Genomic DNA, 72,089 nt, shown 5'->3' on the forward strand with positions numbered 1-72,089 from the left:
TATAATCATATATACTTTACTAATTATAATGTCCAGGAATTAGATAACAAAAAGTTATTTGTTAAAACTTTAATAAATTTCCACAGTTTAGAGAGCAAACCTGCTTAACTTAATCATCAGAATACTCAAATTTAGCCCCAGTTTTTAAAATCACCAGCTAATGGTATTTTAAAATAAATCATATAAGCGCTGTGAACCTCAGTTTCTAAATCTCTAAAAGGGGAATAAAAATACCTATTTCAGTTCAATTATATGCAAATGAGGGTGTACATGCAATCTAATGAAACATGTCAAGTTACTCAAGACTTCTGAAACATAGGTGTTGTCCCTCGGCAATAGAATCATTTTGATTCCTAATGCTGAGCATATTATCCCACCTATCTTATCTTTCATTTTATCCCATTTCTACTAATACCATTACAATGATTCTTTGTTCCATACTTTGCAATTACAAAATTTTTTCCCCTAGTATATTTCTACCCTGTCACTTGCCAACTCTTAATCTTTTGGTAGCTCTGTGCACAATATAGGTTGGCTTAAGCAACCTCCAATCTCATCTGCTTCCCATGAAATGTCTTAACCATCTTTAAACACAACAGAACTCTACCAGGTTCGACACTTCTACTTTCTGATTTGTTTTGACTTTATGGTCATATCTATTGTATTTGTCTTCAAATAACAAATTAGAGCACAATGAAATAAAGAACATTTATTTGTATTCATTAAGAAGTCATGTGGAAGGCACAAAGATGGAAAAAGAGATAAAAGGGTGCTAATACATTTGTTTTTCCATTTATCAAGCAGCCACGTCTTTCCCACATCTCCCTAGCACACTTCAACCATAACTGCTCCAAGATTTCTGTTACCTCTCACTGGTTGGCCCTAGATGCAATGGATACTGACAGAGAAGTAACATTTTTCTCTTAGCTTCTATCTCTGCATTTCTATTGTTTATCCCTCTGCTTTACATTTAAGAAACACTTAATAAATGCTTGATGAGTTAATCATCACTAATGTAATCCTTTTAAATATTGATTATAGATGTTACCAGCACATGTGTTACTGATAACTTTTATATATGAGAGCCTAGATGCAAATATAAAATATTTCAACTACACAATTATTGCATTACAATTTAATGCTCCCAAGAGAAAGCTATGCAGCACATATTTTAAAAAGTTGATATTTAGAATGTGAATTTTAAAAAAAGAAATGAAGTAAATGTTGGAGAATAGTAATCTGCTTTATGAATGTCATAGTATTTGTTAAAATTCCACATAAGTATTTCAGTAGTAGAATGACAGTTCACCAAATGAATTAGAGCACCCTATAATTATCCTTAAGTAATGCAAACTAAGAACCCATATGACTAGTGATAGTGGCATATAATCATAGTGTCATCTCTCCATTTAGGGTACAGCATGCCATCAGAGGAGATGAGATGAATCCTAAATGGGAAGGCAATGCTGGATATTACAAACTTAACAGATTATGACATCAGGCTGATACCCAATCCATCTGTTAGCCATGCAGGACAGAGGACATATTGTTACGGTGATTAGGCCAGGTGGTACCTCATTTGATATCACAGCTGTGCTAAACTTCCACTCAGAAACCTAAAACCATGTGAAACATTCCTTGTTTGGGGTCACACTGAAAAGAAAGAGCAACAGCTGGGATATAATCTTAACAAGTTCCATACAGAGATACTTTAGTTGAAATTAAAAATAAAACCCTGTTGCAATATGTCGTGAGGAATGAAAATTTAAAGACTAGGTTCTGCTGTTTTTTTCCCACATTATTATATGGTATAATTTTTGGATTCCTCATCAATAGATTCAGTCATGCAAAGCAAAAGGCAGTTATGGCATATGTGAAGTCTATTATTCAACAAAATATTGAGATGATTCATATAAAAACATAATTTAGTTCCTGGGACATGGTATGCTCTTAATAAACATTAATGATTAATTTCATTATGCTTCAATGTTGTGAATTTTAAATTTGAGTTCCCCACTTCTCCCTTGTCTCATCATATTTACTTAATTTAGCTTTTCTACTTTTAGCTGTGTGCCACACAGCTATGTATGGATATAAATGCACATACAAAATCATGAAACTTCCAGTCAGATTTTTGCATTCTGGTTGAGAGGTAGAATGAGGCTGTCTTTGCTTTAGTAAGGTGGATCACAGATTAAAAACAGCTATAGCTCACTCAAAAGTTGCTTTTTTGGTAAAATTTTAATAGAGTTTCTCCTGCATGGGCATAAAGAAGTCCAGGTGGGTCTTGTGCATAAAGAAGAGAGTTTGGACAGGATTTTAGCATTCCCTCTTACCCTGGAAGAGAGCCTTTTGGAAGTCCCCTCCTATATTTCTTACTTGATGCTACTCATTATTGAAATAAATTGCCTTCCTGAAGAAAAAACAATTGTGGAAAACTAAAGCCAGTGGTAAATTTGTCACAAATGTATTCATTCACAGTGGAGGTCATGGGCATTAAAAGCAAACAGTTTGACTGATTTATTTATATGAATATACTAACTATGAAGGCATGCAATCAACTCTTCAACTTTAGGGCCATATCCTAGAAGGAACCTTGTCTGCAATTTCTACCATAACATCTTTATAAAACATTTTTATTAAAACACTAAATTATTTTAAAGATTAGAGAGAAAAGAACCAGATTCCTCACAAAACAATATGGCTAACCCTCTAGTTTATAAGAAGCCAATAGTTTCTTTGTCAATTTACAAGTAATCCTGACTATGCAAAGCATGTGATAAATTGAAATTCTGCTAAGACATTTTATAACTAGTGATAGAAACCAACAACATCAAACATCCTCATGTCCACTTGAGTTTTTTTTTTTTTTTTTGTATATAACTCTTTCATCTGTGGAACAGTTCTTATAAGATGATGAAACCAAATGAACTAAAATTAAGAGCTTTCAGTGAGTGGTGTGTGTATGCATGTGTGTGTGTATGTGTGAAAGAGACAGAATCTGAGGTCATTCCAAATAAAACACAAATTGAAGATTCAAGTGATATAAGTATAGAAGAAGTGAAGAAGTAAAGAAATCTGTAAAAGTGATGTTTCTTGGTGTTAGAGAAGAGACTCAAATCTGGAAAGAAGACATAAGCATATCTTTCGAGGTTATACTGAAGCATTGTGTAACAGGCATTTCAAGGACTATTTATTCCTTAGGAGACTATATCCTGGCTTGATGTTCCATTGATTATGAGCCAAATTTTGTGAAATTTTATGCTAACTTATAAATTTTGTCCAATAAAAATGCAAGTCATTTTATCTTCTATAAAAAACAATACTAATTTTGACTACTGTATTATTCTGTAGGATATTAACCAATTTTGTCTCTAACTTAGCAAACAATTATTTCAGCATCTTTTTTTTTTTTTTTTTTTTGGTACCAGTAATTGATCCAAGGGCACTTAAATACTGAGCCATACCCCCAAGCCCTTCTTCTTCATTTTTTTTTTAATTTTTTATTTTGAGAAGAAACCTTGCTAATTTGCTTATGGCCTGGCTAAGGTGCTGAGGATGGCTCTGAACTTGCGATCTTCCTTCATCAGCCTCCCAAACCACTGTGATTACAGGTGTGCACCAGGGTGTTTAGTACCTTTTTTTTTCTTTTTAAACAAATTACGTGTTTTAGTCAGCTTTTTCTTTACTATGACCAAAAGACCTGACAAGAACAATTTGAGGGAGAAAAGCTTATTTTGTCTCATGGTTTCAGAGGTCTCAGTCCATAGACAGCCAACTACATAGCTCTGGTGTGGAGGTCACACAGAACATCATAGCAGAGAGGTGTGGTGGAGAGAAGCAGCTCAGTAAATGATAGTCAAGAAGCAGAGAGAGGGAGTTCAACTCACCATTACAAAATATAAAACCTAAAGACCCACCCCCAGTGAACTAATTCCTCCAGCCATACCCTACCTGCCTATAGTTATTGCCCTGTTAATCCATATAATAGATTAATCCACTTAATAGTTTTCTCTTCTCATAATCAAATGATTTCAACTTTGATAATTCATGTATTATTTTATACATATACTTTTGGGAGATACCTTCTATCTAAATCATAACATTGTGCCTCGGCATCCCAAAACTCATGTCAATCTCCTAATGCAAATAATTTTAGTCAATCTTTCAAAGTTCCCATAGTTTCAAAATTTATAGCATTGCCCCAAAGTCCAAATCCAAAGTGCCTTGACATTCAAGGCAAACTCAAGGCAAACTCTCAGCAAGAGTTCCTCTAAAGATCAAAATCAAATTACATATAGCCCATATATAAAGACACGGAGTAAAATTTCCATTCTACAAGAGAAAAAAATTAGGGCATGAGAATAAATGATGGGACCCAAACAAGACCAAAATCCAGTTGGGCAAATAAGTATGGTAGTTCCACGGCCCCCATCTGGGGCACATGACATTGAAATGTTCTCTGCAAAGGTGTTCAGGTAGTTCTGCTGCTATAGCCTTGCTTGTAGTAGCCCACATGGCTTCTCTGTTGGCTAGTTTCTGCTTGAGTCATGCAGCTTTCTTTATCAGATATTTGACATTACTGACATCTCTTAATCTTGGGGATCCCTGCTGCAGCTTCAGTTTTCTTCTCACACACTGTCATGGGATGCCTATAGTGATATTGACCCTGCTTCAGGTTGTCTGTCCTTCCAGGCCTTCCTTTAAAATACTGGTGGAAGTCTCCACAATCTCCTAACTTTAGCATCCTGCATTCCTGAAAACACAGCCCAAAGTTCTGCCATCATCTTGAGTAATATCCAAGTCTCCTGTGACTATGACTGCAGTAGCCTCTGAGTACCTGAGCAGCTGAGTATGAAGAAAAGACTTCCAAAGCCTCCAGGTGCAAGCAGTATGCACCCATGGTTTCTTAGGTGGGTGGGGTCTTGCTCATTTCTGAGATACCCTCAAGCCATCTTTCTTATTGTCTCTGTGTAAAGTTCTTAGCATCTTTAGTGGTAGGAATGCTTTTAACAATCACAATTTTCTTGTTTGAATTGCACTTTTCTTGCCTATCTTCAAATTTTTCAAATATTTCTACTCTTCTTTCTGCTCCTGATTGTGAGAGTAAAGTTGGCTAATACATGCCAGAAATATTCATGCCATACCCTAAATTCTTCCCTGACTTGAACTTTTACTCCATCAGATAAATTAATCCATCACTTTTAAATTCGGCCTCACACAAAGTCCTAGGACAGGGCAAAATGTAGACAACTTCTTTACTAAAATGTCACAAAATGGCCTCTAGTCCAATTTCCAACAGAGACCTCTTTCTTCTCTGAAACCTCATGAGCCAGACTTTATAGTCTACAGTCTTACCTGCATTCTGGACTTCTGAGCTCCCACTAGAATCACCCATGGTCAGATTTGGCACAGCAACGACTTCAATCCTGGTGTAAATTTCTGCTTAATCATTTTTTTTTTCATAGCTCTGTCAAAAAGACCTAATAAGAACAACTTAGAGAAATAACAGTTTAATTTAGCTCATGGTTTCAGAGATCTCAGTCTATAGGAGTCTAACTCCATTGCTGTCGTCCCAAGGTAAGACAGAGCACTGTGTAATCTCTTTTTTTCAAATACATATTGAAATGGATTTGCCATTTTATGTTCCTTCATCGATGAGTTGAATGTCTTTGGCATGTGTTCATTTCTAGTTTTATGACAGTCATGTTTTACACTTTGTGAAAATTGTGCTTCCACATTAACAATATTCTTTGTGGAAAAAAAACCCAAAACTAATAAAAGGACACCTCTTCTCTTTATAGTACATGATTCTCTTGTTTTTAAACCTAATAACACAAATTTTCATACACTACAATATCAATGCTTTATTTTAAAATAATAAATTACTAATATTTTATTAAATGACACTAAAATACATTAAGGAGATGTCAAAATACATGACCCAGGAACATGCTTAACATTTAGGTTCCCCCTTCCTCCAAAATTTTGACAGTCTTTTTTAAATAAAGTTTACTTTAGTTCTCTGTTGGACTAGATAATAAAATAGTGTCCCCACAATTTGCATAATATGAATTTTGTAGGGAGAACTGTTAAGAGTGAACAGATCTTCACTGGCTGAAGGGAGTTTTAACATTTGTTTCCCAGGCCAGGAGAATAAAGAAGGTGTTGCTCACTGGCAAGGAGCTGAAGTAATGTTCTTATGAAATTTATAAAGTAACATTTCATAATTTGATTTGAATGTTAAATCCCATTGGAATATAGCATGTATCTTACTTTTCTATAAGTGATATTTTTTTAAAGAGAAGTTCTGAAATGTCATCTGCACTTTATAATTCAGAGGAATAGTTTTTAAAATCCAATTCCTATGGATTCTTCCTATCACAAAAAATTAAAAATCACATATTCTTAGCTACAAAAGATAATCAGCTTCAGTAACATCTTTAACCTGACTATAAGAATAATTAAAACCCTCAAAAATTGTCTTGCCCTGTAGGATTTTAACCAAACATAAAAACTAGTAACTCTTCTCTTTCTTGTCATGGAGCAAATTTTAAGTGAGAGAGAATTCTCAAGTGTGTTAGTCAGTTTTTTTCCCCCCTCTCTGACCAAACAAGAACAACTTAGAAGAAAAGAATTTTAATTTGGTTCATGGTTTCAGGTATTCTGTTCATGGTTGGTCAACTCCACCTTCTGGACCCAAGATGAGGTAGCATCATGACAGAAGGGAATGTTGGAGAAAAGCTATTTAGCTCATGCTGGGTTAGGAAGTAAAGAAAGACAACGAGGAGCCAAGGGACGATATATAATCTCCAAGGGCATTCCACCAGTTATTCTCCCTCAGTCATGACCCACCTGCTTACAGTTACCATCCAATACAGCAATTTTTTCAAATCATTAATCCATCAAATGAATTAGGCTATTTATTAGGTTACAGCTCTAGTACTCATTTTACGTATTGCATTAACACAGGCACATTTGGGAGACACCTCATATCCAAACCAGAACATTTGCCCATGGCCCCCATAAAGCTCCTGTGCATCTCACAATGAAAAATGCATTAATCCATCTCCAATGGTCCCTGTAGTCTTAACAGTTTCAGACTTTCCCAGAAGACCAAGTCCAAAGTCTTCTCTCTGAATTTTTTTTTTAAGGAGAGAGAGAGAGAGAGAGAGAGAGAGAGAGAGAGAGAGAGAGAGAGAGAGAGAGAGAGAGAGAGAGAGAGAGAGAATTTTTTAATATTTATTTTTTAGTTCTCGGCGGACACAACATCTTTGTTTGTATGTGGTGCTGAGGATCGAACCCGGGCCGCACGCATGCCAGGCGAGCACGCTACCACTTGAGCCATATCCCCGGCCTTCTCTCTGAATTTATCCAAACTCTTAGCTGTCAACCCCTATAAACATCAAAAGCTGATTTTATATATCAAATATCCAGTGGGACAAAGTAAATATTCCCATTTCTTAAGGGAGAAATAGAGGTATAGAAAGAAGGGATGGGACCATAGAAAGACCAAAATTCAGCTAGGAAAACATTAGGCTTCACAGGACATGTATAAAATATAGACAAATTCTTTGCTGGGATGTAAGCATTAGGCTTGGGCAGTTCTACTGTTATGACCTTGCCAGTTGCAACACTCAACCTAAACACTTAGGCTGGCTCTTTCTGCAACCAAGAGTTTCCTTGGTAAACATTCCCTGTTATTGGTATCACTTAATCCAGGAATCTCCACTGCAGCTTTAGCTTCCTTCTCACTACTTCTTGCATCATCCTCTTAGGGGTTGTCTACAGGGATTCTGACATTGCTACACTTTTTCTGGCCTCCCAGCCCTTCTTTAGAAATCTCACTTGAAGTCTCCATGTTCCCCTAACCTCACCATCCTGCATTTCTGAAGAATTACCCCTATGTGGGCAATTCAAAGATCTGCTAGTAACTCCAATAGTAACTGTTTCCCCTCAGACTATGACTGTACTGATATCTGAGTGCTTGGGTGGCTGAGCATGGTGAAACCAATTCTGAGGAAACAAGTTCCTGCCCACCCCATGAAGCAGGGTGACTCCAAGTTCTTTCAAATGAGATTTTACTTTTGTACCCTGAGCCTGCAATGGCTTCAAGGCATCTTTCCTTTTATCTCTGCACAAAGTACTTAGCTTTTCTTTGGGGGTAATAATCTTTTCAAAACCATAACTTCCTTGGCCCCAGTTTTATATGTGCTTTTCTGGGCAAACTGCAAAAGTTTCAAATGTTTTCTTTCTGCTTTTTGCTCCTGATTTTCACAGCAGACCGAGCTAAAAGCTGCAGAGCCCATGCCACTATCTGAGTGCTTCGATACCTTTGAGTTTCTCTACCAGATAAGCTAGTCCATCACCTTTTAATTCAGTCTCGCAGTAAGTATCAGGATGTGGGTAAAATGTAAACAAGTTCTTTGCCAGCATAACATGAATGACCTCCAGCCCAATTTCTAATTGAATTCTAGTTCCCTTCTGAAAACTCTAAGCATGGTCTTTGCTGCCTACATTCCTACTGGCATTTGTCTATTGAGCTTCAACCAGAATCATCCATTATACTCTGCTTACAATATTTTAAGACTTCTCCAGCCTATGTCTCCACTCTTTTCCAAACTCTTCCTGCAAAACACTTCCAAAGACTTTTCAACCATGTAGTCAGACATATTACAATAAAAATGCCACCTCTCAGTTCCAGTCTCTCTGTTAATTTTTTGTTGCTGTGTTCAAAATACTTTACAAGAATAACTTAGAGAAGAAAACATTTATTTTGGCTCACCATCTCAGGGGTTCAAGGTCAATTGATTCCATTGCTCTGTACCTGTGAGGTAGGAATATTGTAGAGAAAGGTGTAGAAACAGAACTGTTCAATTCATGGCCTCCAGAAAAGCAGAGAGAGGGAGAGGGAAGAGCCAATGGGAATAAGAAGTAACCCTTAATGGAATGCCCCAAGTGACCCATCTCCTCTAGCCATACTTCACTTGACTACAGGTACCACCCCAGTGCAGTAGTCCTTTCAGATTATTAATCCATTAAATACATGAATCCACTGATTAGGTCAAAGCTCTCATAACTTGATCATTATACCTCCTGTTCATACAGGAGCCATGAGGGACATCCCATATTAAAATGTAATAAGAAGTTAAGGAAATTAACTAAAGTCTTGATGGTGTCAACTCCCCACTACATGTGAAAATTGCTAAAAGAGACCTTCAGCACAGACAGAGGTCACAGTGCTATTGTCTGAGAGGCTTGGTGCAATAGGAGAGAAAGGAATTTGACCTTGAAAGTTGGTCATAATTTGAATGGAGACATGATAAAATATATTAAAGGTAAAAATGGAGAGCAAGGACATATTAGCAGGATATGTACCATTTTGTTTAAGGAAAGGAAGCAGAAAAATAGTAAAAAATAAATGTTACATAAACATTTGATAGAAACGATAAATATATTTTATCATTATGTGTTACTTCAAATAGTCAGTGATAACTCCCTAAAACATGTAATAAGAATGTTTCTGAGATTCGATTCAGGCTCAGAAGGAAAGAAAATTATGATTTCCAAGAGATAGATACTTGCCAGGAGCTGGATTCCAGGCTGAGAGCAGTGGCTAACAGAAGGACCGTACAGCCCACTTACATGCTTTGTTTGGTTCTGTGTATGGCCAACTGTTGGGTTCCCTCTACAAAAAATTGGTAAACAGAGTGGCTCTGAGAAAACCTCAAACTGGATTTCTCAATTCTATTAGTTCTATATGGGATAGTAGAATTTTCGTAAAACTCTTGAGTCAAATTTCATTTAGTCTTCTAAACTTACTATAAATTTTATTATTGAAATATATAGCAATTTTAATATTATTTAAAAGATCTCCTTTTTCATATAGACTTTCCAGGTTCTAAGGAATTTATTTTGGTGGGGGGTACCAGGGATTGAACTTAGAGGTATTCAACTACTGAGCCACATCTCCAGCCCTATTTCGTATTTTATTTAGAAATAGGGCCTCACTGAGTTGCTTATCACCTCGCATTTGCTGAGCCTGGCTTTGAAATCACAATCCTCCTGCCTATGCCTTCTGAGCCACTGGGATTACAGGTGTGCACCACTGCACCTGGCCTCTAAGGAGGATCTTTGATGTTAGAGAGAACACTGAAGTTACACTGAAACATCCTATGGTCTTTTTATTTGTAGAGACAAACATCTATGTCGAGAAATAATATCTTAAGAAACCAAACAGAAAATCATATATAGAAAAGTAATTTTAAAAATTCAACAAATATATAATGATCTTTAATAGCTAAATTCTGAGGTTCTGACTTTGATATAGGAATATTATATTATAGGAAAAAAATCTCCCTAAAATAATTTCACATATTTTCCTATTAATTGAATGATCCGGTAAACACACTGCCATGACCATTTCTTAGGAGGACTCTAAATGAGCATATTTACTTAATTAGTGTCTGAGTTTCATTGGTTATTATTAGCTTTGCTAACTATGTTGATCAGAGATCAATAAAATGTTGTGTTTTATTATAATTAATTTGAAGTATTCTAAAGACATTGGAAAGAAACCTTAACTTCCTACTTTTCCCACAGTAAAAAGTATATCACAAAAGGGAATAAAATTTAACAATACCTAAAAAAATTGAAATTTAATTTAGAACTTTAGATCTAAGTTTATTTTTAATAAATTTTTAATAACTTTTATAAATGTGTACTATGTATGGAAAACTTTGAGCTTGTTCAAAAATAAGTCTCTCTTGGGCTGGGATTGTAGCTCAGTGGTAGAGCATTTGCCTTGCACATGTGAGGCACTGGGTTCAATCCTCAGCACCACATAAAAATAAATAAATAAATAAACATAAATAAATAAAATAAAGGTATCGTGTCCATCTACAATTAAAAAATATATTTTAGAAAATCTAAACTCTCCAATTTTTCTTATAAACTAGACCTGATATAGATTTAGGCTTTTTAATTAATCCCTTAATTTATAATTAAGAAATACTAAAAATAAAAATCGATTTTAATAAAGAATATGAAATAAGAAATTCCCCTCTGCTACTGTAATGTCACTGTGGTAAGGATATACATAGCCCAATGAACATACACATGTTATGTACACATACTTCTATGTATTTCATCTTTAAAAAATAGGTGATGGTGTGCATATTTATCTGCAACTTGGTTTTTACAGTTTATAGTATATCAGACATATTTCAAGGCTAGTATTTTATATGGTTCTCATTAATTTTAATGACCACATGCTATTAATTTATTGATGTACTTTTATTTATTTAACCAGTCCTGAATGATAGACACTTGCCTTGTTTTACATTTTTTTGTTAAGATAGTCAGTGTTACAATGAACATTTTTCTATTTCTTTGCATAAAATAAGATTTTTTTTTTTTTTGTTATAGAAACTTGAATAGGAATTTATGGATTTAGCCATTGTAACCACATGGTCCTTAGTTAAAAGGCCTTTTTAACCAAAACTCCATGACTCTTATTTTTCACATCTTTGCCGAATTGGATATTATCAAAATTTTATAAATTTGCATGTCTGAAAAAAAATGTTTGAATTTGTCTCCTTCTAAAAACATATCCCAAAAGGGAATAAAATCTAAGAATACCTAAAAAATAGAAATTTAATTTAGATATTAAACTTTAGGTATAACTTTATTTTTGTTAAATAAATTTAAATGTTTTGATTCATACATATTGAGAATATTTGCTTATGTTCTTCTCATACTTATTTTTTTAACTTTTAAAAACTATGTCTTGGTGAAACAGCAGTATTAAACATTCAATAGTTGAACCTATGAACATTTTCCTTTATATATTTCTATCTTTTCCTATTACACCCCTTTTAAGAACTTCAAAACTCAAAAATATGTATTTTATGTTAGAAGTTATGAGTTTAATTTTATATAATTAGCTCGAATACATCCAAGGAAATTTTTCTCTGTCATTTGTATGGATTTCACAAATGGATAGTCATTTTCTCAGAAACAGGTGATCCCAGAAAGAAATGATTTTTGAAATGCCAACTTTCTTATTTTATAAATTCAAATAGACTTTGTCCCTCTATTATGCTGCAGTCTATCTGAAAGTCTGAATCTGCATCTATTCTGTTCATCAAGATTGAGGTGATTTTATGCTGTTTTTTTTTAAATAGATCTAATGAGACATTCTTAATTATTCTTCTAAAATCATCTTCATTATTCTTTTTTTAAAATCTCTTAGTATTATCATTATTTTGTATCCCAGATAGTTTTATCATCAGCATGTCAAATGTAGATGGTATTTTTTTAGAGTTTTGTTTAAGATTGCATTGACTTAGTATATTATTTGGATAATCTGACTTTTCTAAAATTGTGTCTTTGCTTCCAAAAGTTTTTCTTTTTTTATACAAATTTCATAGATTTCTTTATTTAGTCTTGTACATTTTTACTAGGTTAAGTTCTACGTATTTTATATTTTTTAAAATGTCATGTTTTATGACTTTTTGTTTATTAGATGTAATAAGAAACATCTATCTTGTTCACTAGTTTGTGAGACTACTTTTAATGTTTATTCTTATTAATTGGTCTTCTGTAATATACTATAAATGATTTTAAAATATTTTTTCATTATAAGTCATATGTGAGTTTTGATTCATACTTTGTTGTGTTTGTGTTTAATAACTTTTAAATTCATTATTAATATTGGTTTCATACTATCTCTGAAGCATGAGTTGGAAATTTTTGCTTTTTTCTCCATGTCAGTAATAAGTGTTAAATGCACTTGAGAACATTTTAGTATTTTCTTATTACAGTTTCATTTAATTTGAATTTTTTCAAATTTATACGTATTAAGTAACATATAATATAGCTTTAAATTTTTAATCAATTCCACCTTTTTCCTGCTTTATTAAAATCTACCTTATGTCTTTATTAATTCCTTCTTTCTATTTTGGTTAGGATAATTTAGTTACTGTTATTATAGCTTCTTGAGTAAAAAGCTTATTTTGACTTTTTAGTTTTTTTTTTTTTTCCAAACAATGCTTTCATGATCACACAGTTGCCTCTGAGAAATGTTCTGGTTGCAGTGATGGGATTTGATATGTCTTCTCACTGTTGGTCATTTCTAAATACAGTATAATTTACATTTCCATTTTGCTTTGATCTAAGAGTTATTTAGGTCATTAATTTTTGGTTTCCAAATATATTCAATTGTCTATGTACTTGATTTCTCTTTTTGTCAACATCTATTATATTCATATTGCTCCAAGAATGTAGCCTTTATGATTTAAAGGTTTTAAAATTTACTGAGAATTTTTTTCTTCCTGCAGTATGGTTAAATTTAGTTTTATAATTTGTGTTTGGAAAAAAAATCTGCATACTCCCTTAACTATGTGACATAAGCCAAGTTCATTATATATTTTGAATTCTCAGTACTCTTCTAACTTTCAACATAATTTTTCATTCTGCCCAGATGTTTTTTAGTGTCTTCTACAGTGATTTGTCAGTTCTTTCTAAAATTTATATTTTTATTCTGATTTTGACTACCTGTTTGCAAAAGTTTTGTGTATTTACAGTATTCTCATAGGGCTTTGCACTTAGTCTAGTCAAATATGTGAAATATACAGCCCTGGTCATATATCTATGGCTTTTGCTAAGCACTTAAATTCAAGGATGGGCAAAAATAGAGGATGTAAAGTATGCATACGGTTTGGTTTGATATCTAGTTCACCTGCTCTACTTGGCAATCAAACCCATTATCAAGAAACACAAAAGATAATAATTGAAGCCCCTGGCATTTACGGGATTTGTTTCATTTTGAATCATTACAGCAGATATGCCTACATCAGAAACTAGTTGCAGAATTGGGTGCTTATATAGTGAGAACAAAAATCATATGGTATTAGCTTTGAGTAAGTGTGATAGCGGTGAGTCTGTTATGGAAGAATAGAGAAATGGTGAGCTTTGTTGTGAGATGATAAAAGATCTAGTAAATCTATTACCCCTGGAAAGTTGAAAGTCAGAAAATGAACCTTATGAATTTGTAGTCTTGAACAAAGAGGTTTCATGGCAGAATATTGATAGCGTGAGCTAGCTGTTAGGAGCTGTATTTGGAAAAGTGTCTCAAAAAGAACTGTGGATACGATTTTGACATATGAAGTTGATTGGAGTCAATTTTTTTTTCCAAAAACTAAAATAAAATTTTGACAGAACTCTATTACCATTCTGGATTTAAAAGAGACTGTGACTGGTGAAGACTGAAAAAGACAACTGGCCCCCAACTTTGGCCAGGCAGAAAGCAAACTAAAAAAAAAAAAAACTTCTGTTGCCAGCGAGAATATATTCTCCCTTGTCCCTTTCAAGCCAGCTTAGGAAGAGTAATGATAAAGGATGTTGCACAGAGAACCCAGACGGCAGAGTGAGCCTAGGCCATAGTGGGAGGCGCTGGCAACATTTCCCAGCAAGACATTGAAATTGTTAAGCAGCAACTACCTTTATGTATTTTTCATTTTTCCTTCTTTTTTAAGTTGTTTCTTTTTAAATTTGTTAACCTGTTCTTTTTACAACATTGCATGCTGAATAGAAAGAGAGAACAGGATTCTTGTCTATTATAGTTCATGGTACTCAGGATAAACAGAGACAAATTCAGACTTGACTTAGATAATGAAGTTGTGGATTTTAAGCCAGCTGTAATAATTGTACAGACTAACTGGGGTATCTCAGGGAGAAGAGGATGTAATTTGTGAGAAATTGAATAATTTTGACAAAGAAGGTAAACCATGGTAGGGTGGATTCTTATTCCCACTTTTGGACACCATCCTTAGTTTAGATATATGAATTCATACTCTTTGCTATTTACTTTCCTTTTTTTTTTTTCCCCATACTTGGGAGTGAACCCAGAGCCACAGTTTTGCACATGCTAGGCAAATGCTCTACCACTGAATTACACACCAGCCCTGTGTAATTGGGATATGCATAGATTTTTTTTTTAAACCCACTTCTTGATTCTCTGTCTTCTTAGAGAATTCTCTAGGAATTGAATGTATTCAACAGAACCTATGTTATGTTATTTAACTTTGTCTTTGTCTTATATATGGAATTTTATTTAATATTTTATAGAATGTTATCTTGCTGTAAGCAGAAGTTTTTGTTTGTTCTTTGCTGCTTGGTTTTTGTATGTTAGATTATAATCCTATATTATTATTCCTCTAGGTATGTGAAAAGTTGTCTTATTTTTTATAGCAAAATTAGTATAAATTAATATAAAAATTAGCATACATTAGTATAAACCAGAAATTATAACTTCTCCCTAAAATCTATGCCATTAAATTTAATTATGAAGCATTAGTTTATTTGACTTGTTTTGCCATATATATGTATGCATGCATTTGTGTATTAATGGAATCTAAATTTGTTTTTGCAGTAAGGCGTTTCTGTGTGTGCTTAACTTTCTGCAATTTAAAATTGGAGCATACCTTTATTTAGGCTAAACTATAATTGGCTCAATAGACATTTCTATGTTTAAAATTATTTTACCCCAAAACTTTGGATATGCAATTATTTTCTAAAATCTAATCTTGCCAGTTATATATGAGATAAGAACCAGATACGTATCATTCTAGGATTGTTTTCTTATATAAAGTTTGAAGATTTTTCTTGTACTCTTGGAGTACAGAAATTTTATCATAATGTATCTGATAATGTATATTTAAATATCTTCTGATTTTACCTAATATTACTTAACAATTTCATTCTTAAATTTTATACATTGTTTAATTTTAAAATATTTTACATATGAATTCAAGAATAATCATGTCCTTCAATTTTTATACTATATTTTTATTTTATTCTTTCTATAGTTCCTATTAAACAAATTCTGGAACTTTTAGAATGGGATCCATTGGTCTTAATTTTATCCCATAATTTCCAACATTTAAACATTTTTTAGGAGAGATTGGCTTTGTTTTATATTCTAGATTTTTTACTTAAGGCTCAGCCATGTCCATTCTGTTCCTTAACTTGATTCATATATAAATACATAACCAGTAATAGCAAAATCTTGAGCAGAAGAGGTACAATGTTTGTATCATTCCATGCAAATCAATTTTTTCTTATCATTTGGTAATTGAAGGGTGATATCGTCTCTTTTTATTTCCATTTCCATTTACAACAACTTGTCATATTGTATGTATACCACTGCATTTGATATTGTTACTCATTCTGCATATTTTTCTTTTTTGACTTTCAATCCCATGTACATTTTACTTTCATTTACTCTTCTCTTTTTAAGTGTGAAATGACTGAAAGCACAATTTTTGAAGCTAAATTTCCTGGTGCAAATCTATGTTGATTTAGTTTGTGATTGTAACTTTGAGGGATAGATCCTGAAGTCCACTTGCTCAGCTTGAATCCCTCCAGTTCTGAGGTGGAAAGATTACTTCATCTCTCTGCCACATTTTCATTCTTTAAAACAAAGATGATTACTGACTCTTTAGAGGGTTGCCTTGAGGATTAAATAAACACACACACACACACATACACAAACACACACAATTTCTTGACATAACTAGGTTACAATAAATACTATTTATTTATATTCTGTTTTTTAAATGTAGTGTTGAACATGAAAATATAAAAAGGAAATTATAATTTAATATTACAAATATGTAAGAAGAAATTTTCAAAATATTTGAATAGTTTTGTTAAATGTATACTCCATGGAATAGATCCATAGTTTCGTGCTATTTTTCTCTCTGTAGATGTAGGAAATTTGACAGTGAAATGTAGAAAAAGCAATTGAGCTCACATGGATAATGTATATTCATTTCTGCTTTAGACCTCATCTCTCTGCAATGATTTAATTTTCAGACATGTTAATTGAAGATGATTATTAAGTGATGAACAGTAATAAAGTAAAATAACAAAAGGGGATTAACCAGCATTGTTCCTAGAAGGGCAATAATCTGAAGAGAAAATATAAGTGGGAAAGTGTAGTTTTTTCTAATGGAAATTTTAAGAATATTGAATCCTCTCTCTGAAGATGATGATCCCAAGACAAACAACAAAGAAGGCCACTTTGTTAATTCATTGTGAAGACTGATGATCAAAAGAAAAACCGAAAAATATAAAGATTTTTTTTTAATTCTAAGAGATCTTAAAGATTGATAATAGTTATTGCATCACGAAAATCTACTTTCTTTAGGGCATGAGTCTTTTATTATATATAAATATAATATAAAAAGGGCAAAATCCACCTCTGTCACTTTCTTTGTTATAGTTTTCTTGCCATAGAAGTACTTACTTGTGTAGTGATATTTATTTAAAAGTGAATTCTCAAAGACTTTTAGAATAATCACAACGAGAAAAGTGCCGAATGATTTTATGAGGCAATAATCCAGTTCTCTTATTGCAAAACTCTAACCAGCCTTCAGCCTTATAGTTTATCCACCCGGGAACCAGATTATTGCCTCATAAAACAGCTCGGTGCTCCTATTATGGCTTAAATATAATTGTGTTTAAAGACCTTGTTGATTCCATTTAGCAAAATTAGTTTTTATCCTATTTCATCATAACAGTGGCTTCTAATAACCTTGATGATACTTTGAAGTGTGCCCAATTATATTTCTCAGAACAGAAAACAATAGTTTTTATTTTAAGGAAAATTTTCATTGGAAAAAAGTTTCTAGTATTTCTTAGTTTAATGCTATAATCCATCTTCTCTTTTTTTTTGACACAATTTGTTTAAACTTAGTAAAAAAGTTAATTATTTCTTTATATTGACTTGTACTGTGAAAATAAAAGTCAATTTTTCTCTCTTACACATTCATTAAACTTAAAGAAATTTCAGCAATGATAAGTTGGGTTTTGTTGATATGCATGTAATGTCATACATTCTAATGTTGTATAATTATTTTGGATCTGAATCCAAATTTATCATTTTTAAGATCTGTGAGTGTAGCCAAATTAATGTACTAAGCCTTATTTTCTTCATTTATTAAAATGGTAATATCATAACAAAATTGTGTTATAGGAAGTTTAGTGAGAATTAAGTGACCTTAATGTTCATCTAGTAATTTTTCTGTTCTCTCCTATTTTACATGCAAAAATGTACATAATGTAGACTTCCTAAAAGAAAAATCATTGATAAAAGAAATACAGAAGATATCTGATCAAAATATTTTTGTAACAATTAAGGATCATGGGCTACACAACATGTATATGATGATGATGATGATGATGATGATGATGGTGATGATGATAATAAATACATAGTAGGATAAGCTTCAACATTCTAACAAGGGATAATTTGAGACAGTTGAAAATCACAGCAGAGTATGGAGATGATTTGATGTTATCCAATATTTCCCAGTCAATTTTTTGAAAACCTAATAGGTGATACCCAGAAAATTCAGTTGTGTGTCATATTGTCATTAATTCCAGAGCATTATTTTATGTGTGATGATTACTTCACAATGTAACAAAAGACTTGGTTTTAGGAATGACCATTTATGTCAGCTTTCTCTCCTGTGAAGTATGAAATATTTCTGGGCACTAGTTCAATGATTGCCAATTCTCTTTTTCAGTTGACAATTACATCATACCTGTAACTCATGTGATTTCACGTTTCTTTTATTCTCAACAATGCATTTTCCTTAAGTCATATTTATGAAAGAGTAATCCTCTATATTCTGTCCTTTTCACAAGAGCCTATGTATCACTTAGGAACTCATCTTATTTCTTTTCAAGTGAACATTGTAAATTATGTTAACTTATATTCAAACACTCAGAATGAAGTAAAAATATAATTCTGTTAAGTACAAGAACTGTTAACTATTAAGTCAACTTAAATACTGAAGGTTTGTTGGAGAGTCCAGAGTTTTGTATGATCTACTGAATTTTGTATAATTCACAAATACTTTTTAATATTCCTAGTATGAAGTATGTGTTGAGAATATACAATGGCTGGTTATTCTTGTTATCTTCACTAATGTGGATTTTAAATCACAGTGATTCTTTTCACTAATTGTCTACTCAGTTTAATATTTCCTTCTAAACTATAAAAGGAAGAGAATACTTCTGGAGATACTTTAAAGGGGAGATATTATGATATTATATTACTCTATGGAAAGTTGGGAAAGGAGAAAGATTAGTGGTTGTTACTAACAACAATGAAGTAAAGAGAGAAAATAGATTGGCTTACTCCCATGTAAACACATGAAAACTTCTCTAATCAGCTTTTCATTCATTATTTTAAAAAATCATTTGGATTATAAGCAAAAAAGAACCAGTTAAATGTGCCTACTTCATTATATTACACATTCTCCTTATGACATAGCACTACTAAGACTTTGAACTTTTATGTGTTAATATTTTCCTGATCCCTTGAAAAATGACATCAGTGAAATTCACAGAACTGTTTGCCATCTACCTCATAGGGGTGCTGTGAAAATGTCCATTAACATTTATAGAGTGCTTTGAGTTCCTCAAAAGAAATACATTACCTAAGAACAAAATAAATACTTTAAAAGCAGCATTTGAATAATTTAAGTATAAATTAATCAAACACATGTGCATCCAATTTATGTAAATACAAGGAGGGAATTAAGCAATAAAGTTCTTGGCCAAACATGGCTTTAGGTTTTATGAATTGGAAATACTTTCAGCATGGTTTGATGTATTTCATAAACCTAATATAAATATGTTTGCCAATCCTTGATACCACAAATATATATTTCTTTATGAGTATTCAAAAGAACTATTCAAGAACTATTCATATTTCTAATAATGAGCCCACAAATTCTCAAGGTAACTCATAATGTTAAAGAGATATTTATTTCAAATCAAAGGAAATTATTGGTTTGTTTTCATTAAATACTGATTGCAAAGATAATCCTTATTTTCTATCCATTCAACTGATATTTGATTACAGATAATTTTAGACTTTATTACACCCATTAGACATGTAACAAATATTTATTTAAAATGTTTGGAGTATGAAACGCTGAAATAAAAAATTATAGCTTGGCTCAAGTATCAATGGAGTCAATAGCTAGTCTTGGAATATCAAACAACGTTGAATGAGCCTCAGAAAGCTCAGAATATAGATGAAAATGGTGATTACAAAGTCTTGGCAGAATCCATCATTAGTGAGCCTTATGTAGAGATCTCATTTGTGTTACCAGACCGTCAGAGCTTTTCTGTGGAAATTGTTTTTTCTTGCCAAAATTAACAAGAGTAAAACTCGACTGAAGATAAAAGATAAGTTGTGTTGTAGTCTTTATTTTTTTCTTTTAACACCACTCAAGATTATTTGATTATATTTGAGAAATTGAAGTCATGAAAATTAATTGCTGTTCTGAATTCACAAAGGCCCGTTTGATTCCAAATAGTGTATGTCATTTTGGCTATGGCAGTATTTCAGAGTGTTTTATTCCTAAGGGCATTAAATTGTCAAATCTGGTAACTTTTGTTTGAAAGCATTCACATAGATAGTCATAATTACTAATGATCATAGTTGAAGATGAAGGCAGAAAGTAAAGCACAAAACAAAATAAAGATAAAAAGAATAACATTGAGTATCACCCATGCCAACTGCATGGTGAAGGCATTACTACTATTCACAATAGGTGAAAACAGTGTCTTAGAGTCTGAGTAAATTGCCTGAGATTACACAGTAATGAGACAGAATTCAAACCCAGGTCTGTGTGGCTCCAAACCTAATGCTGTTTCCCTTATATTCTACTTCCTACCAGGATGATCCAGCTTGATGCCCTTTCACAGTAGTTCCCACAGATGCAGAGTCTCCTGGAAGTTATTACATTGATAGTAGCTGAAGAAATTGTGGAGGGGAGGTGTTCTGCATATTTTTTTTCAGCATACAGAACTTACTTCCATATGTTTGCTGATTAGCCTGTTGAAAACTGGGAGTGATTTAATTTCAGCTTCACAGGGATAGATAAGTTTGGCCCAAATTATATTTAGTTTTTCCAGATTTAAGTGGATGCTCAATCTTTGTGTTAGACCTGCTTGTTTCTTTGGAATATATTAGAAAAGGTAAAAGGAAATGAAAAAGGAAATAATAATAAACCCACAAAATATTTACATCAATGTCATGAACATAGAGAACAAATAAAAATGAACTAGTTCTTGAGATGTAAAAATAAAATAGCCAAATGCAGACCATATGTGTATGTTAATCCTACTCTACCTTTAAGATGGAATGAAAGGTGAAGTCTTCATTGATTCACCACCAGGCTAATCTTTAATTAGGTGGAGGTTTTCAGTACAGTAAAGAAACACACATAAAACTGGATTGGCTAAATCCACTTGGAAATCATGTTCACATAAATTTCAGGAGTCCTTCTTTTTCTATGGGTTTGCTTTCCAAGATTTCAGTTACATGCACCAATCAGCCCAAAAAAGATTATATGGAAAATTCCAGAAATAAACATATAAAATTTTTGTTGTCTAAACTAGTATGATGAAATGTGTGCACACCTAGGATGTGAATTTTCCCTTTGTTTAGTGTTTCCATGCTATATATGCTACCCACTCATTATTTACTTAATAGTCATCTCAGTTTTCAGATCTAGTGTCTCAGTATCAGAATGCTGTGTTCTGATACTTAAGCAGTAGGCTAACACTATGTCATAATGCTTACATCATTCACTTCACTTTGTCTTATCACACAGGCATAAAACCATTTCACACCTTCATAACAAGAAGAGCAAATATTGTACAATTAGATATTTTAAGAAATATTACATTCCCACAGCTTTTACCAAGTACATTGTTATAATTTTCTATTTTATTATTGTTATGGTTGTTAATCTCCTACTGTGCTGAATTTATATGTTAGACTTTACTATAGGTATGCCTGCATAGGGAAAAGACATAGTATTATACAGATTTGTTACCATCTATGGTTCCAGGCATCCGGTGGTAGTCTTGAGCTGTATCCCTCATGAATAAGAGGGAGCTACTATGTTCTTGTTTATTCACTTCACTGCATTTTCTCTTGTATTCTTTTTTTTTTTTAAAGAAAGAGTGAGAGAGAGTGAGAGATTGGGAGAGAGAGAGAGAATTTTAATATTTATTTTTTAGTATTTGGCGGACACAACATCTTTGTCTGTATGTGATGCTGAGGATCAAACCCGGGCCGCACACATGCCAGGCGAGCGCGCTACCGCTTGAGTCACATCCCCAGCCCCTTCTCTTGTATTCTTGTAGAAAAGATCTAAGAAGGCATTAATTGATTAATATAGTAGCTTTCCATATATTGCATTTTATTCCCACATAGTGCATTTTATTACTTATAATGATAAATGCTTTATAATGCTTATTGCATTTAATCTTTCAATAATCCAGTGAAATAAATCCTTATTTTATTAGAATATATTTTCTAGCCAATAGGCTCTTGAGTTAATGGGTCTGAGGATAATTAGCTGAAGAGCCCCAGATCCTGGATGTCAGTCCTTGAAACTTTAGTTCCCAAGTTGTACTCTTGGCATCTATACTAACCCTAATTTAAATAAAATTTCTAACATCTTATTTAATTTAATTGAAAAAGGTAGTCTTCTTACCAATCCAAATATGAATTAAAAATAAAGGCCAATAAAACTTCCAGCAAGTGTCTCTTAGGACTTACAAAATAATAAATAGAAGGATAAAATTCAAGGACTCATATATGATGATCTTCTGTGTTATGATTGTATGATGAAATTATTCCTAATTTACAGATGAGAAAACTGGGCTCAGAAAAGTTCACACCCATCAGTAATTTGGGGCTTCAACAACATTAATTGATTAATATAGTAACTTTAATTTTTATTTTTTTACTAACAATGCTGGATTTTTTTGTTATGCTACTTATTTTGACGGTAAGAAAGTGTTAGATGTCATCTACATCTTCCTTTTGTCTTTTTAAGAAAGCAGGAAATTAATTCTCAGCTGCTAATTTGAAGAGACACATAAGAAAGTTGAAAGTTTCTCTTGAAACTTAAAGTCTTTCATATTATAAAACTATAACAATATATGTTTCATGCATTCTCATTATTTTCAATTCACTCTCATTGCTCTGGTATTTTCATGTCAGTTTCTATCTATAAGCTTTCATTGACTAAATAGATGAACATGTAATTAAATATGTATGTTCAATTTAGAGTTTTTTTGTGTGCTAGAAAGTATAGATATAGAAAAGAAAACATTTAAAAATTATCCCCAGGTAGTCTTCAGGTAAGTATGGGGATTTGAGAAGTTATTATATGAAATGGTAATATCATTTTATATTCCATATAAAAGTGTAAGTCCAAGGATGATTTGAAGAGCAGTATATTAAACAGTTTTCTAGGCAAAAGTGAAGGTTAACAAGCAAAAAATATTGAGATAGAAAAATTAGGTGGTGGAAAGTTTATGATATAAGACTTTGAAATAGTAATTTATAACATAATGGACAAAACTTATTAGGAAAATTGCAGTTAAATGAATAGCCATCAAAGAAATAAAAAACAATGTGTATTGTTATTCATATGCAAGGTGTATGAGAAACTTTGTTTTGTTAAAGAGACATTTTACTACCTAAGAAATTGAAGAGCAGGAGGAATCACTCACTTATTCATTCACCTGACAGAAGTTTAGTGTGCCTTGCCAGGAAATGTGCTAGATGCTGAAGATACAACAGTGAACAAAACATCTGAAATTCTTGATTCTTTTGAAGGAAGAGCTATCCTAAAGCCTGAAGTACCTAAGAGACGGGGAAGTGCTATCAAAACATAGTGGTTGGATCCTTTCTTACTTCTTCCTGGGTCCCTAAGAATAAAATCAATCCTCAATTCTTAAATCTATTCTTCTAAATTCAATTCTTCTCCTCTTAATAGTGCTGCATCCTTAATACAGGAGTTTATATTGTCCTCCAGAAAAATACTAACAAAGAATCTAACCTAAAGTAAAATAAAAATTAGAAGACAACTTTCAAAATTAATTCAGCATGAAAATACAGTTCTCTTGTTTTTTTTCTATTTTAAAGCACTGGGACTTCGTGAAATGTGAGGATTTGTGAACTTGCTAGTTAGGTAACTGGCCAGGCACAGTGGCACATGTTCATAATCCCATTGACTTGGGAGGCTGAGGCAAAAGGACAATAAGGCAAGCAACTCAGTGAGACCCTGTCTCTAAATGAAATAAAAAATAGGGCTGGGGATGTGGCTCAGTGGTCAAGTGTCCCTTAGTTCAATCCCCGGTAGCAAAAAAAAAAAAAAAAAAAAAAAAAAAGAAAGAAAGAAAAAAAAATCCCCAAACTATGGCATATACCACATTTGGTGAAGTTACTTTCCTTTCCTTCTTTCCTGCCTTCCTTCTTTCCTCGTTCGCTCTCTCCCTCCCTCCCTCCTTCCTCTCTCTCTTTTTTAGATTTATAAACAACTGCAGGTTTATTAATACCACCTACTGTCATCAGACTACATCCATAATACCTGACCTGAACCCTGTAAATCAGAACAAATGGTCATTCTGGAAGGAAAATAAAACTACTGAATCGTTGTTTTAAAACTTGTAATTATTTATAAACCATAAATTCTTATAATTTTCTCATATTTGAAGATAATTTTTTAAAAAAAAAGTATAAGAGGTAATCTCTGCAGTTTTCTTGGTTTTTCTATTTTAAGGCACTGGGACTTTGTGAAATGTGAGGTATTGTGAACTTGCTTTGGATGTAGCTTTTTGAAAAGGCCAAGGAGAAATTCTAAACTCCTTTTTGTGATATATTCTTGTTCCCATCAGTGACCTCTTCATTGAGGAGAGAGGGAGGAAGGAAGAAAGAAAATGAGGTTTTCTCTGATGACAAGTCAATTTAAGAGAACTCTCTGATCAATGAGTGCGCTTGGCGAAGGCAAGAGGTTTCTGGTTTCTTTTAAGAGAAAAACATGCCAACACATCCTTGATGGCTTGTAGCCTTTGGAAATGGGGATACGTGTTCTCAATAAGACATGAGACAGTTAAGTTTGATTTTGCATAAGGACCTCATTTGCAGAGTATAAAAATACCCTTAGCTAAGTTAATCACCAGGAGAGAGGAAGTGAGACTCAAGTTGTATTTGAAAAATTTCATTAGAAAAAGACATTCTAGTGAACACTGTCTTACTAGACAATGTTGACTTCAGTTAAAGGCTAAGCATTTTAAAAAATATGAGTGACATTGTTGATTTATTTACTGGATTTATGGGGCAACTAATGTTGGAACTATACTAAAACTGTGGCCTCTCCTGAGTTTGGAAACCACAACATAAATGATATTTGAGTACTGATTGCTTATAAGATACAAAACATTAAGAAAAAGAAATATAGCCAGGTGTAGTGGCACAAGCCTATAATAATGGCTTGGGAGCTAAGGCAGAAGGATGGTAAGTTTAAAGACAGCCTCAGCAACTTAGCTAGGCTTTAAGCATCTTAGCAAGACTCTGTCTCAAAATAATAAATAAATAAATAAATAAATAAATAGGGCTGGGGATGTGGCTAAGTGGTTAAGTACTTCTGAGATCTATCAATAATACCAAAAAAAGAGAAATATATTTTTAAAAATTTTATTTCACCTAGGAAGCCAATTTTCCTATTAGATTCACTATAGTGATGTTTGTGCAAACACATCAACTAATGTTATGCCTCTATCAGGACAACTACTTATGAAGCTGAAATTATTTACTCTGAGAAATCTGACTACATTAATGATTTCCAACATCCCTTATCTAGCATGAAATGAGCTCATAGTTTCCTTTGTTCACAGTGTTTTACAAGCAGCTAAATGAATAACAGTAAAAATTTGCTTTAATATAGTACTTCTCATCAAAGTATTTTAAAGTGCTTTTGCAAAGAATTAAACTGTACAGGGTTCAGTAATGCATATGCTGTGTTGTTATTCACATTGTAGAGTGAAGATATAAAAGCTTAAGTGGCTCTTCCCAGATCTATGGAAAAATCAGTCAAAGATTCATGAATTAATTGTAGGAATCCTGGCTCCTAGTTCATTGATCCAAAGCTGGTCCTCATATTTATTAGATAGACATATTTGTCTTTAAGGGCTAACCAGAGGCATGCATTTCTTACAGCTCTATCTCATCTTCATAATGAATAATAAAAAAGAATTGCCATGGTGGGGCAAGGTTGAACTGACTGATTTGTAATCAGTTTGACTATGTTTTCAACTCTATTATAGTTGAAAAATAAGAACTTTTGTGTTCCTGTCACCTTTTATAAGTTTTTTTTTTTAAATAATCTGCTTTCTTTAGAAAAGAATTGGCCTGTCAGTGAATGAAGGGGCAGCCATTTCTTTTCATTTAAAAGCTTAAAATTAGATTTAAAAATATTTTTAAAAATACATAAACAAACAATAAATTTATCTGCTGCTGCTGAAAGTGTGTGTGTGGGACAACTATAATTTCTTTTTTGTTTGCTTGTTTGTTGTTGTTGTTGTTGTTGTTTTTTTGCTCCTATTTCATTTATCAGTAGAATTAAGGGCTCAACAGTGAAAACTTCCCTTAAAAGGAAATAATGACAAAAGGGATTCCCCAGTAGGATATTAGACAGACAGACAGACAGACAGACAGACACACACACACACACACACACACACACCAACCATATATAAATAGAAAATGTTTCTCATAGGCTTCCTTACATGGAAACAGCTTTTTGGATCATTGTCATGAACTCATATGTTTTAACTGTTTTATTATGTTTATGAGATTAATACATTGTTTTATATAATATATTTGATTAAATATAGAAAATTTACTTTTAAAAATGCAAGACAAAGTTCTGGGAGCAACTGGATATAAAATCTAAATAGTGTCTTATGGTGTGTTAAACGTGTGTTTAGCATGTAGCTTGTTGGTGTCAATGTTGAATGCTCAACTGGCCAGGTGGCTTTTTAAAATTTTTGACATCTTTTTGGAGACATCTAAAATGAATGTCCCATAGTGCCTGAGGGGAGTGTGAAGTGTATGTCATTAGGAATATTTTTTCCTCCTATTTCTTTGCAGAATACTCATATGCCTAGAATGAACCAGGGTCTCATAAGCAGGCTGTCCTAAACAGCAGGTCAACTTTTTGGTGAGCCACTTACACTTCCTAAACAATGGAACATTTGGTATAAATATCTGGATTCCATAAAACTTTTCCAAAGTCATTAATTTAGAATATGTTATACTTTCCTATCACAGCATTCTGTAATTTAATCTGTGATTTCTATTTGCCTGTTATATGAGCTATGGCAGGAGAATATAAAAATAAATAGCACATAGTCCCTGCCTCCAGAGAACATAAAGCTTGGGCATGTAGGATACCAGGTGGAAAGTTACTGCTGAACAAGTTGGAACTTCAGTCACATCCAGTAGAGAGAGTCCAGGAAAACATACTAAAGAAGATATCATGAGGCAAATACGTAATGTTGTACAATGCAGACTGAAATAATACAAACAAAGGCATAAATAAGACATTTAAATGAGCAAAGATATGTAACTAAAATTTACTAAGACCTGTTTAAAATTGTCTCATTCATCCCAAAATATTTCAGTGCCTATCGCATGTCAGATTCTATTCTAGGATATTAGAGAAAAATGGCAGGCATGTCACCATCCTTAGAGAGTTTGTGGTTTTCAGGATCTTGGGAGGTGGATATTATAAAAGTTCATCTGTAATTCTAATGGTGATGTAGAGAGTGTTGTGAGTGTATATGACAATAACATTTAAACTAGTGTGGAGAATTACAGAAGGCTTCATTAGAAATTGCCACTTTTAGACTGAGACAAAAAAGATAAAAATCAGGTTGAAGGTATGAAGATTAGAAGGAGCACTATAGTTTGTAGGAATAGAAAGAAGACCAAAGGGACAAGGATGCCATTAACCTGGAGGAGAAGAGAAGGTAAAGAGGCTGGTGAAGTAGATAAGGAGCCAGAGCACATGATGACGTGATGTGCTCTTTAGTCTACACAAAGGACAGTGGGGAGCAAGTGAAAGGTTTTTAGAGGAGATTTATCAGATTCCATTTTTTGAGAAGACTGATCTAGCTGCTATTTGAGAATGAACTAGAGGTGACCAAGAATGTATGTTGGAGGACACGTAAGAGACTATTTCAGAAGTAAAGAAAGACAGTGCTCACTTGGATTAGAATCCTTGCAATATGGTCTCTGGAATAGTATCTTTCCCTCATATTTTCAGTATAAGTTTTTAAAATAAAGTAAAACATACCTGCTTAGTACTAATTGCAGTGTTCTAAAGATATCTAGACAGTAAGTACAGATACTTGCCAAATGCATAGCCAGGTGTATCAACAGTAGAGTGGTTCGCAGTGTTCTGTGTTTTTATAATGGTCCAGGTGGTGCCTAATGATCTCATGGATTGACTCCCAAGGAGAAGATAATGATCTCGTGCCCTAAGGAAGGAATTACTCTTAACACATCCCCATGACCTATAAACTTTTCAGTAAGAATAATCCTTCAGTGTGTTCCAAATTGAATGCTGAATTCCTTTTATATTTCTACTTTTAGGAGTAAGCATTGACTTTAAACCTAGAATGTGTAAGTGTTGATATAATTTTTAAAAGTTCACATCTTTTATCTCACGTCAGAAGGCATATGTAATAAATAGATAACATGCTTTCACTTTAATTTTAATTATCAAATATCACAAAATAGTTTCTTCTAGAGGATTATTTAACAATGCAATAGAACATCTTTCAAATGAAATTTACTGTATTTTTTGTGAAAAATTCTTGCATTTAAAACAAGTTTGGATTGTTATAAATATCTCACTTTTAGTTTACCAAACAATATTACAATTGATTAGAGAATAGTTTAACTATGGCAACAATATGAATCAGCTTAACATTTCTCCTCCCCTTCATTCATCTTGGAATGAGATAATGAGGCAAGACTACTCTAGTAGAGATATCATTTTTAGCTGAATAATTCATCTGTGAATAGCCCCAGATTGCAAAAATTACAGCATCATTTTACTATTATTTATGGTTAGTATGAGGTTAAAACTTTTGGCAATATTTCATAGTGCATGGAGAAAACTATTCATGGCAGCATATTTACACTTTTTATTGAATGGTTCAAGATGATTCATCTTTTAAAGGAGGTAACTGAACTTGTTGAAATATTATTAATGTAGGTCAATTAATCTTATTTTTAAACATAGGTGAACATTATTACATCAAATAGTTTCTAGAGCTATCCATTCTATCTCATATTTGCTGATTGGTATACCTATATAGTCCTGGTACCTACAGTTTTAAAATATAAATTTCAGAAATTATTAAACAGAATAAATAATAAATCTTATTTGTAATTTCTTTTTCCAATTCCAAATATCACCCTATCTATTTTCACTTGAAATATCTGCTATTCTTGGTAGCAAATAATTACAATACAACATGGCAACAGCTAGCAGGGTTGAAAACTTAGTTTTTAGCTAAACATGAAAGATTCAGAATAGACAAATTAAATATGATTCATGGAGATTAAAAAACATATGAACAAATAATTGTAAAGTTTAATTAAATTGCTACACAGAAAAATTCCTAAAGTGTCTCCTTTTATTTATCCACCTCCCTGGGGTCCTATTCATCACCATGTGGTACCTACCCTTAGTCAGTCTCTCTTCTTCCACTAATTGAAACAAAACTAAAACAAACAAACAACAACAAAAAACCTTCATAAAACAACTATGATTATGAGCCAGCCATTGAGGAAATTAAACAGAAAACCCTAAACAAACAACAAATAAGTGATCTATTGTTGCCTAATATTGAAAATAATAAGATTATGGGGATCATTTGTTTACAAGAAAAGTAAGCTAATTGAATATCTAAAGAAGAAAAATATTTATTTTTACCTTATTGATAGCCTGAGCTTTCAATATTAATTTGGGGGGAGATTTTATTAATTTTTTTAAGGCTAAAATAGTCAACAGGTATAGGAGAATGATGGTACAAGATTTATATTTTAGTTACAAATGGTTGTATATTTGTTTGTAGTCCAGAAATAATACCTACTACTAATAATAAGAATCATATCTAATAATATCTAAAATGTGTAAATAAAATTTAGAAAAATCTAGAAAGACAAAAAGGAATGAAAATAAAGAAAAAAGTATAAAAATAAATAAGCAACCACAGGGTTAGTCACTTTCTACTTTACTTCCCTGAGACCTCTGGCAGGTTCCTTGAACAGTGGAAGGAATAGAAGAAAATGGAATCTGCATTGCCGAACAGTAGGACATTGCCTAGGGGTCTTTGGGGAAGCCTGAATTCTGACGTCACCTCTGCCCTTCACTCCCCCTTAGCTGCTCAGACCATCACTTAAGTGAAAGACCAAGGGAGGCACTGAGGGCCATGTTCACTCTCGTGGTCTTCAGGATGCTTTCTCTTCTAGTTTGTAAATAATGCAAAGTGAGATCAAATTGTGGAATCTGAGTCTTTATTCCTCCTGTTATGGATGATCAGTTGAACCCATGCACTCAAAATTCCACTCCTGGCTTGGGTAAAATGGAAGCACTGTATTCTGGATTTAGATTTTATTACTCAAGATTCCTTAGAGAAACAGAATCAATTAGATGTACATGTATACACATATATAAAGAGAAAGATATCTATATTACATATGTATATGTTTATATTTATAACAAGGAATTGCCTTACATGATTAGGAGGCAGATGAATCTCATGACCCTAAAATCTGATGGGTGATGGACAAACCATAGACCCAGAAGAGGTGATGGTATAGTTCAAGTCCAAGTGTGAAGGTTTGAGAACTACAAAAGGTGGCGCCTCTCGTCTGAAGGTTGGCAGGTTTGGAACTCAGAAATGAAGTGTTGATTTTCCAGTTAAAGTCTGAAGACAAGCAAAAACTGGCTTAAAGACCATCAGGTGGGAAGAATTCTCTTTACTCAGAGGAGGTTTGGCCTTTGTGTTGGGTGACTTCCTGTCACTTTAAGGAAGGCAATCTGCCTTACTCAGCCCAATGATTTAAGTGGAATAGCTCCCAAAAACATTGTCATGGGAACATTCAGAATCATGTTTGAACAAATATCTGGGCATCATCCTTGGTCCAAGGTGACATAAAATTAACCAACACATCGTTTTCTTGTAGGAATATAGAATTTACTCCTGATATTTTCCCTTATCTCTCCCATGGTCTATTATTTAGTCTCCTTTGACCTTTTCCATATGACAATTAAATATATTTTAATGTTTATTATCTCCCAAAAGCCCAAACTGACCTCATGTTTCCTTCATGCTGACAAACGATTCCTCTGCTTCTGTGAAACTTTAGAAAGAATTGTCCTTATAAACTTTTCTTACCACCTCACTTCCATTTTTTGTTGTTATAGCTGTCTAATCAGTTCTGACCCCTGGAATTACACTGTAATAACCACTACCAGCTTAAATTTTTTTAAAAAAAAATCTTTTTTCTACTATCAATTCTCAGAAGCATTTAACATAATTTACTTTGCTTGGTCTTCTTGGAATTGCTATCTTCTCTTGGCTTCCCTGCAAGCAAACCCCCTGGTTTTCTCCTTTCCACCACCCATCACTACCTCACAGTGATTTTGCTTCTTTTTTACTCTTCAGCCTCCTCAACTTTGGAGGTGAGTCATTTTACTATTCAGTCCATTTGCTTGTCAATACTCTTTCTTGAGGTTTTGGATGTTATTATTTAGATCATTAGTTTTAAATATCTTTTGAACACTGATTTTTAGCACCATTAGTATATAGTTTAGAGTCTTGGTAAGAGTTAAATAAGTCGATATGTGCAAATAGATGAAACTGTGTGTTGTATAAAGTAAACCCAGATTAACAATAAATGTTTTCTATGCATGCATATACATTTGTTTATGGTAACAAATCCAGTAAGTTAGTTTGGGATTTGTTTTTTAAGAGTGTTTCTTGCCATTCTGTCTCCAGCAACCTTCTCTGCTTTTCTTCTCAATACACATATCTGTACAATGACATTGATCCTGACAATTAGCGTACTAATCTGAGAAACAGTAAATCTACGCTCAATGTCATAAGATCCAAGTAAATATTCACAAGCAATAAGCTGTGTTAACTTGTATAAATTACTTAAGGTTTCTGACCTCACTTATTTTCTCTGTAATGACAGGAATGTCTATTTCATGGAGAGAGAAAGGTTGAATTGTTTGATATGTGTAAAGCAGGCAGAACAGTGTTCCCAGTGTAAGCACTATGTGTAAAATACTATTTTTATCATTATACAAGGTGAATTATATATACTTATATATTTCACTAATTGTAAACTTACTGAATACCAAGCCATATCAATTATTTTTATTGCTCAGAAACTCAACCATAGTTATATAAATAATCTTAGTAAGCCTTGCTAATGAATAATCTACAAGTAAGATCTTACATAAACATGTTTTCTTTTTGCATATAAATTCTATATGACCTCTTATATCAAAAATATTATCTCATAAGTAGAAAATTTACAATCAAAAGGCAACTAGTGCCTGAATCTGACTATAATGATTAAGCTCACGAATTGGGATACTGTTTTTATTTGTATTTGGAATATATTTATAGTTCAAAATAGAATTGTGTGAATATCTACATATCTAATTAGGACAAAAAATTGATGTGTGTTTGTCAGAAAGGGAAAAAAAAAACAAGGTTAGGAAATCTATGTGTACTAAATACTTTAAACTTCTTTTTCTATCTAATTTAATGAACATGAACCCTTAGTAGCAATTACAGTAGACATGAAAACCAGATTCTTTCTCGTGTCATTTCTAATTTTTCTTTGCTGCCATAGAGATTAATTCTAGCTCATTTTAAAGCTGTAGCCTGAGTTCAATGGTAATTAATGTCCAAAGAGATATTAGAAATTTTGAATTATAGTAGTGTTTCTTTTTCACTTCTCAAGTAAGGAAATATTTAGCTTTAACTAAAAAGACATTAACGCCTCTAAGTAAAAAAAATAAATTTTGTTTCAATCTACTCTCAGTTGATATTTATGTAAATAATAAAAGGGTTAGAATCTGTCAGAAACTTTTTAAATAAAAAGAAATCTGCTCTGGAGCATGAATAACCATGTGATACACACAGTATGTCCCAACTCAGAACATTTTTTGTCACTTTTTTTTTGTTAATAAAAGGAAATAGATATGTAAGATATATTCCCCTCTTTTCTCTCGAACAACTATATAGGAATATGCTTCTTTTTGGTACCAGGGATTGAACTCAAGGGCCCTTGAACACTGAGCCATATCCCCATCCCTGTTTTGTATTTTTTAAAATAATTTTTATTGTTTTAATTAGTTATACATGATAGTAGAATGCATTTATGCACTTTGATAGATCATAGATAGATGAGATATAAATTCTCATTTTTCTGAGTGTACATTTTGCAGAATCATATTGGTCATGCAGTCACATATATACATACAGTAATAATGTCTGTTTTATTTTACTATCTTTCCTATCCCCACACCCACTCCCCTCCCCTCCCATCACTTCCCTCTACCTAATATAATGTAATGCTATTCTTCCCTAGTGCCCCCCACCATATTGTGAATTAGCATCTGTATATTAGAGAAAACATTCTGCCTTTGGTTTTGTGGAATTAGCTTATTATTCTTAGCATGATATTCTCCAACTCCAACCATTTACTGCCAAATGCCATAATTTTACTCTTCTTTAAAACTGAGTATATATACCACATTTTCTTTATCCACCCATCTATTGAGGGATACCTAGGTTGGTTCCATAGTCTAACTACTGTGAATTGAGCTACTATAAATATTAATGTGGCAGAGTCACAATATATGCTGATTTTAAGTCCTTTGGGTATAAACCAAGGAGTGGGATAGCTGGGTCAAATGGTGGTTCCATTCCCAGTTTTCTGAAGAATCTCCATATTGCTTTCCATAGTGGTTACACCAATTTCTAGGCTTTTCAGCAATGTCTGAGTGTACATTTTTCACCACATCCTTGCCAACATTTATTGTTGCCTATATTCTTGATGATTGACATTCTGACAGGAGTGAGATGAAATCTTAGAGTAGTTTTGATTTGCATTTCTCTAATTGCTAGAGATGTTGAACACTTTTTTCATATATTTGTTGATAAATTGTATAAATTGTATTTCTTCTTCCGTGAAGTGTCTGTTCAGTTCCAGAGCGCATTTATTAATTGGGTTATTTGTTTTTTTGGTGTTACGTTTTTTTTTTTTTTTTTTGAGTTCTTTATATATCCTAGAGATTAATGCTTTATGGAGGTGGATATGGAAAAGATTTTCTCCCAATATATATGCTCTCTCCTCACTTTATTGTTTCCTTTCCTGAGAAAGATTTTTAATTTGAATCCATACCATTTATTAATTCTTGATTTTACTCCTTGCACTTTAGAAGTCTTATTAAGGAAGTCAGATCTTAGGCCAATGTGGTGAAGATTTGGGCCTATTTTTTCTTCTATTAGACAGAGGGTCTCTGTTCTAGTGCCTAAGTCTTTGATCCATTTTGAGTTGATTTTTTTTGAAGGGTGAGAGAGTTTTAACTTCATTTTGCTACATATAGATTTCCAGTTTTGCCAGCACCATTTTATTGAATTGGCTATCTTTTCTCCAGTGAATATTTTTGGTACCTTTGTCTAGTATGAGATAACCATATTTATGTGAGTTTGTCTCTGTGTCCTCTATTCTGTACCATTGGTCTACAAGTCTATTTTGGTGCCAATACCATGCCAATTTTATTACTATAGCTCTGTAGTATATTTTGATAGTGCACCATGATCAAGTGGAATTCATCCCAGGGATGCAGGGTTGGTTCAACATATGGAAATCAATAAAGGTGATATATCATATTAATAGACTTAAAAACAAGAATCATGCGATCACCTTAATAGATGCAGAAAAAACATTTGACAAAATACAGCACACCTTAATGTTCAAAATATTAGAAAAACTAGGGATAGTAGGAACATACCCCAACATTGTAAAAGCTATATATGCTAAACCCAAGTCCAGCATCATTCTAAGTGGAGAAAAATGAACGAATTCCCACTAAAAACTGAAACAAGACAAGGTTGTCCTCTTTCACCACTTCTATTCATCTTCTTGAAACTCTAGCCAGAAAAATTAAATAAAAGAAAGAAATTAAAGGAATACAAATAGGTAAATAAGAACTCAAACTATCACTATTTGCTGATGACATGATTTTATATCTAGAAGATCCAAAAAAATTCCACTAGAAAACTTTTAGAACTAATAAATGAATTCAACAAAGTAGCGGGATATAAAATCAACACCCATAAATCAAATGCATTCCTATATATCAGCGAAGAATTCACTGAAAGAGAAATTAGGAAAACTACTCCATTCACAATAGCCTCAAAAAAAAAAAAAACCCAAAAAACCTGGAAATCAAAAATTGGTGAAAGACCACTACAATAAAACCTACAGAACATTAAAGAAAGAAATTGAATAAAACCTCAGAAGATGAAAAGATCTCCCATGCTCCTGGATAGGCAGAATTAATATTGTCAAAATGGCCATACTACCAAAAGCCTTATACAGATTTGATGCAATTCCTATTAAAATACCAATGACATTCTTCATTGAATTAGAAAAGGCAATCATAAAATTTATTTGGAAAAATAAGAGACCCAGAATTAGCTAAAGCAATCCTTAGCAAGAAAAGTGAAGCAGGAGGCATCACAATACCTGTTTTGTATTTTTATTTAGAAACAGGGTCTCACTGAGTTGCTTCGCATATCAATTTTGCTGAGGCTGGTTTTGAACTCTCGATCCTCCTGCCTCAGCCTCCCGAGCTGCTGAGATTACAGGCTTGCGCCACTGCACCTGGCAAGAATATCATTTTTTTTAATGTTAAAAATATCATAGCTAGTATCCAAAGATGGGCTTGCAAAGAAAGAAACATAGATAAAATATCAAAAATAATCACTCATCAGATATTATGTTCAAGACATTGAATTTGTGTCCTGTTTGTTCCAACATTCCTTCTAAGATGGCCAACAGATATTTTCAGAATGCCAAAAGTATTTCAAGCACTATTCTAGGTTCTAGGGTTGTAAAAGGTAAAGTTGCTGCTCCCAGAGCACTAGTGTTCTCAGAGTAGACAGATAGACATTGAGAAATCCATACATTGAGAAATCTGAGTCAAATGAATGATGCTAGATACTAAAGAAGAATAGAAAGACAGTGGAATGGTTTCATATACCTGAGAGGTACTGTGTTTATGGAAGGATACTTTACAGTAGAAATCAGATGTTTCTTTGTTTGTGAAGCTTTTTGATGTTTTTTTTTTTGAAGGATATTCCATGAAAAAACATGGATGCAAATACTTTGATAGAGGTATGCACAGGTGTGGTCAAGAGATCAAATGGCAATATGATGTGGGCAATTAAGCAAGGAGAAAGTAGTGGAGATGACATTGTGTAGAGAGACCAGATTACCTGGGCTTTGGGACCTTGATAAGAAGTTGGATTGTGTTTTCACACAGTGGGAACCTATTGGCAGTAATTTGATTGTATTTAAAATCTAAGAAACAAAATCCACCAAATTCTGGTTTGGGGATGAGTGATAGGAGGGTAAGAATGAGAAGCAAAGGAATAAAAAGATTCTTGGAGGGTAATTAAATTGGAGCATATTTGTGGTGAATTTGACTAAGGTAGTGGTCATTAAGAGGTAGTTAGTCCAGCAACTCAGGAAGTAGAGGCAGGAGCATTCCAAGTTCAAAGTCAGCTATAGCATTGTAGCAAGTCCCTAAGCAACTTAGCAAGACCCTGTCTCAAAAAAAAAAAAAAAAAAAAAAAAAAAGACATTAAAAAAAAAGCTGGAGATGTGGCTCAGTTGTTAAGTGCCCCAGTTCAATCAATCCCCAGTAGCAAAAACTAAAAACAACAACAACAAAAAAGCAGTCAGATTTAGGATACATATTTTGAGAGACCTTCCTGACTATGAGACAGGGTGTGTTAAATAAATGAGTTAAGCATATATGTTAGATTTTGTTTGTTTGATTTTCACTGAGGAACACAGATGATTTGGCTGCTATTTGCTAAGATGTGGAAGATTTAGAAATAAGAAAAGCAGATATCTGGCCAAGATAAATGTGTGTGTTTGTGCCACATTCAACTTGAAATACCTGTAGATTCCACAGTACCTATATTAAGAAGGAAACTAAATCAATACATTGAGAGGTGAAGGAAGAGGAACACTGAGGAGTGGTCAGTACACGGAACATACATAAAGTCATGGTAAGACACACCATCACTTAAGGAGAAGGTGGACAGGAAAAGAAAGTTAAAAATGAAGCCCTCAGGCATCCAGACTTCAGTGATCTAGGAGAAAGAAGGAACTCTCAAAGAAATATTTGAAGAGGCTAGAGAAATAAGAGGTAACTAAGAGTGTGAAGACCTGAATTTAGAAAAGAAACTATTGAGAGAAGAAATGGATGATAAGTCATGTTAAGTGGTGGGAGAGTTCCACAGTCCTGCTGGGCAAATAACCAGGAGGTGACAAGCAACTTGAAGGTTGAAACAGGAACTGCTTTATTGAGCAGGAGCCGCTTTAATTCGGGGCAGCAGAGGTATATATACCCAACTGATTACACACAGCTTGACTCAATTAGCATCATCTAGATACAGCAATCAGCCAATAAGGAATCCCCACCATCTTAATGGCTCGCTGGCATTGCTTCACAAACCACTCCTCCTGGCAATCTGCCAGGCGCCATCTTGACTTGATTTGCATCCCCAACAGGAGAGGTCAAGGAAGATTGGCTGTGGTATGACACAGACCTGTGGTGACCTCAGTCAAAGCCTTGTGGAGTAGCTCAGTAGAAACAGTTAGGAGAATACTGAAAATTAAGATGGGGTGCTGTGACTCCCATAGCTGTCCTAATGTTTACCCTCAGGATTGGCTCAGGTAGCGTGTATGAGTAGGTAAACACCATTTTCTTCATGTATTAGTCCTTAGGCTTTTGACACTAAAAGCTTTGAGAAGGTCAGTAACCTTTCCAGATGAGTCTATCCTTTCTTAACTCTAAAGACATTTGAAAATCTCTGGTCAAGCAGAGTGCCTACTGCATACCAAGAACTCCACTATGATCCGAATACTACAAAATAAAAAGAAGTAGCCTGGTCATTAAGCTCACAGCTTAATTATTCCTCAGTAAATTTAAATTCATATTTTGGGTTGTAAAATTGAGTGCTTTACTAATTGTGTTACCTCTCTTAGGGAAAAATATCGTTGGTAGTAGAGAGATAAAAATGAATTCACTGTCACAGTTACTTTGGAATTAAAATTAAAAAGTCTATCAAAAATAACTTTCACATTCAACTTTTCTGGAGAAAAGTATAAAGAACAAAAGCATCTGCAATGTGTGTAAGTTGGCAAGAATCCTTGTCTGGCACTTTCCAAATTGTTTTAGCAACGTTTGGCAAGAATCTATCACAAATTATGGATGATTATAATTTTGCAGTATGTGAAAGCAGATGGAGAAGATGAATTGACAGAGAGAATGTTTCTTCCCAGGAAACTGATTGGTAATAATAATTATCTTTAAAGAAGGCAAAAAAAATCAAGAATTACCCAGTGATTTTTTTACATACATAAATTAAGACCTTATACTTATAGAGAAAACCGTTAATTTATACCAAATTGGAAAAAAAGATCTACCAAAAATTATTCCAGAAAGATGCACAGTGTACAAACTGGTTTATGTTCTGACTTCTGTAAAGCCATAATTGTTTCATGAAAAAGTCTATTTGCTAAGGAAAATAGTTAATTAAATTGGCAGTTAATTGAAGATAGAGTACATAATTGCTAGTAGCTTATATTTTTTAGAGGTAAAATTTCATAGCTCCTCACAAATGAGATCATTTTTAACCTTTTTTTAACTTATGAGTAATCATTTGGAAAATCATGGTAAGTTCATAAAATGGCCATATTTTAGAGGAAGTACATTGAAAAACAAGCTTTATTTGAAAATGATTTAAAAAGTACCTGGTGTTGTAAAACAATGCAGTTCTAAAGTGGACTGAGCTCCACATCAAAATATCTGAGTTCCAATCCTGGGGTCTTAATTTTTGAAAATGACTTAACCTCCTATTACTTTCCTCTCTATCTTCAGAGTACTACACCTGGGATCTAATCACTTCTTGCTGCTTCTATAACTCCAATCCTGGTCTATATTGACATCACCTCTTATCTACATCATTGAAATAACGTCCTTTCTCTTCCTAGAACCTCGCTTGTTTCAGTCAATTCCCCCAAAGCAGCAATCACAGAGATGTCATTAAGTCTGATTGTGACACTCTTCTGTTCAAACCCTCCAGGACTTCTGGTGTTTAGGGTTGCATATGTGTTCTGTTCCTCTGTCCCCATCCCCTCTACCTCAGACTCCTTCATCTGTACTCCCCCTGCCCTGCACCCACTCTTGTTCCTCCACAGAGCAGCTGCCTCTGTGCTGTCCTTGAATGTACGTGGTGCACCTCAGTCTCAAGTTCTTCCCACTTGCTGTACCCTCTGTCTGCAACACACATGGCTCAGATACAGTCATGACTTTCTCCTTCATTTCCTTCAGGTCTTCCCACGGGAGAGTTTCCCTAGACACCTGAAATCCTCATCCCCCACATCTCTAACACCCTTTTTACATCTATTATTTTTCCTCTATGGGAATAATTGTCATTTATGTATTTTAATTATTTATATTACTTATGGTTTGTCATGACTGTTAGAATCTAAGATTTATGACAGGAAGCTTTTTCATCTGTATTCTGACCCAAAATAAGAAAGAGAGATATTTTAAAGTGAATTAATAAATTAATAAATTGTAACTTTATTATGATTAGGAATTCAGGTTCTGATTGTTGCCTCAAAAATACCAAGGCAAGTCACTTAATGTCACTTTACAGAAAACATGAGACTAAAAACTCCAACTTCTCTAGGTTGTTATGGCAATTAAACACACACACAAAAAATATGTTGTTCTCTAGGTTGTTGTGACAATTAAATAAATCTATGGGCTGCTTTGGGGGTTAAACAAAACATTTACATGAAAGTACTTAGGACACTCCTTGAAAGATAAAAGAGATAAATTTTAATATAACTTACACCTGAATGAAGAGATAATGTGCAAATTGAGATGCCATTTATTTGGATCCTTTATTTTGTATTTAAGAAAAGGAAATTATATGGATTAATTTTCCCAGAAAGCTTTGTGAGGCATACATCCTTACCTAAGTATGCTTTTGTTCCTGAACTTATTCATACACATTTAAGTGGCTTCTATTTTTGACTCAGAGAGTATATACTTCAGAAAATGTAAGACTATTTTGTCAATGTTGTCTCCTACCTAAAGGTTACCAGGAACACACCTGAAGTCAGGATTGGATTTATTGTGTATGTAATGAGATAGAAAGACACTATACTCCATGTGGAACTATGGATGTCTCCGTAGGGAGTTTTAAAAGAGTTTTAATTGTGTTAAGTAATTTTAAGGGGCATTCAAAAAATTAGCACACCCTGCATAAGGGTACTGTCAGGGAGCAGAGACAATTCCATGACTATCTTTTTTTCTAGAGGGGGTGAGGAAAGAAGTGGGGCTCAATTGTAATTGGAAAAATAGCAGCAATCATTCATGTTGGTGGAGGATGGAGATATTTGGTAATTTCTGTATGCACAGGTTGCATAATGATTTTGTTGTTATTTTATGCTCAACTATAATTACTGAGTGACTTTGTTTCTATCTCACTTTATCATGGTCATAGAGTGACCTCTTCTGATATTGATCTTCTGTGAGATTCCTTATATTCAACAGGACACTATGACCATGCTTTGAGTACTAAGCCAACTCCTAGTAACAGTAAGGACTGACTTCTAGGGTGGGGCTGGCTCTCAAATATAATTGGCTGCTTTTTCCTTTCTCAGATTTTTTACACATGCACACATTTATTGGACTTGGTTTTGATGGCTTCAACACCATTTTTTAAAAATTAAATGGTAAGCCTCCCAAATTTAGATAAATTGTTCGTAAGATATATAACTCTTGGGAAAAAATGCCTGCATAATTTTATATCTAAAAGAATTCTTATTGATTCATAATGTTGCTTTGGTATATATTGATGCACGATGTTTTTGGTGAAAAGTTGTAAATATATTAAATAGAGCCCAAATAAATAATATTTTTGAACACACAAGGTTTGTCAAGCATATTTATAATGTGTGTATCATTTTAATAATGTATTATTGCAATTAAAATAGAATTAGAAATAAAAGTACACAAAAATATAAGTTGTAATGTGAAAGGGTTCTTATAATTTAATCATGAAGAAGCATCAATTACCTCTGGTGGACTTTCCATATTATTGTAGATTGTATAGATTCATACCATTCATTTTTTGTTCTCTGTTAGAAGTTTTGCATTTTAAAGTGTAATACTTACAAATATCCCAACTGTGAAAAAAAACTTCAGCTATTTCATTTAAATATTAGCATTGATGCCTATGTAGGTAGCTATTACCCTGAAGTAAAATATTTTTAAATCTATTGGACTATACTTACCTAGATAAGTGGTTCCTCATTATGAAGATATATATATATATATATATATATATATATATATATATATATATACACACACACACACATATCTGAAAATATTGTAAATACCCCTTATAGACTTTTAGCTCTGCATATTCATGCAGTTGAATCTCTTGTCTTATAAGGAAAATGTGACACAAAAAGACATTAGATTATACTCTAAGACATACAAAGCTGAAATGAGGAACAAGAGTTTTCTACTTCAGAATCAAGCCTTTTTCTCTATGACACTTGTCTTATCTTTTTGGGTTAAGTTCAAAAATCCCCTGTGGGTTTATCTTTCTTATATAGCAATTTATATAAATTCAACATTTATTATTTGGAAAACCTACGAAGAACAGTGAATAAAATTGCCAAGTTCCTTTTTATTTCACCACATTTTGCTAGCTTGAAAAAAGCTTTCTTGATCATAAAATACTCCAACAAAGGTTAGATGTAGGTGACTTTCTATTATACGGTGTGGAATAAGAGCTTCAAAAAACTAGGAGCACTTTTGTTGATAATCCCCAAGCAGTCCATTCGTTTTCTTTTTTGTGTAAATTATTTAATTTTGCTCAAATTGCTACCTAAACGAAGAATTTTGAATCCTCAAACCAAATTTTGATAAAGATCCTGGCTGTTTTAAGCACTCTAAGTGCGTAGTTATATGCTTTATGGGATATGTATATGCTTAATAGTTAAAAAAAAATAGAATTCCCCAAATTTATGAAATCTAATTCCATAGCCTGATTTAATGTTTTACTAGTCAGGACTTGAGGAAATCATTGAAAACGGAGTTAGAGTAAAAAAATGTTAAGTTTGAAGTTCAATTTTATGCAACAAATTTCTTAATGGAAATTCTTCCAACACATCAGTAAGATAATAAAGATAAATGCCTGATGGATTCATTATAACTTAAAGTTTTATCATTTTTTTTATTAATAAGATATTTTATGAGAACTTAGATTTATAAATTTAAACATTTCATATGTTCTTCCAAAATCTTTTTTTTCTTATCCCACATATAGTCCATAAGTGATACAGATTGCAAAACAAAACCCTCAGTTTTAATACTACATTTGCTGTGATCCAATGTAGTCAATGTTATTAACTTGATGAGACCTTCCTTATTTAATCCGTCACAGAAAGAAAATCCAACCTCTTACATAAGAACTGATTTGTTATACACCAAGATCTATGCTGAAAAAAGATTTCCTACTCTATGTAAAATAGGTCTAATGCTTAAAGTTCAGTGTAAGGTACTTAAAGCTACAGATTGCACACACCTTGAAAATAGAGATGCAAATCTCAAAACAATAAATTTCAGGTCTGTAACAAACACCCTGAAGGAAAGTTTACAAATCATAACTGTCCCAATGATAGAGGATGAAAATTTTTGTTATGCAAAGAATACAAATCACTGTGCTCTTGCAAGCATCTCTCCGTCTGTCTCTCTTGGTCTCTCTCTTTTTGTTGTAGGCACATCATCAACCTTAATGATAAAAACCTTCCACAAAAATAATTCTTAAGCCTGAGGAACAAACACCTCTTAGGCACCCTGAGAGAATATTCCACAAACATCATCAATCTCCTTCAGATCATGATTTACAACCTTTCCTTTTGGCGGACTTGAACCTTTTGTGAGCATGCCCCAGCAGTGTCACACAGGGATTTTCCTCCACTTTGCCCCCTAAACACATTACAATACAGGCTTGTATGCTACTGCCTGGTTGGAAACACGTGCTTTACAAAGAAATCCAGCACAAGCTGCAGATAGAAGAATGTAAAAGCACTTGCCAAAATAGTGCTTACTAATGCCTGGACTTTCTAGAAACATGTATAGTCAAATGGATATTTCTATGTATGTCCTGGAGCCAATTTGTTCTGTTTCATATGTTAATCATCAATGGCACACAGAAGAACTAAGTAATGATGACTTCAGGGTATAAAATTTGGTTTTTTTTGAAAGAAAAAAATAAAAAGTGAAATAATTTTTATGGGTATAGATTTCTCTTAACAAAACTTGTATCTCAAGAATGGTTAACAGTTGTCTGATAAATGCCATCTTTCTGGATGTTTTCCTTGGAATTCAGGAAATACGTCTATGTACCACAGCTGAATTCATTTAGTATGTGCCTAAACCCTCTTTTCCTCTGAGCTCACTAAAACAGATGCACATACATTATTAATTGTTGACTAACTTGCAATCATCATCAACGGCAGAAAAACTATACCTCCATCAGGAAAACATACAAACATAATGATTACTTGAAAACATAGGCTGATCTTTAAAATGTCTCTATTGAGTGAAATAGTAGCTCCCAACATGTCTAGCAATATTTATGAAGAAAGCTTTGCAAGGCAAAATGTTTACCATAACCAAGTGATTCAAACCAGAGGAATATGTGAAGCTGAATATTTGATGGAGGAGTCAGAATTGTTATTTTCCTTTTCCAAACCCTACAAATTATGTACATATATACAGAGTAGAAGGGAGAGAATGTAATGATGACACATAACTTTGGTCTTAACTGTAAATCTTAGAATGTTTTATAGTTGTATTATATTATTGGAAGTGATGCTTCACAAATCCAATCACTCAGGAAGTCTGGTGAAGAGCAACCAGATCATAGGAGAACATCTATATTAGGAAAATCAAATTCATGTTCATTACACAGGCAAAGGGGTTCATATTTTCATTTTCCTCTGGCTTGGGTTTTTATGTGTTCTGTGGTATGGGCTGGGATGTTTTTAGTTTTAAGTATCAAGTTGCTAAATCAGAACTAACTAGAAGTTTGAAAGTTGCACTTTCTCCTACACTACTGGTGAGAATATAAATTGGAAATGGTTGGAAGGCAATATTGAAATAGTTTTATACTGCCTTAAAATTTCCCATATACTTTGACAGAGTAATTTCACTTTTCTTAACTGATCCCAAGAAAAAAAAATTGAAAATCAATAAATAGTTCTGTGGAGAAATTAATTGTTAAATAAATTATTGTTGATAACAAATACTCAATAATAAGAACAGTTAATTATGGCATGGACATATGCTGTAATTATACAAAGCCATTAATTTATACATATGCAGTACTATCAATTATATATCATATTATGGGGAACACTTGTTATAATATTAAATTTTAAAAAGCTGCCCAACACTTTTCAGATAATGTGATTTTAATACAAAAATATATGCAGAGCAAAAATATTTAAATGTTCCTTGAAATGTTAATAATGAGTACATATTTCTGATAGGCTCTTTGCTATGATTTGAGAGCATTTAAAAAAAATCTTTATTTCTGCATCAAGAGTTATTCACATTGGCGTTGTGGCTGTGGCTCAGCGGTAGCACACTTGCCTGGCATGTGTAAAGCACTGGGTTTGATCCTCAGCACCAAATATAAACAAATAAATAAAATAAAGATCTATCAACAATTAAAAAAATTTAAAAAGAGTTATTCACATTGGAATATCAATAATTTCTTTGGTGCATGATCCTAATTATTTAACGATATATTTACTCTTCTGTATGGTTTATGTATGCATAAGTCCCATTTATAAAGACTCACTTAGAATTGGTGACCATAGAAAAGAAACATACTATATTTATCAAACTGTTTCATTTTTGACATAGAATGAAATGACATTGCCCAGTCCCCATGCATCAGGCAGGGACCATGTTTCTGGTTCTCATTCATGGAAACTACATAGAAGAGATGTGTCTGTTCCAGCCCAAGACTGTCATGTATGGGTGTGCTTTTGCCCAGTTCCATTCTTCATCTTCTACACTAGAAGTGAAAGCTCCTAGATATGGTAGATCACCTTGAATCTCTTGCCTACCATTTGGATAAGAGCTAACCAAGTGGGCCATGTCAGTCATATCAACACCCTTATAACTTTTGAGATTTTCATGTTTGCTTTCTATAGCTGCATAGCTTAACAACTATCAGCTATGTTAGTGACAAATCGTTTGCTAGTTCTCTTAATAGTAAAAGTCAGAAATAGGTGGTAAGTAATGCAAAATATAAGTATGTGAGATGCTGCTGCTTTTATGTGTGCAGATTATTTTATGTAGGTCCTTTTAAATCTGTTAAAAGCTGTGGTTTTGTGATTCTTTGCATGGTTGTTTACCCACTAACATTTAGAATTGTGGGCTGCCAGATTTTATATTAATGGCAAAAACAGAAACAAAACCATTAGAAAATAGATGCTGCTGCTCCAAGAAGCTTTCTTCAATTCAGGAATTTTTTTTTTCATACTTTCATGCTTTTATACAGACTCTGCTTTTCAGCATGTAATTTCTTCTTCTATATGAAAAATGTCTACTCATTCTTTAAAACTAAACTTAAATTCTATGCCTCAATAAAGTCCTGGCTTGATCCAGTTCCCAGTGGGTATCATTCTACATAACTCTAGATGCATAAATAAAGATATTTTTTTTAAATTATGCTCCCAAGTCTTAGCAAAGAATGTAGTATAAAATATGAACTTTTAAAATTTGACATTGTTTTCCAAATATGTTTTATTTGTAATATCCTATATTATCAATTCTACTGAAACAAGTCAAAGAAACATGAGTATTCCCATTATCAGTTCCTCTTACTTTACTTAGCTATAATAAGGCTCCCTTGTGTTAGGTTACTTTTGGTTCTGTAACATCAATATAATTCTAACTGCTTTTCCTTTGATAACTGAACTTGCTGTTCAAAAAAGTACCAAACTTACTTTTTACCTTTTCTAGTCACATAAACTTTTATGCAATATCTTTGATATGAAGTGATAATTTTTCTAATTTATTTTTACTAGATGAGTGTGTTAGTATATAAATCTTAGCATACCTATTTGATTTATTGACAACTATGCAATCATTAAAAAATGTAGTAAACCTAGTTACATACTTAAAATTTTTTTCACAATATTTTCTAGAATTAAAAAAAAACAATGAGTGACAATATTCCATGTAGGTTATAGACTTCTGCTTCCACCTAGGATATAAAAGCCTCAGAAATTCATTACTCCTATCTTCAGTACATAAAAGTAACATATTCTAAAAACCTTACTCTTTGTTGAGAAGATCAGAATTTTGCATTCACAAGATAATCAGGCAATCTGAATTTTCAACCCCTCTGACGAAACAGAACACATGGATTCTTTTCTTTTCAGCAGAATATGGGAGCAAGAAGCGGCCATAATAAAAATGCATAATAAAAAGATGACTAAGATATTAAAAAATAATTAAAGACTGATGAACACTAGCATAAAACTTAAATCCCTGGGAGCCTCAGATATGAGAATAGTCATCTGTCATTCAGAGACTCTGTTCTATGGACCTTCATCCAGTAATCTTGACAAACACTGGGGAAAGAGCTGGAAATGGGAGAAAGCCCAATGGCATATAGATACAAAAGCCTACTCACTCACTTCCCCAGACCCTTCCTCATAGGATACAATACTATTTGCTTCTGAGATAGAGACAGAACTTCTCTGTTCTTACCGCAATTGTTGCACCAAGCAACAACATCAACCATATTCAACTACCGTGAGTGAGCTGGAAACCCACCTGCCACTGGTACCAGGTGACTCTGCTATCAAGAGAGAGGTAGACATAAATGACATTTGTGTAAGGGATGGCACCAGAAGCACATTTGGGGACAGGACCTTTTACTGATACACAGTGCATGCCTGCTTCTACTGAGAGAGGAACAGGAAACATATTTGTATCCCAGACCACCCATAGGCAGGAGGCAAAGTTTAGCTATTAAGGTTGGATTTGTGATGGTTAATTTCATGGATCAACTTGAGCTAAAGATGGCTGGTAAAATTATTTTAGGGTGTACCTGTGAGAGCATTTCTTAAAGAGATTACTGCTGTGGTTTCAATGTGTCTTCTCAGATCCAGATGTTGCCAATGTGACAGAATTAAGAGGGAGGCCTTCAGAGGATTACACCACAAAAGGAATTAGCTGCCTTTAAGAAAGGACTTGACAGAGGGGGATTATCCCTTCTACCCTTCCATCTTCCTCCACATGAGGACACAGCACTTATCCCCGGTGGAGGATGCATCATAAAGGTGCAATCTTGGAGGTCAAGAGCAGCCCTCAGGAGACAACCAAACCTGCCAGTGCCTTGATCTTGAACTTCTCAGCCTTTGGGAAACTGTGAGAAGTAGATTTCCAACCATTATAAATGAGCTGGTCTCAGTGATTCTGACATAGCAGCACAAAACAGACTGAGGCAGCAGGTAATACAGTAAAATAAATGAATTATTTTGAATAATTCAAGGGCCCTGGAAGAAATAATTTCTATATTGCTCTCATCATGGAAAGATTGCACATATAATTGATCTCAATCAATTAATAGACAAATATTGAGATAGATTTATGGTAGCTCATAGTAATGAGGAGTAAGTTATTATTCTAATTTAAAGAGGGAGAAATCAATGGAAGCTTTAATTTTAAAGTTATCTCTTGTGCTTTGAAGAAGGAATTCAGTTTTCTACAGGGTTGGGTTGGAAGAGGGCATTCAGGGCAGAGGTAGCAAGAGCATGTATACGAGCACGTAGATACATAAGTTTCAAGCACAATGAGGACTCTGGATGAATGCATTTTGTCTCTATTGAGTATATTGCATCAGGGAGAAGCAGTCCTTGCTTAGGACATAAAAAAGAGTAACCGCCTTTGAATGCTATGAATGCTATGAAATTAGACTTGACCTAGGTAGCAATGGGTGGTTATGGGAGCTTTCAAGGAAAGGAGCAAGATGATCAAATTTGCAATTCTGAAAGGTCAATCTAGCATCAATGATGTAAACAGGGATAAAGAATGACTAATGGGAAGGAGTGGTGATGAGGGTAACTGTCAGTCAAGATTGCTTGGGAAAACAGCTGAAATAATTTCAAATATTGTAATGCAAAAATAGTAAAATGCAAGCATAGCATAAAACAAATCTGAAAAAGGTGTCAATCATCCTCTAAATATTTATGCATCATCCCATAAATATTTTCTAGTATGCCATTTTTTAATGATTCATATCCTTTATTAAGACATTTAAAAAATTAAGCAACCATCTATAAAAACATAATATTCTTGGCTAATGTTTCCTTATTACTAGTTCTGAGTGTATTCATAGCATCATAACACTTAATTTCTTTTTATAAATTAAACCAATTTTTCTTGTGTACTGGAGTAATAATTCTAGATATTATTAATATTATAAAAAGCCTAGGGCTAGTCAGTTTTCCAGTTTAATAGATTACCCAGGGTCAAATTTTGATAAACACAATATTTTAAGGTAATAAAGCATTATAAACATTTGATTTTTTAGCAAATATAAGCTTCCGTAATTAATATATTACACTATAACTCTCCAATATATATTTTAGGAACTTCTATTGTAATTGTTATGCATTCTGTTTCATCCATAATGCCAACTTCAAGTAAGAGGTGTGACACAAATTTGTAGATACAAATGCTGAGTTTCTTTATGGTCTATCAGGCCTAATATTGTTCCAATCATTAAAACTACAGATGTTAGTGCTTCCAGATTCCAGAATGAAGCTTTATTCATTTACTTTAAAGTAGACTTGTAAATTATTAAATAAACCATTTGGTGTCTTGAAGCCAGTGCAACCGTTTAACCTTTAAAAATTTTGGAAAATGAAATTCCAATTGATTTTCCTCCTGTTTTCAACCACTGATATCCATTATTTCATTTGAAAACTAAGTACAATTTTAAGTTTTCTTTTGCATCACATCCTATCAATGTTGAAATGGGTTGCCTTATCTTTCTCCCTTGTTTTTTAAACATACTAAAAATGAATTGTACTTCACTTCTTGAAAATATGGACATCGTACACAGGATGGCTACTAGGACTATCAATTGTACAGGTTCCACAGTAAGATCTTGCTAATAAAGAGTCCAGCTACATCATCTCCTGTAGCCCAGCAGAAATAAAAATGTATGCTTTTTTAAAAAATGATAAATACATCTGTTTAATCAAATAGCAAATATGGGCTTGTTATGTATTCCTACTTGTTTTACTTAGCTTTTTTACCATTGTGACCAAGAGACTTGACAAGAACAATTAGAGGAGAAAAAGTTTAATTTAGGGCTTGTGGTTTCAGAGATAGAAACAGTCCATAGATGGCTGTCTCCATTTCTTGGGTCTCTACGTGAGGCAGGACATTATGCAGCAGGAGTGTGCTGCAGGAAAATGGCTCAGGACATTGCACCAGGAAGCAGAGACAAAATATATACCTCAAAGGTAACCCTCCTATGACCCCTCTCCTCCAGTCATACCCTACAGGTCTATGGTTACCACCCAGTTACCACCCTATCAAAGGATTCATGCTCTGATTGGATAAAGACTTATAAATCAGTAATTTCACCTCTAAATTTTCTTTTATTGTCTCACAGATGAGCTTAGACTTGGTAACTAGCTACACAAAATAGCTGTAAGTGCTCATAATGAATGTTAGTGCAGGTTAATAGGGATGTACCTTAGGCATATTTTGACTTGCATTAATTAAGGTGACCAATACTCAGAGAAGTCCCAGCAAATTGGCAACAGAGAAAAAGAATATCATGGCCCAGATGCAAAACTAAATCAGAGAAGGTTGTGTGTTTCTTAAAAGTGCCAACTTTTGGTTATTGTATTGATTAATAAAATTATTCATTGAAATACACATAATATTGAAAAATTATTAGAGAAGTTTATAAGCACCTGCTCTTTTTAAGAATTCTTTTATTAGTGTATTACAATTATTCTGATGGACATAATCATATATGCATGGAATTTAATTTTTCTCAATTTCAGTCCTCAGTGCCTCTTCTTTCCCTCTCCTCCTTCCTTCTTCTATTCCCCTTCCTGTACCAAACTGGTACTCCTTCTATTTATCTATTTTAATTGGTGTTATAGAAATATACATACATTTTATTGGTTTTTTGAACATGAATATAGTGTAATTTTGTTGTAGTAATTTCACATTCCTTTCCCTCTCCCATCTTTCCTCCTTCTTCAATCTTCTACTCCACTGATCTTTCCTCTGTCCTTGATATTCAACACCCACTTCCCCTTACATTTCTCTATGAAAGAAAACATTCAACCCTTGATTTTCTGAGTCTGACTTATTTCACTTAGCATGTTCTCCAGTTCCATCCATTTACTGGAAAATGCCATAATTTCATCCTTCTTTATGGCTGAGTAAAGCATGTGTGTGTGTGTGTGTGTGTGTGTGTGTGTGTGTATGTATTTATATATAATATTTTCTAAATCCATTCATCTATTAATGGGCAGCCAGGCCATTTCCATATTTGGTCATTGAGTTGTGTTGCTATAAACATTGATGTGGCTGTATCACTATAGCATGCTGATTTTGGTTCTTTTGGATAAATAAATACAGAAGGGTGGGATAACTGGCTCATGTGGTGGTTCCATTCCTAGTTTTCTGAGGAATCTCCATACAGCTTTTCTGAGTGTTTGTACTAATTTGTTGTCCCTCCAACAATATGAGTGCATCTTTTCACTCACATCCTTGGTAGAATTTATTTATTTATTTATTTTATATTCTTGAAAACTTAAGCACTTGCTCTTGATCAGTATTTGTCTCATCATGGTCTAGTGATACATGGTTCATGGATCAGGATTGTTTCAGAGATTATATTTCTTTCTCTATTTTCAATAAATAATATAGCCCACTATGGGTTTTAGGTGATTATTTCTTTGATTACTTTATGTAGTACCAATTTCTTTTTGCTTTTTCCTGTATTTTATAAGGTGAAATCAAATATCCTGCAAAAGGACCCTAAAGGAATAAATCAAATACCCTGCAAAAAAATTCTAAAGCCAATTATAAAATGAAATGATGAAGCATATATAGCAAATACTGGAAAAAAACATGTTTGGGTTTATAATAAAATCAATATAAATCTATGTGTGTCTATAGAAATTATCAAAAAGAAATTATAAGGAGACTAATATTTCACTTTTTTTTGTCAAGTAAATTTCACTGTACTATTGTATTTGGTCCTTTGTACTTCAAGAAGAAACAAGAACGAGTCCAATATTGGGAAGGAATCCTGAGCCATTGTAGAGAGGAACAGAGTTGAGGATTTTTTTTTTTTTTAACATAAAATTCATGGGTGGTTCTAGGGAGAAATGAAAGACAGATCAATTTTTAGAACAATTACTTTTGAAGCAATGCAGTGAACTTGCAAGCAGGAAAATAAGTCTACTGCCTGAAAGGGATGATGAGGCAAGTGAGAAGGGAAAGAAGAGACAAATCTGAATGTAATCACAGAGAAAAATCTACAGGATTTGGTGACTATATAGCAAGTGAAAATTACTTTTCCCCTTTCCCCAGGAAAAAAAGCAGGAAACAACAACTGTGAATGGGCAATTCACAGAATAGAAAATACAAATGACTATTACTTAAACTTTCTTACTATGTCCAACATTACTTTTAGTAATAATAATTTCAAATAAAAACAAAGTATGAATTTTGCCAACTGGGAGAGTTCAGCAAGCACTAGATTCTGGCCAGATCTCAACTTGTAGATTAAGGTATAAGGTAAGAAAGGGTAAATGCCTTTGATGATCAGTAAACATGACCTCCTTAATTACCTAAAAGACAAACCCAACATTGCTATACCTACTGCCAAAGATTTATTCCATATAGGCTGAGTTTGATATAACTGCCTTGCTGTGGTTGGACAATCTACCTCATCTAGAGGCAAATTGGACTGAAAATATAAATGCCATTGAAGGCGAAAAAATTGCCTCATCGGAAGCATCTGGCAGAAATTTCAAAGTTGTAATCTTCTAATAGACTTCAGATAGTTGGGGACCTGGGTACACGATATGCTACACCCAGGGACAGACAACTTTCAATGATAGAGTATTCCTGGCCTCAGACTCGGAAACTTACAGGCTCTGACTCTCTGACCCCCATTTTCTAGAAATGATAATGATCCATGGTGTGGGGGCGATGATCACCATGAATTGAGGAAGGAAGGAAACATTTAAATTAACTTTCTGCAAATCACTGGTGTGATACCTAGGGAACAGCCTTAATAGTAAAGCTCATCCTTCTAGACTCAGTATTCCTCCTCTGGAAATCTATCTTATGGAAATGAGCAAGAATGCAATAATGAATGTTCAAAGATGCTCATTGGGGTTTTGCTTATAATTATAGAAGAATACAAGAAATATTATAAATAATGAAGATTATAGGAATGATTAAAATCACAACATAATACTATGCAGCTGAAATGGAATGTTTACAAAAATCAGATCATAAATCAAATATATATGCATATATATTTGAATATATATTCTGAGATCTGTTTCTGTCTCTCTCCATTACACGTTTATTTTTCAAGACTAGCATACAAATGCATTACAATATTAACAATGTTTATCTTTTGCCTGTAGGACTATAGATGTTCTTAAATTTTAAACTTTTTTTATGTTTTACATTTACTACAATGGGATGACAATGTTTATATAATACCATTTTAAAGTTTCAGTTGGATCAGGTTTTATTATTTTAGAACATAATTCCCTTCTTAACAAAATATAGTTCATCTTTTCCGATTTTTAATCTTATTTCTAATAGAGAAGTTCAGGCAAAAGAATTCAATAAATTTAACTTTGTCAATTTTTAAAAGTGCAAAATCTACCCAAGGTAATAATGTAAACAATCTTTTTTTAATATTTAGTTTTTAGTTGTAATTGGAGACAATATCTTTATTTTATTTATTTATTTTTATGCTGTGCTGAGGATGGAACCCAGGACCTCACACATGGTAGGTGAATGCTCTACTGCTGAACCACAATCCCAGCCCTATAAACAATCTTGTAGTTGTGCAATGATGGTTGGTTAGAAAGAGAAATATTCCCATTTGTATTAGTTGCTGATTTACGTGTTACAAATGCTGTCTCTATGGTGAGTATGAAATCATCACATTCAACTTGAAAATTAATCTGATGGCCCTTCTCAGGCAGTACAGGCCAGCTCCAACACTTTACTGACTGAAGTTCAGTCAAGTTTATTGAAGTAAATATGTGAGGTTTTTATTGCTTTCTTTCTAAGTCAAAAAACTTTGTTCTCAGTAAGTGCAAATCTCTTTATAATAGCAATATCATGTTGTGTCACTTACATTATTTTAAAAATTATCTTTCATTATGTTGCTTTTCCTTCAGCCTTTAGATATATACTTTTCACCCATATAAGTTTGATTCTTTAAGGATACTAATTCATTTTTATTTTTTCTACAGGTTTATTTCTGAATATATGATCAAACCCAATTTTTAATAGCATATCATATTCTTTTCTCCTTTTAAAATTACTAGTTGTAGAATCATGCATAATCGTTTTCTAAATTTACACATTTCAACCTACAATTTAGGGTAGATTCTTCCATTTATTATTTTATTAAATACTATTTATTTTTGATTTTGTCTCTTTTAAACTCTAAGTGGTCACTTTCTCCAGGTTATTTACAAACCAGAAAAAGTTCTACTTAACCTGTCAATTATTCACCACCATTTTCTACTATTTACATTCATCCCTCCTAATCATTGATGCCTGTTAACTTCCTCATCATCCATTAAATATGCTTACCATTTCTCAGCACTCCTGGATTCAAATACTGTAAGTTTGCTTATTTATAAATGATCTTCACTTCCTGATCAATTAAAACACTGGCATTTTTTGTTCTTTCTTATCTCCTAATTATTTACATTTATCTTGATTTTTTTCTACTGAAGTCTGATAAGAGGAAAAAAAATCCAAAGTCAAGTATGTTACAGCATCATTAATTTGTACCTTTGCTTATTATTAAGAATCAATTTTTCTCTTTGCCATTTCCTTTTTACTCTCTATATTTGTGAATAAAAGATCAATTTTATTGACTTCTTTAGCTTTAGTTACATAATTTATCTTAGTTTTTTATGTTTACACTGAAGATTAACTAAAAAATTATTTTGTTTTTTCATTAAAAAACATAATATTCTTACAATTAGTTTTAAAAAGCAATCTTGCTAGCTATATTAAAATCACTTTAAAAATGATTCTTTCAAAGATGATAACCAAAGAGAATTAAATCTATGATATCTGTGTCAAAAGTTTCATCTAAAATGTTTTTTTATTACTGACGTAGAATGGAACAGAAGATAAAGGTAGGATGAAAAGAAAAGTTAAACTTAACTTGGAATTTCAGGTTTTTTTACTTTTTGTCTTGAATATATATATATTTTTTCAAAAATATATGAACACTCTTTTAAATTCTCCATGAGAACTGAGGAACTAGAAGCTAATGAAAAATGTTTTCATACTTTTTACTGATATTACTATGAGTAATAAAATATCTTTTATCTCTTACCTAGGTCTCTTGTGTTTTGGTCAGCATCTATGAATCTATAACAGCTTAACTTTAAAACTTGCAGGCATTGTAAATATGGCTTTTGATTCTTAACAATAGTAGCATCATTACTAGCTTTAAATTCAAACTGAATTTTTAAATTAATTCTCATTTTATTTTGTTTTTACATTATTATTATTATTACTATTTACATGACAGTAGTGAATATTTTGAAATATTATACATACATGGAATAAGTTTAACTTGTTCCAATTAGGATCCCATTATTGTGGTTGTACATAATGTCAAGTTATATTGGTTATGTATTTATATATGAAGATTAGAAAAATATGTCTGATTCATTCTGCTTTCATTCCTATTACTGGCCCCCTTTTATTATGCTCATTCAACTTTGTCTAATCCAATGAACTTCTAATCTTCCCTTCACTTGTTGTAGGTTAGCATCCCCATATCAGAGAGAACATTTCACTTAGCATGATATTCTCCATTTCCATCCATTTACCAGCAAATGCTATACTTTTATTCTTCTTTATGGCTGCATAATATTCCATTGCATATATATGCCACATTTTCTTTATCCATTCATCTGTTGCTGAGCACATATACTTGTCCCCTATTACTTGGATATTGTGAATTGATAAACATTGAAGTGGCTGCATCACTGATTTGCTGATTTTAAGTCTTTTGGATATAAACTGAGGAGTGGGATGACAGGGTCAAATGGTGGTTCCATTCCAAGTTTTCTAAGAAATCTCTGTACTGCTTTCCATAGTGTCAACCTGGATTTTTTTTTTGTATAAAAATTTCCAATCTATATAAAACCACCTCATTCTGATCATGCTATTACTATTCTATGATTAATCCAGATTTGATTTTAATCATAAAGAATGAAAAAATAGAGATGTTAAAAAGTAATTGCAGTCAGTTGTTTCTATAAGAGAGCAAGATTATAAATAAATGCTGGAGTAAGAACTACAAAATTAAGTAATAAATTAAACTCTCAGGCATGTGACTCTGGTAAATAAAAACTGTACATGGTGGGTCTGTGATGTGACTCACAGGTAGAATGTCAGTCTAGTTTATGTAAGGTTCTGTTTTAATCCCCAATACCACACACACACACACACATTAAAAATAAAAATGAAAGAGAGAAAGAAAGAAAAAAGAAAGAGAGAGAGAGAAAGAGAAAGAAAAAAAGAAAGAAAGAAAGAAAGAAAGAGAGAGAGAAAAGAAAAGAAAAGAAAAGAATACCAAGAACCATACAAATTCACAAATTAGAAACAGGATGACTCCTTTGCCTTAGCACAGATGTTCATAAGGCTAAGCAAATATTGCTATCAACACTGCAACTGGAAGAATAACTGATGATCAGTACTGACACAGTTTGGATCATTTGTATCAATTAGAACAATACTATCTGCCTGGGCCTATGATCTGCTTGGGCAGCTGAAGATGTTTTTGTGCTGAGACACACCCTACTCTGGAACTTGGGCTTTGATAGCTATGTGAGTAGATCCTGGTGATTTAAGTCTTTGCTCCATCTCAAATGCACATCTTAAGAAAGATCATAGAACTCTCACTATACCAAGCAGCAATCATGAATTCTTTTACTTATGTATGCCTATGGCCTAATAATCACAGTAATAATTTATTATTGATATATACTGTGTACCAGATTATGCCAAACACTATGAAATTTTATCCTCAAAACAACTGTATGAAACAAGTACTGACTTCATTGTAAAAATGAAGAACATGAGGTTCAGAAGGACCACTTAGACTATGAACCAGCAAAGATGGCTCACACTCAGACCTGCTGGCTCCACAGATCTAGCTCATAAAGGCCGAACCTATGGCTAATATTGTCTTCATCTTTCAACCCAAACTAAAGAGCTGCAGTACCCAGGCTATCACTGTTTCATTATTTCTCCCTTTTTCACCCAATTGCAAGTTACTCTTTGATTAAAAGTCATCACGTAGCTCTCCTTTTTGTTTTCAATAAGATGATGGTAGAAACCAAACATCAGAGTTTTAGTTTTAATTCCTTTTTTGGTGCTAATTTTCTCAATGTTTATTTGGCTAGATAAATAAACTTGACTGTTTCTGAAATTTCGCAAGCTTAATATTTTATTTTTTACTTTAACCATTTTGAAACTGACAAAATTCTTTGTTATATAAACTTTAATATATTCCTAATTTTATGGGGAAATTTGCCAATGCTGTTCTCTGCTTAGCATCTCTGACTTTATATAATAAAACCCAATTGTCTCAATTAATTCTTTGGATTTTCTATTCTCATGTCTGGAAAAAAACATATCTTTTTGAATTCTCTGCCTCCCAGAATTCAGCAAAAGCTCATTAATTTTTTGGTCTCTTGAATAAAGAATTAATAATGACTTGAAATTAAATAGGCTCAAATGATCTATATTTTAAAGTTAGGGCATGTGTCATGGGTGCAACTTGATTTTTTTCTAAATCCACTGAGTTTTTCTTTTTTCTCTCTATTTACATCCACTTGCTTCTGTGAAAGAGAATGAGGACGTCTTTTGAAGGAGTTTGCCCCAAGTAGCTCTTTCTGCTACTAAAGGAAATTTAGCTCATACTGAGGATCAAGTCCAGCATTCAAGAGATGAAACTCTAGCGTGTCTCAAGGAACATGCTCCTTTGTATTTATCAGTGGCCGCTTTACTTTCTTTCTTTAATCAGCTTTTCTTTCAGTATTATACTTTGTTAGTTTCAAAAGTAAAACTAATATAAATTATTTGAATATTGTGATTCATAAATTTACTTTCATTTTTTAAAAGAATTTGGAAAGACTAGAATAATGAACTCCTAATATTGTTCATCTGTAGCGGTGGATTCCTATTCCAAAGAATGTTTTTCATTCCTTTAATTAATTTTGGACCATTGTTAATAATGGACTATGGAAAAATTCTGAAATGTAATTCGATGGAAAAAATTCAGTCACATAACAAATGTCAAACAATATCTTTTACTGTCATAGCATTCAGTTTTTATGGTAAAATAAACCATGATTTTTATTATTTGCATTTAGATTATTATCGAATGCCTAAGTATCACCTACAGTGACTGCTTTCAGTACTGTTTCATCAGTATCTGATTATTGTCTCCTTTGATGAACTTTGTTATGATTCAATAAATGAAGTGTTGTAGAGATACTTAAAAATGTGAAGTTTTAACAATAGCCGTGTAATTATTAAGTTATCACATTCAAGATATTTACTACGACATCAGATTCCATTGTCTTCCCATCTTAATAAAATCACCATGCTTTGTGAGAAGGGTATATAGAAAATAAGCCTCCAAAGATTTTCATGTGTAAAGAATGCCAAAACTTGATTCACATTTATTAATTTTATGAGGCATAATAATCTCTAATGGTACAAGAAACTGAAAATATACCACATTGCCACAGAGTTAAAGAATCTTCTAGTTGTGACAGCAACTGACTTAACGAGCCAATTCTAGCAATAATTGAGTTTCTGTGCTTTTCTTTTAATTTCACTACCTGATGATACCTGAGAGCAGTAGACTTTATTTCAGAATCCCATTAGGTACCATTATGAGATCCTATTTCCTGGGGTTTTAAAATCTAATTGTCAGTCAAGGCGTTACAGTAAGCCTAGCTTTCCTTTGATTCTCATGGCTCTTCGCAGTGGGAAAAAAACAAAAGAAGTATGTTCCATCATCCTGTCAAGGAGGTTTCTTAACAAATTACCTTTCCCCTCAAAAGAAAACACAGAGAGACTTTTTTGTTGCTTTAACAATTCTTATAGTTCATATCTTCTTTTTGAAGCTATTAAAGGGAACAAAAACTGAAAGCCCATAGCCAGGCACAGACATTCTGACAACTGATATCCTTAAGATTTATGAAGAAATTTAAGTATTTAATAACTGTGTAGTGTAATTGTGCTTCCCAAGTATTTTTAGATCTGTTTATGAACTTCAAAAGGTACACAGTGTAAATTTACTTTGACCTGCAGGAATATTTGACTTAAAGTTTTGTTTTATAGTGTTCAAACCCAGGGCTTCACACCCAATGGGAAAATGCTTTACCATTGAGCTACTTCCTAACACTTGATGTAAAGTTTGAAAATTGACTAATTTCACTTTTCCTTAAATATTTTGGGATGAAAGATATCCTCTATACCATTTTTTAAAAAATAAGACTTCATAACTGTTTTCTAGTTTTGGTGCATTGCTAGATTTTTAAAATATTTTTTAAACCACGTTTTTCAGCTCAGTTCAATTAATGTTGGATTTCTACATTGCTGACTCCAGAGTGAATGACCCAAAGTTGAGGAAAGATTGAGTTACTTATTAAACTAGCTGGATATTTTTATAAGTCCTGGGTAGTTATAGACAACAATTACTTTACATCACAAGAATTTTCACAAAGACACACATTTATCTGAGGGCGAGTATAATTCATAGATTTCTTACCAATTTTTTTTGTTTGTTATTTGTAGGAATACTCCTCCACCAGTTTTAAATAAAAGACGCTCAATGATTTCAGAAAGAACAAACTACTGCTTACACATTAAAGACAGCATGATAGTTGCTATATCATACTTCCTGTTGGACTAAGGAGGAAGAAATGAAGGCAAGTCTGCCTTCCTTCAGAATCTTTATGATCCTTGTCATTGGCTTTTACCCTGAATTTGGAGCACTATTTTACAAGTGGCCTTGAACTGATGGGTCAAAGTACAGTTTAGCCCTGTTCCTGGTCAAGGAATTAGCATCCTATATCTCTTATCTACTTCCCTGTGTGCAGCAGTCCTGCCATGAGTTTTCTAGATTTTATTAAATGTGTTAGGTCATCTAACTATGAACTCAGCACTCATTTCCCTTCACACAAGTCAGTTCCCTCCAGCAGCAGTAAGAACAGCAGTACATAAAAGCAAAATATGACGTGTTCTCTGGTCAGCAGCTAGGTTTGGGACCTTCCACCCCTTCCTTGTTGCATTTCTCACTCATACACACGAACTGCACAGCCATTAAACAGTGTCATATGCTAAATGTTTCCTAATATACATAGAACTAAAAGGGGAGAAATGTTATATCAACAGAGATGCTTCATAGAGATGAAAAAGCTGTAGTGAAAACAATTCCTACAATAAACCTACAACATTGCAATATTTCTTAGAAGATAGGTAAAGGTTGAGTGATTTAGAAAAATGTTAATATCAATAATACCATTTTGAATAATAACTTGTGTCAAGTACTGGGTTTATTATTCCATATGACTTAATTCTTTATAGCTATTCACAATAGTCTAATGAACTAAACATGCCCTTCTCCAGTGAACAGATTAAAAAAAATGAACTTTGACACAGATTTCCAAGGTCACCTAGTTAGTAAATAGCTAAAGTGGTTTTTAAAACTTAGGCCTTTGTAACTCCAATGTCACCATAATCTTAAATTCACAAAGCACATGATATAAATTACAGGGAAGAAAACTCAGAATTTTAGATTTTGTTGTAAAGGTTTTCTCCTGGCTTTAATACATCTCTGCTTACAGCACTTTTCATTGACTTGTTTAACTCTAAAGGCATTGATAAATGCTTAACCACAAGCATTTTATTCTGTATACTGTGCTGAATTCACTCTACTTTAGGCTGATGCTTTAAAATATAAATAAAGTATAAATAGAATTGAAATATGCCATGAGTTCCTGCTATACAAACAGAGATTTAGAACATCAGCATATCACATCAGGAGAAAAACCAGACATGAATATCAGATCAGGTATCAGCCTTTAAAAAGCAGAAGGCAAATGGAGTATTAGTCACCACTTCTCTTCAGTTATTATGCCAATTATAAGAATTCATGAGAAGATGATACATTAACATTTGTTGACTTGTGTCTACAAATTTAATTCTATTGCAGTAGTAGATAGCATACACATAACCTTTTTCTAAGAGACAAGTTTCATTTTTCAGCAGTTATTTATTAGTAAGTTGACCAAATAATTCATTGTCCAAAGCAGGGTAGTTTAAGAATGACTAGAGCTGTTACTAGTGTCCTGAGCCAAAGTCATTTCCTGGGAACGTCCCAGGAAAATTGTGGTATATCATCACTCTGTTTATTAAATGCCTATTTGGTGTTTATAATTGTTTTAGGCATAGTGGAAGAACATAAAGAAATTAGAAGATGACTTCAAAACCTGACAATATTTTTAAAGAAATAAAATTTACCCACAGTACATCTAGAAGACAATCCAAAAGGGTATATGATTAGCTGTTAAAAATAAACTACTTTCTTTAAGTATAATAGTAATTTCAGTGAAGACAATTTCCTGTGGAAAGGCTTCATGAAGAAAAACAATAAATTTTACTGAGTATCAGAACTAAATAAATATGCAAAGAAAAGCTAAAAGCTATGTAGCATTGTTGATACTCTCAATCTCTTTCCACCCCCACTACCCAATGAATTTTCCGGAATCATGAAAGGGTAATGAATAGATTCAACAGGTAATGGTCTTAGAAGCCAGAGTTATTATAAATTGTTGAAAATACCTTATACCTTGGTTAATGTACATATTACAATCTTTTAATATGATTTTAGGACTCTAAATAAATTTGAAAATAATGTTTCATTTTATATTTAGTATATTCATCCCAGAAGAGCTAAGAGCTACATCAAAACCGATTGCCCCAACATGCTACCTAACAAATTTCTCCAAGAGTCAGGTTTTTCAACAAGAATATATTCTCACTATCACAACTGTGTAGGCCGATAGTGGTTCAGCTGATGAAGAAAAAGTTTGGCTGAACAGCTCTGTTTCTTGGCTACACTTCACTTCCAGGTGTGGTTCCAGTTCAGGGCTCTTCCATGTCTGCTTGATATGAGACCTGGACAAAGGCACAGCAACAACTTCAGGCTTATTTCCAAGATAAGACACTGGAACACAAGTAGTGAACAAAACCACATGCATGAACTTAAGGCTCCTGCTCATGTCATGGCTCCTGAAATTCCCCTAGGTAAAGTCAGTTATATAGTCAGGCCCAACAACATGGGGTGGGGAATGCATGCAATACAGAGCAGTATTGACCACAGGAGATTCGTTGCATGAAGATTTCTTCAAATAGGGTTTCTATAATGCCATTTTTATTCTGTCATTGGTTCACCAGAATTAATTCCTCCAGCTCTTTCTTGATTATATGAAGACCAAAAGCCTATTCATTTTAGGTTATATATTTAAATAAATTTTAAGGAAAAATGCAAACACACATGCACACACACACACACACACACACACACACACACACACACATTATCTCCATCATATTAAAGGTCCAAGTCAAGTCAAACAATATAGGAAGAAACACATTTGTTTTAATTATTATTTATTAATTGAAAAGTTTTCTTTGAGTATGTACTATACGCTAGGCACTGTCACTAGAATTGAGTGCTAAGAAAAAGACGTAGCCTTGCCCTGAAGAAGCCCACAGTCTACATTAGGAGGCAAAGCATTATCATGTGCTATGGTGACGCTGGTAAAGTTACACGGAACAGGAAATCTACAGAGGGAGCACTATAACGTCTGGACCTAAAGGAAAGCAGCTGGGTGACTGCCTTTGGACACAGGTGAGTACAAAGAAGGTTTCAGGATAGGAGCTGATACCTTCTTTCCTGCCTTCTTTTCTGGCATTGAGTTGGACCATAAAATAACTGATTGTTTTAAGACAGTGACTTTTCTACTGTTTTTATTCCTTTTTAATGATTTTCCCAGTATCTCATAGTTATTTAGAAAATAAATGATTGATTTCACATTGATGTTTTTAAATAAAGGGACTGAATAATTTAAGACACTGGTTGTTAGAGTTGAATGATCTTAAAAACTACCCAAGGTAGTTTGATAAAGAAAACCACTCAAGGCCTACATCCCAAATAATCTGATAAAGTATGATAGGATGAGGCCCAGGGAATTGCATTAACAATTAATCTTTCTATCCTTATTCTCCAGGTTATTGTAAGGGAAAAAGAACTTGTTTAGAATGTGGATACATATTTTTTTTTATTCCAAAGCATTACTGTTAATATTGGCAAGGGACTTACTTGCAAAATCCTGTCTTATTATAAATTATATTTATGATGTAAAATCACAAATTTGGTTTTATAAATGGAGATCCAGTTTCACAGGGCTGGGAGGGCCCCTTGAAGGTTTAATGAAAATCAAAAAAATTATGGACTGAGCTTGCTTGGAACAGGAAGTCACTTTATCTAAGCAACATATATGTCACTTCTCATATTTAAATAAATTAGGAGGCAAAGAGAATTTTAAAAGATCCAATTAAGAGAATTTAAAAAAGATCCAATTAAAATATGTAGACACAGGGTGACACCCACCTATAATCCCAGCAACTTGGGAGGCTGAGGCAGGAGATCATAAGTTCAAAGCCAGCCTCAGTAACTTAACGAAGTCCTATGCACCTCAGCAAGACCCTGTCTCTAAATAAACTACAAAAAAGGGCTGAGGATGTGGCTCAGTGGTTAAGCGGCCCTGGGTTCAATTCCTGGTACTAAAACAACAACAACCAAATAGACACAAACTAAGAAAATACAATAGTATGTCTTAAATAGGAAATATTTTAAAGAATAAAAGCAGTATAAATTGTAACAACAATGAATGAAAGACTGTAAAACAGCTGAAGAGAAAAGTAAAAATCACAAGGTGAATGTTAAATTGGCAAAAGATTTATAAATAAAGCTAGGCAAATGATGTGTGTAAAGCTAAAAGTAAGGAACAAAAAGACAGAAGAAGCCAGGCGTGGTGGCACATACCTGTAATCCCAGCAACTTGGGAGACTGAGGCAGGAGGATCTCGAGTTCAAAACCAGCCTCAGCAACAGTGAGGTGCTAAGCAACTCAGTGAGAACCTGTCTCTAAATAAAATACAAAATAGTGCTGTGGATGGCACTGTCCAGTGCCCCTGAATTCAATCCCTGGTACCCTAAAAACAAAAGCAAATGAACAAAAAAAAAGACAAAAGAAACAGGCATTAGAAAGGACAAAGCAGCTTAAAAAGTTTTAAGGTAGAAAGAGATAAGGTAATCAGATATTAACAAAAATATAGAATTGCTAAGCAATTAAAAAGACACAATGGTAAAAGGAGCCAAGATGGGGCTGGAGCTGGGGCTCAGCGGTAGCACACTTGCCTAGCGTGTGTGAGGCACTGGGTTTGATTCTCAGCACCACATGTAAATAATAAATAAATAAATAAACAAATAAATAAATGTCTATGAACAACTTAAAAAATAAAAATAAAAAAGGAGCCAAGATAATAAAATGGGAATGTAACAATATTGACTGCTAAAGAGGAAAAGGCTAAAAGAGGGAATAGCACAAGCTCAAGACAGTGTGAGAGTAGTGTGAGACCCTAGCTCCTGTGGAGGCACAGGGTGTCAGCCTGGTGGCACATGTTCACAAATTTGGAACAGTTTAGGTGGTTGGACCAGGGGTCAGAAAGCAAAACCCTTAGCTTATACCCTACTTACTCTAGGGTTTATTTGCTTCTGACAAAAAGAGCCTTTTGATTTTCAGACAATAGTTATCAGGCTTTGAGTAAAAATCCTAAATATTAATTGGTAATAAAATATTAATCAAGAGTCCTTCATTATGTCAGATACCCTCTGAGGATATGAATGTCTTGCACTTGGCTGCAGAGTTATTTAGCTGCTTATTTGAATGCTGCTAGCAGTTCATATTAGGTCTTTTTTGGTTTTCCCTCCTTCATTGGCTTGACAGATACTCACTGAGCATGAGCCATGTGTCAGGAGGTGTGCTACGTACTGGGAAACAGTGATAAACAGTATAAACTGAAGGGTTGTTAGAAAGAAGCTTACATCTTGAAGGATGATTCAGAAAGAAAGAGAAGAGGGGAGGGAGAAAGAGAAAAGAAGAGAAACCGCCAAAACATCAGGTAGGACTGTGCACTGTGGAGAGATTGCTAATGAGCACTTGCTCTGCTAGAAGTGCCGGGTAGATGCCTCTGAGGGTGTGGTTTTGAAGCTGAACTGTGAATCATAAAAAAATACTCTATCTTCTTGTCCTTTGGTCTTTACAACGATGGCCAAAGGGAAGTCCTTCTTTTAAAGTGAGTGACTTGGCCAGGGAGGTTATATAATGAGATTAATAGCTTCAAGGAGCAGACTGTGCAACAGGCCATGATGAGGTTAAAGATATTTTAATATCAAAAAGGGCTTTGAGGAGAATACAATCTGACATTTGTGGGCTGACACTGACAGAAACTTTTGTCGATTAATAAAGAGTGGGTGCCTCTTTCTGTATACTGCTTAGCTGGGGAAGATTGTGAGAACAGCACTTTATACTACTGACAGTGCATTAAATAAAAATACAATAAGTGGAAGTTCTTGGTGATGAGTCCATCCTCTCTTTAAAATCTAAACCCGACACTAAGTTTTCTATCACTGTTTCTTCTTTTTGGAAAAGGGGATGCAAATATGATTGAGATTGTGATATTTAAACAGGTGTCTGGCATATGTTAATGTGTATTTTAAATATTGCTATTGTCATCAACAGCTCTTTCTCACTTTGTCAACATAGATTAACCAAACAGCAATATCAAGAGCTTTGCCTTTGGTAAAATAATGATGTGTTTATATTCTATTTACCCTGATTTAACATTGTTACAGTTAGCTTACCTTAGCAAAAGGGAGTTTAATAAAAGAATATTTGGAACTCTTACAGAACCAACAGCCCTCAGGAGATGAGGCATGTGGGATGAGCAGGAACCCAGGGGGCTCGGGGCTGGGAAGAGAACTCAGAGCAGGAAGCACAACAATTATCTTGCAGTTACTTGGGCCTCTCCCCATCTGCCATTACTGCTACAGAGCTATCCTGAATACTTTAAAGGGAACTTACTTGTCCTGCTTTAGTTCAGCCAACTTCCAAAATTCTAGGAGGGAGAACTTGATTGAGGTTCTCTGGAGTACAGAGAAGGAATATCTGCCTTTCCTGGTCACTTTCAATAGTAAAATCAAAGAGGAAATTACTGTTGGTAGGTAACAGTCTTATTAAAGGATGATAGATGCTGGGCCAGTAAAAAAGTTAAATATTACTGTAGCCTTTGAATAAGTGCCTTGTTATCCATGAAATTACATTATTTTATATAAATATATGTTATATATAAGTCTCTGTCTCTTCCGTTTGAGAGAAAGGGGTTTGAGTCTTAGTTCTGGCATTCCCTTTAAACATTTTTGCATTGTGTCCATGTTTAAATGAAATAGTGCTATTAAAATACTAATAAATTCTTGAATAACATTTGGTAAACTCAGCTAATGATTATCAATATTATTCTAAGTATGACATAAGCTATGTCACCCACGTAAAGAAAGTGAAATGTAAGCAATTTACTTTAGATCATCCAGTGGCTCATTTCCAAAATTAAGAAAAAGAACTCATGACATTTATGTCCTTTCAATACACATCTGATTTAATATATAGAATTAACATTTTAATAAATACATTTAGTTTTTAAAGAATCAAATATCTGAAGTGTAATGTGAGACATTGACTCAGAGTGCAATTGTTCACTCCACTATGGTAACTCTTCCGGTTATTGTATTTTTGTTTAATGCACTGTCAGTAGTATAAAGTGCTGTTCTCACAATCTTCCCCAGCTAAGCAGTATACAGAAAGAGGCACCCACTCTTTATTAATCGACAAAAGTTTCTGTCAGTGTCAGCCCACAAATGTCAGATTGTATTCTCCTCAAAGCCCTTTTTGATATTAAAATATCTTTAACCTCATCATGGCCTGTTGCACAGTCTGCTCCTTGAAGCTATTAATCTCATTATATAACCTCCCTGGCCAAGTCACTCACTTTAAAAGGACTTCCCTTTTGCCATCATTGTAAAGACCAAAGGAAAAGAAGATAGTTCTTTCTAAACCTCAAAAGGGAAGGAAGTGATCTATTCTTTATTACACTTTATTATGTCCTTTTAAAAATCTTATCATGTATTAGCAGTAATATTCATGACACTGGAGTACACTTACAATAGTCAGCTCTCATGGTTATCAAAAAGCTTCACTTTAGCATTTAATCAACTCTAAAAGCCATTCATTGCTTTGGATATTCCCAGTGCAATGAATATCATCCATAAGCATTTTTTTTCTTAACATAGAGAAGCAGGATGGCAAAGGGGATGAAAGAGAGCTCTAGTAGGGACTTATCCAACTTTTTAAAGGGCATTTTAATTTCCATAATAGCTTCTCCAAGGAGCCTGTTGAATGGCCGTTTAATCTACTAGGTTTGGGGAAAACCTTAAAAGCATTGTGTTCTTTCTGCATTTAGAACTCCTTTCGGGAAATGAGCAGGTATCTTGATGTGACCTCAAGCAAGCAGTACACTGAAAGCTGATCTACATCTTTGTAGGGGAAGCTTCTTTCTCCTGTAATGAGTATTGAGACAAGGGAAGTTCTGTCAGATCCTAAATCTTCATTACCAGGTCATGATACCTGCTATTCTAACGGGAATGCTTCATAGAAGCATATTTGTTGAATATATGATACAATTGAATTTCTGAAAAAAAAAAAAACAAAAAAACAAACGGATGTCTACACCTTTACTTCCATCCCACTCATTCCACAGAACCTTATTTCTAAAAAACTTGAGGGGCACTTAGTTATTATTATCTTATTACTATCACCACGTCATTATTAGCCTGATATAAATTGGGACTCAATCAATATTTCTATAAAACTTAAAACATGTTTCTCAGCCTGAAGCTAACAATACTGAAGGAAAAGTAATCTCTTTGCTCCAAGCAACTCAAAATCCAAAAACAATTTTTTTATTTGTTGTATATGACAATTTTTTTCTATTTGTTGTATATGACCTATATGATGCATTTGGCCCTCAATTGTAACTATAATCTTAACTTTTATTTTCTATGTTCTATGTTCTCCAACATCTATGATTACTTATGACAACTACTTTGATAACTCATTTTGTCCTTCTGAAATCAATTTTGTGATTATTTTCAACACACAATATTGAATACATACACACAGAAATTTTTGCAGTGTATACATATACAAATATGTCTGTTTCCTTGGATATATATAAAATGTTTGCAACAAAGAACAGTGTTCCACTTATCCTGTTGCAGTTCTTCATTATTTTTGTAACATTACATGTGGTATATAAAGATGCTTTATAAGCCTCATGATAAATTAAGTCACTCACAAACTGTTGCAAGGCATTTTTTTTAATGTACTTTGTTTTACAATGATCTATTACAATATATTCAGAAAGAACTAATGGAGATAATGTTAAGGAAAATAAGAGCTGGACAGTAGTTAAAGTAGTAAAATCAGATTTTATTCAGGAATTATTTACTTGGCTAAATTCTAAATATAATAAGTAAAAGCGGGGGCATTTTTTAGCCAAAAACGCAGGCTTGAAGTGGTGTGGTAGGATGGAAAATTACTAAGTGTGGTCAGGGAGAATACTTGCTGAAGGCAGGTCAGTGTGAACAGATTTGAATGTGAGGGGTGAAATTTTGATCAGATATCAAGGGAGATCCAATGTTAAGGGTTGAGGATTCTCTCTAAACTGACTTAATAGAATTCTTCTAAAGGCCAATAGTGCAGGCCAGACAAACTAGACACTGAAACCCAAAACCAAGGGTAAGTCAAGAAGAGGGCTTGGAGGAGCCTGACTCAAGTTCAATTAGGGAGAGATTCTTTGTCAACAAATGTATATGTAACTCCCAAATTAATAAAATGTGCTTGACATTTGCATACATTGTTTTATTCAGTGCAAAACCAGCTCTGTCTGTTAATCTGTTTATTACCTATGTTAAAGCAGAATAAATTAAGATATAGGATTATTAAGCCAGTTGTCCACCATCTCTCCACTAATAAGCAGAGTGATAGGTCAAATCCAGGTCTGGCTGACTATAGAATTTTACTTCCTGCCAATGTGTCGGGGAGATAGCAGTGGAAAGAGTCTTAGCAGTGTGACAAGGCACGCACATGGTTATCAGAAAAGGGCTTCCCTGGCATGTTGACCTTGGACATAGCCCAAATGCTTTGCTTCTGTTACAGGATGGACACCTTAACAATATCTAGTGGTGAATTTTCTCCAGCATTGGGTGTAGGGACTCAGAATCAAAATTAATTACTCACAAAAAAAGTAAGACATGCATTATTTTTACCTGCATATTTAGTTTAAGAAGCATAAACTGTATAAATTTTCTCCTTCATTTATTATTCTTTTATATTATTTTAAAAGTTGTGTCTATAGTCTTTACATTTACTGAAACTCTTGCAGGAATAATTTGTCATTGAGTTAAAAATTTGCAGATGGAAAGCTTCACTTTAAATCAAGATTACAAACGTTCTTGTTTTGCATTTTGCTATTCTGGGATAGAAGCTGACAGGCAAAAACCAGAAGCTGTGTTCTGTTAAAGATGGCAGAGGTGCAGTCATTAACCTCATTTACATTTCTGAATGAGTTGGTGGTTGAATTTCCCAACAGTAAAGTTGCACCTAAAATTGATCAACTTCAGTGTCATCAACAGATGTCCCTGAAACCGTTAGCAACTAATGGATTGTTTAAAGGACATTAATAGCTCATTTGTCTAGTCAAAACCCCATCAACTCAACCTTTAAAAACCATACTTTCTTGTCATTAGGAAATTGAGTCCATTGTCCTTTAATTTTTAAATGACATGTATTTCAAATCAATTAAGGCTGAAAGACCAATTATCTGGTGAATTGTGACAACCAAAATGTTTTGAATACCTGATGAAAAAAAAGAAGACTACAGCATGCTGGATACTGAGAAATCAGGTAGAGAAACCAAAACGGAGATGTATGAAATCTTAATATAAATATGTGAGCTCCCAAAGGGCCACTAAACAAGATGTGTGTGTCTTCTTCCAACTGCTCCCAGTGGATTGTAATAATGAAAGCTTATATTTAAAGGCCTCTGTCTTTTCTACACTTCTTTGAAGGGTTGGGACATATTCATAGCTTAGAAGTTCTCAGTTGTATCTTATTGTTAAACACTTCAATTTTTTCTTAGCTTCCAGTAACTATGGTTTTAATCTGCAATGAGTTCTGTAAATAAAACATAACTTTTCCTTATATGTTTTCTTGGGAAAAAGGAGACTTTTTTTTTTCCTTCTTGTTTCTATATCATCTACAAGGGAACATCTGATCCAAATTATGGCCAGATAAATGCATGTAGCTATGGAAAATTTCAGTATGTTTATTGCAATTTTTCAAAAGATTACAGTCATGGGATTTTAATGTACTTTTAATTGTCATAGTGTCACTGAAAAGGTGGCTGTGTTTAGCAAGTTAAGAATGATGGCTTTGCTATCACCCTCCTGCAAAACAGTTTTGTGAATGCAAATGTGTGGCAAGGACCCCTGTTTGGACATATTAGATACTCCAACTATATAATATATTCTTGAAATTTCATTCAGTAATAAACATTATGCATACTGACTTCATTTAACATATTTTATTGGAAAAAAATAACTAGCTTTTCACTTAGAAATTAATTGCCTTACTTAGCATAGAAATAAAAAGTATTCCAGATTTGATTTAATACCACCAAGTTGTTAAACTCTTAATTTAACTTGGCTATTTTTTGAAGAAGAGTAATTTAAATGGGGGTAACTCAGGAAATGCCATGTTGAATAAAACCTTTATTCCCCATTAAAAAAATAAATACAATTTAGATACAAGAAAATGAACGTTTTAGTGGAATTACTCAGGCTCTGACAGATACATGATGGTACAACCATTGCCAAGATAAAGGTATAGAATATTTCCACCACACCAAAAAATGGTCCCCAAGTCACTGTGTAGTCAGTCTTGTACTCTCATCCTCAATTTCTGCAGCACCAATCTGTCATGGGCCCACACAGTCTTGCCTTTTCTAAAATGTGTTATCAATGTAATTATTTAGTAGGCAGCAGTTGGAGTGTGACTTGCGCATAGCGCACTGTACAGCCAGTAGCTTCTTCCTCTTTGTTACCGAATAGAATTCCTTTCCATGAATGTATTATGGTTTGTCATACAGTTCTCACTTTAGGGGCATTTCAATTATTTCCAGGTTGGTTTGATTATGTGTATAGCTACTCTAAATATTCTCATAAAGTGAGGATGTGGGTTTTCATTCTATTAGAGTAAAAACCTAGGAGTAGCATCTTTGGGTTGCATGGTCAGTGTATATTTAATTTATAAGACAACATCAAATAGTTTCCAAAGTGACTAAATAATATGTCATTGCATCCAAGCAGTGCGTGAGAATTCCAATTGTTCTGCCTTTTTGCCTGCTCTTAGTTGTGTCAAATAGGTCCTTTGTGGTATCTAGTGGTAATTTTAATTTACATTTGTCTAATGTCTAATAATGTCATGCATTTTTTCATGTGTTGTTTTGCCATTCTTTTATGGGTAAGTTCATATTTTATTGATTGTTTATCTTTTTTGTGATTTTTAAAATTTGTTTTACTTAGTTGCACATGACAATTCAATGATCTTGACATATCCTACATTTGAATCAGATGGGATATAATTTTTCATTTTCTGAGTGTACAGTTTGCAGAATCACATTGGTCATGCAGTCACATATATACACACAGTAATAATAATGTTTGCTTCATTTTACTATCCTTCCTAACTCCCTACCAACCCCTCTCTTCCCCTCCCCTTACTTCTCTCTACCTAATCTAGGGTAACGCTCGCTATTCTTTTTTTTTTTTTTTCACATCGCATACATGTATTTTGTATAACAATGAGGGTCTCCTTCTACCATCCATGCAATTCCTTTTCTCCCTTCCTTTCCCTCCCACCCCTCTTCCCTATGTAGAAGTAATCTTCATCCCATGCTCTTCCTCTCTTCCCCATTTTGAGTCACCCCCCTTATATCAGAGAAGACATTTGGCATTTGTTTTTTGGGGGACTGGCTAACTTCACTTAGCATAATCTGCTCTAATGCCATCAATTTCCCTGCAAATGCCATGATCTTATTATTTTTTAGTGCTGAGTAATATTCCATTGTATATATATATATG

This window comes from Callospermophilus lateralis, chromosome 7 (assembly GCF_048772815.1).
Source record: "Callospermophilus lateralis isolate mCalLat2 chromosome 7, mCalLat2.hap1, whole genome shotgun sequence".
In the NCBI taxonomy this organism is placed as follows: domain Eukaryota; kingdom Metazoa; phylum Chordata; class Mammalia; order Rodentia; family Sciuridae; genus Callospermophilus; species Callospermophilus lateralis.